We start from the raw sequence: 69,683 nt of genomic DNA, 5'->3' as shown, positions 1-69,683 counted from the left end.
GAAATATGGAAGGAGTGATAAGAATCTACCAGAGGAAACTCAGGGAGTCTGGGAGGGTGAGGCTAGAATGGTATGACCTAGAGAGAGGCCCTAAGACCCTGGCTAAGGTGACCTTTATGGGGCAAGTCCAGGTCCTTTGGTTTTGTTCTTACACCCCAGCCACTGATCCCCTGTCCCCTCTGCAGCTGGCAGCCACCTGCAATGTGGAGCAATCCTTCTTCAATGACTGGTTCAGCGGGCACCTCAATTTCCAGATTGAGCACCAGTGAGTGCAGTCCAGCAATGCTGTGGGGGTTGGGAGGGGAAGAGGGGAGACAAGGAGCGGGAGGGCAGTGGCCACTAACCCACAGGCCAAGGGTGCCACGAGGTTTATGTCCTCTTGTTGGCAAAACTACCACCCCACCCTAGAGCACAGCTGGGCAGGAGAGGGGCTCTGTGCCACATGGGACATCCTGGGGACCGCACTCCTTCCTGTGTGGCCTCTTTGCAGATACAGAAAGCTTACAAGACTATCCTGCAGACCTATAAAGGGCCTGGTTATTGGCTGGGAAACTGAGGACCAGCTAGATAGCATATCTGGTACACAGGGGGCCAAAGGACTGTCCCTGCTGCCTGCTGCCTCTTCCTTTATCTCTCATCTTTTATTATGCTTCTCATCTTCCATCTGTTTCTTTCATTTCCTCTTTTTTTTTTTTTTTTTTTTTTGGCTTAGTGTTGAACTTACATGGGTCTTCTGTCTTGGCTCCCACATGATGAGACCTGATACCGTCTTTCTTTCTTTCTTTCTTTCTTTCTTTCTTTCTTTCTTTCTTTCTTTCTTTCTTTCTTTCTTTCTTTCTTTCTTTCTTTCTTTCTTTCACACGAGACCCTTGTGTTTGGCTGTTCAATACAGCTTTCTGCAGTGCCCCTGTTCATAAACTGCCCCTCTCCACACCACTAGTAACATCTTCAGGCAGTTGTCCTGGTTTCAGATAGGACCTCAGCCCCGCCTGCCTCTCTGGGTTGGAGAGGTGGTGGAGAGCACGGGTCTTGGGTTGCACTCACTCTGCCCACCTGCTCCCCCAGCCTCTTCCCCACTATGCCACGGCACAACCTGCACAAGATTGCCCCACTGGTGAAGTCTCTCTGCGCCAAGCATGGCATTGAATACCAGGAGAAGCCGCTGCTGAGGGCCCTGCTCGACATTGTGAGGTGAGGGCTGAGCTTGACAAGGGCTGGAGCTCTGGAGCACTGGAAGGGGCCAGAGATGGGGTGGGGCTGAGGTGAGAGGCACATGGCTGGCGACTCTAGCTCACAGTGGGGACTCTGGTCTACCCAGGGCTAGAAGAGGACCTCCCCTCTCTCCTTTCCCAGGGGCTTCCCTGGGGTGCATTAGTCAGTAGCCCACTACTGACTAATCCTGTGGTATCCTGTGGTAAGTGGCGAGCCCCAGTCAGTAGCTGAGAGGAAGCACCTGGCGTCCCAACATGACTTCCCACACATCTCACTGCCTGGAGGCTGAGGTTCCTTTCCATCCTGGTTCCTGAGCCCTGCCCCCCTCTCTCTATTTGCAGCTCACTGAAGAAGTCTGGGGAGCTGTGGTTGGATGCCTACCTACATAAATGAAGCTGCCGTCTTCAGGGCACCCTCGGGAAAGGGGCACTGTTGGGTGACAGCCAGAGGGAGGGGAGGGCTTTTGTTCTGAAGGGTTCTCATGAGACTGAAGTGTCTGCTGGCTCACATTCCCTGTGCTTGTCTTGCATCCTTTCTTGTTCTCTTCCCTCACCCCTACCTACTCCATCTTCATGGAGTTCCCTCTTTGTCAGCCCTAACCCCATCCCCTCTGCCTCCCAGTCCCTTCTCCCAAAGAGCCGGAGAGGTGGCTGTCCCAGGTGGTTATGTGTCTGCCTTTAACTTCTGCACCTAAAGATTCCTGGTATAAGATTCTGCTCTTGGCAGCCTAGTTCCTATCCCATTCTGTCCCACAGACACTCTGGGGGGCCTGTGGAACAGGGGTCCAGGACTTGGCTCTACACTCCCTGCCAGCACTATGGTGTAGTCATTTGGGTGAAGATATGCTCTGTTCTGAGTGTCTTTCCCATGGCTGGGATTGGTACTCGAGGCTTCCATCCAGCTGCCAAGGACCCGCTTAGACTTTGAGGCCCAAGGAAAAGTTCTCTCATGCCCACCATTACAACTCCAGACCCTAGGGTTTGTACAGGTTCTATTTCATCATCTACCCAACTCCAGAAACCAAAGGGAGTGTTCCTTGTTGTGGGCTCAGCAGAGCCAGTAGCTAGGTTGAAGGATGGACTGACCAGCCTGGAAACTTAACCTCTCCCACTACAGTCAGGTGCTTCTTAGTAAAAAGGCCCAAGATTCGAGAAGGATCAGATCTTTTTCCAGATCCTCTGGCCAGTTCCAGATGCTTGGTCTAGAGAATGTGGGCCTTGCAGTAGAGTCCCTAAGCAGCTCTCCCCGGAATAGAGCAGCCAATCTGGCCAGCACTTGGCTTCTTATTGGCTCATCCCTGTCTTTACAGATGTTTGTTTGTTTGTTTTAGCTGTTGTGTTAACATTTCCTACAGAATTCTTCTTAATAGGAGAGTAGCAGATGGGCTGGCTGGGTCTTGGGACAATCCATCTTTACCGGTGCCCCTTGCCCTTTCAGGTAGAGCTAGGCTTCTCCATCGAGGCCACAGTATAAGCTGTGGCCTTGAGGTTGCTGCTCTCGGGAAGGCAGGAGACACAGGGTAAGGTGGGATGTCTCAGGAGGGCTGTTGGGAGTACCCAGTGGGGCTCAGGCAGGAGTGTAGAGGGAAGAGGAGGCTGAGGGCATGAGGTGAGGGCAGGTGGGAGGGGGGATGTCGGCTATAGCAGGAGTGGACCCACGCTGTGTCATTCTGAGGTCTAACTGGACTAACCAACCAATATGTAAACTTGAGGAAAAGGCTGGGCCTGCACAGGGCAAGCCCTCTAGGACCCCATGAGCCAAGAGAGACCAGTTGGTATTGCTCCACAGAGGCAGAGAACCCATAAGGAGATGGCAGTCATTTGTATCATCTTGTTCCCCGCCTCTACTTTTTTTGGGAAATTAAAAAAAAAAAAAAAAAAAAAGAGTAATTTTATTCTCTCTTGCCTGTAGTTGACCAAGATCAATGGATGGCTAGTGTTCCTGTATGCTGATGTCACAGGTGTGGTAATGCAGGGTCTGGGAGGAAGGGCGGTGCTGCCCCACAAGAGAAGGGCCTGTTAAGGCAGGTGGTGAACAGAACCCTGGTCCTCTCTGAGAGACGGTGAAGGTCCTGGAGGCTGGGGCTTTTATTTTGTGTTGCTGTGCCCATGTGGAGTCTACAGCCTAGGGAAGGTCTATATCGGTCCAGCCCTGGTTACAGTGCCTACGCCCTGGTCAGACCTCCAGCCTGGGAAGCCAGAATAATCTGCACCTGAGGTGCCTGCCCAGTTCACCTTGCAATTGGACCCATGCTGCATCCATCTCGGAACAGGCTCAGAGGGCCATGTCACTCCAGAGGTGTCAAAGAAGAGCCATCAGGCATGGGGTAGCTAATACTCACGAGGTTTTTGTTGGCCTCCTAGCTGTTCCCAGCAAGGCTGGGGGGAGCTCCAGCAGAGAGAGATCTCATCTCCATGGGTGATCAGAACCTATCCATCTAAGTATGGAGGGATAGTAGGCAGTCTGTGGGGATGATTCCCAGCGACTACACTGTAACTAGCATAGGACTTGGAATGGCAGACATTGTCACGGATCTTCTGAGTCCTCCTCCACCTCATCTCTAGGGTACTCACTGCCAGAGTTTCCTCCTTGAGGAAAAGAAACCACGGGATAGAATGCCTCCAAAGCTGATTTCTGTCAGTCTCCACGAGCCTTGGCCTCACCTGACTGATAAGCCCACTGGAGACTTTGGTGATGGCAGACTTTGTTGAACCCGTCTTCAGAACTTACCTATGTTTGTCTTCCACTTGCTGCTTGGGCTGGACCTGGCCCCCCAATATCCAGAATGCCTCAGGCCAAACCCTGCCAACTGTGAATGTGGGGTCTATGGCAGCTGATACCCAGAGATCTGGGGAGCAGGAGGGTGACTGAAGGGAACCTGGCAGGGATAGGTGTCTCAGCTGTGAAGGTAAATCTAGGCTCACATCCACGAGCTTGGATTTTCTCATTTACACTCCTCACTTCTGTCTTGAGTACTACCTAAAGTCCAGAGCAGAGGACATCCATTCCTGCTCTCTACATGAATAGCTCCTCTCTTGTTACAGTGCTCAACTGAGGCTCTTGGCCAGTATCCCCAAAGTTGTGGGGTGGGTTCTGTCCCTAACAAAGTCATGGACTTCTCTAATATTCAAAGCCCAGCCTAATGAAACCCATCTTACAGGCCAAGAAGCTGACACCAGAGAGCTGTCACCCTGAGGCAGTACAGTGACAGCAGATCAATCAGAGCATGCATGGGGAATACTTTCTTCTAACCCAGTTGGCTTGGCCATCTCTTCCCCTTTACCCCATCATACCAAATGTCATACTGTACAGAAGGCCCCGTGGGTAGAGGCAGGCTGTGGGGCAGTTAGTTCAGGTGGAGGAGATGATAAGGCATGGGGTGCTATTGAAAACAAAACCCAAAACCATACCATCTTTGAGGTAGTATGAGCAGACACCAGACACCAGACTCATAGGTGTCTTTGGGGCTGTTGGAGCACCTTGGACATCTGTGCGTGTCTATCTGTGTGTATAACTAGAAGCCCAGAGGTTATCAGCAGTTTGACTGGTTCCTTGTATGTCCAGCTGACCCCATGGGAGCCCTCCGGGCCACTGGGAGGGAGGGGAAGGCCTCAGGCAAGAAGGTAAAGGAACAGAGAGAGATGACAGCCACTTGGGCTACCATGCCTTGGGCCTGTTGTGGCTCAGCTGGCTTGGCGATGCTGCGCTGGACAGGACTACACAGAAGACAGCTGCTATGGGATTGATCACACAGCAGTGGGTCCCAGCAGGTCATCTGGTGACCTGCAAATGGGCTGGAGGAAAAGACTTGCTGTAGGATCTGGACACTGGTGTTCTTTTGATCGGCAGGACTGCAATTTCTAGTCAGACTGGGTTCACTGATAATTGAAACATAAAACCGCCCAGTGTCTTAGGACTTCACAGTGGCCCCACCCCCTCCTGCCAGCATCAAGCCTTTTTCTTTTTCTTTCTTTTTGGACTTGGAAGGCCCTTGGGTTTTGCTTCAAACCATTTGGTTCAAGAGCTAATAATGCCTAAGAGAGCTAGTAACAGGAAACAGGGCTTGGAAAGTATTGATGTCTTTAAGAACACAGTATGTTTTAAGGACACGGTATGTTTACACATCGTTCTTTCGCAAGGCCTTTATCTCCCCACCGCCAGCCGCACCCACAAAGGCAGAGGCTGGTTTGTGGGAGCTGGCCACTGAAGTCTCTTAGCTATTGGTTGACTGAAAGGACAAACAAGCCATGACTTCCCTTTGGAACCTTTCTTTCTGGACTCAGGACTCTTGTATAGAAAACAGAAAGGGAGACAGTGGGGTCTTTCAAAGGTACTACCACGGCCTTTTCCTGTCCTCTTGCTAAGTGTGGTCTGTGATCTCTACAGGAAGACGGACTCAGGTGAGTGGAGGTGACCCACTGCCAGGAGATATAGCATAGATGAGGGGAGAATGGGACAAAGATGATCTATCAGTAATGGGCTCCGTGTAGAAGGAAGAGCCCTAAAGGCAGGGGTCTCTGCAGGGTATTTTATTATATAACTCAGGATTTGGAGGGAGAAAGCACATTCCCCATGGCTTCCACTAGGGGCAGCATGAAACACAGTCCACGCTGCAGTCATGTGGATACCCGTGGGTGGTGCTGCAGGCTGGCTGATTCCTCTGAGCAGGCACATCCCTAAGCATGTCTGAGACACCAACAGAAATCTGACTGCCAGAGTGGAGACCAAGTGCTTCCAGACAGTATGCTGAGGGAATGCCCCCTCCCCCCATCGGACATACCTATGTGGTATTAGGATCATCAAAGTTTGGATGGGAAAGGGGACTTCCTTCAGGGAACAGAAGTACAAAAAGACGGTGTGATACACTCTGGGTATAAGGAATTTGCTTTTGAGGCAAGAAGTAGTGGTATGTGTGGGTGTGTGTTAGAGCTTGACTCAGAGCATACACATGCTAGAAGTCTTCCTACTGAGTTACATCCCCAGGCCCCTAAAATATTTATGATTATCGTCTCAAACAGTATTTTATTAAGTCGCCTTGGCTGCCTTTGAACTTGTGATCCTTCTGTTAAGTACCTTGGATTACAAGTATATGTACAGGGCTTAGAAGTGCCTTTCAAGGGATGTCAGTCCTTACCTGAGGAAGAAAATAAAGTCCAGAGAAAGCAAAGGGCTTGCCTCAGAGAACAAAACAGTTCAGCCCAGAGGCACGGGGACATACGCATAAAGCTTTGAAATACACTTCTGCGCCTGCCTTTTGGCATGAGCCTTCCTAGGGCATCCTTTTCATTTCTTACCACGTTGGAAGTGATGCTTTAAGAGCTTGAATTCCTTCCTTGAGGTCAAGCAGCCTTCAGTCCTAGCAGATACATGACTTATCCCCATCCACCTAACCCCAGGGAAAGGGAGGCAGAAGCTGAACGGAACAGAACAAGGTAGGGGCGCAGCAGCTGATGGGACGTCTGCTTCCCTTGCTTTATCCAGGAGGTTTCTACTGGTACTTCCCTAGGCAAGGAGGTCACAGGGAGTGGGGAGAGGGCGGGGTAGTCCCCACAGCTGGTGATGAGACCTCAGTTTAGCATCTCTGCTGGGATTGCTACAGCCTAAAGCTTCTGAGACCTCTTTAAAGATCTGTAGCCCAGCTTGGAGCCATGGGGTGTCGGTGCTGGGGCTGAAAAGAGTCCACTGTCCCCTCTCCTCTCTCACCAAACTTGGGTTTAGGTCAGTAGCGGAGTACTTGCCTAGTACTAGTATGCCTACAGCACTGAGTTGGATGTTTTTTAGCACTAGGGAAGGGATGCCCTCCCAGACTGCAGTGCTTAGCTTGAAGGGAGCATCCTTAACACTTTGGAGAGAAGGAAGATAAAGCAAAACTTCTGCCTTGAGCTGTTCAAAGGTTGATAGTGCAGTCAACTGTCAGCTGTACCCATTGTCCAGATGAAGATCCTGAGGCCAAGTGAGAGGTTAGTTCCTGCTCAAGAAATAGTCCTTAGATTTAAAGGACTATTTAAATAGAATGGCCACACTTGAGCCTCTGAGTATTCAGCACTACAACTGTTGTGCAATGTCAAGTGTAGCAGAGCTCCCACTCCTGGGCCCTCCTGCATAGAGGACTATAGGAAGCCAGTACAGACATATAGGCTTTCCCATCCCATAATCCAGAGGCTCCTGCAGGTGTGATCCTTAACCATAGGCTCTTGAGTACATAACCCCCCCACCCCCGGATGCTGCTCAGTGTAGGAACAAACCATGGGGTAGAGCCAAGATAGAGTAGCTGCTGCCTCCATGACCCAGCGCACCCCGGGTAGAGAGGAACTCCTTACATTCCATCCCAGCTTCACACTGATGCCCCCTCCACCAAGTCTGAAGCAGATTTGGCTCCAACATTTATGAAAGTCCAACACTTGGCTCCATGTGTTTGGGTTGCTTTTTATATAAAAATAACAAGTTTTCCTTCCAGTTCTTGCTCTAGGAAAACATGCTATGCTCACCATGTCATTTTAAGTATGTTCCCTCCACCCCTGGTCCTGTTGGACATGTGCCATGGCCATAGGGTTCCTGAACAGAAAATGCTGAGGACTGAGGAAAGCCAGCAGGACCAGGCAGGCAGACAGGCTGCCCCAGCAGGGGGTGAGGATGACTGTCAATCTTGCCCAGTGACTCGGTGACTGCTGGAGTCTGGACCCTTACCCCCTTCACCACCCATGAGGGTGCTGCCTTCATTGATGGAGGTATGCATCCAGCCAGATGTCGCCAGACTTCTTCAGGGACCTGAGAGGTGGGGATGGGGTTCAGGGACTCAACTGGAAGGTATTAGTATCCCCCTGTGTCCCATAAGGAGTGTTGAGGGAAGACATTCCTGTGAGTTCCCATCCCCCCTGGGACAGGCAGCTGTGTGGGGCCAGGTACTCATTAACCAGAGTGGAATCTGGACTGCAGCAAGGAGGCGAATGGCAGGTGGCCAAGTCCAGTTGTGAGCCTCAGTGGGCCTGGCCATCGATCACCCTGTTGCCTCTCCCTGTTGGACTCTGCAACCCAAAAAACGTGGGACACAGAAGCTGCTCCATCAGGATGCCAAAGACAAGTATAGAAGCCAGGAAAAGAACACTACATAGATGTCTGCGGGTTGAGTATCCAACCTCTGTTCCCGCTTCCAAGGCTACTCCTGGGGGCTGATCCCAGACAAGAGCAAGCACTTTAGTTTTATCATTTCTGCTTTCTCCTTTGCTCAGAATACATGTCCATTTAGGGAATCTTTGCCACATTTGAAAGCCAGGTGGTCTCTCCTCCACTTAGTGGCCCTCCCACAAATCAGCACACTCCTGCCCCAGGACCTCTATCTGGAATGCTCTTCAGCCAGGTCCCTTCTACCCAGTGGCCAGTTGTCTCCCTGCTTCTCGCCTCTGCTCGCACATCAGCTTTGCCATACTTTACACCTGCTGTGCCATAAACAATACCACACTCTGCCTGACCTCTACATCCCCTCTCCTGCCTCCACACTAGGTTTTCATTCTCGTTGTGTTGTTAAAATGGTTCTCATATGCTGGGTGGTGGTGGCACACGCCTTTAATCCCAGCACTTGGGAGGCAGAGACAGGTGGATTTCTGAGTTTGAGGCCAGCCTGGTCTACAAAGTTCCAGGACAACCAGGACTATTCAGAGAAACCCTGTCTCGAAAAACAAAAAATAAATAAATAAATAAATAAATAAATAAATAAATAAATAAATAAACATAAAAAGAAAAAATGGTTCTCATGTTCTGTCATGTACTCCTTGGTTAAACGAGTGTTTGTCTAATCACTAACACTCCCTCTTGTCCCACTCAATGTGTGTGTATGTGTGTATGTGTGTTTGTCTCTCACTAAACCTAAAGCTCACTGGCCAGTAAGTCCCAGGGATTCCTGTTTCTGCCTCCCAGTACTGGGATGACAGCACTGGCACATGCCACCATTCCTGGATTTTTACATGGGTGCTGGGGATTCGAACTCAGGTCCTCATCAATTACAAGGAAAGTACTTTACCCACTGACCCCTCTCCCCAGCCCTATAGCTGCTTGTTTTCTGTTTCCTCTACTAGAACATAGGCTCCAGCCCCCAGGACACAGGAACCTCTCAGACTGTCTGACTCACTGCCATATTTGTAGAACTCCATGAGTCAGTCCTCCATGCTGTGGGGAAAGGAGAGCACTGGCTAATCAGGAAAGCTCTAGGGAGTCAGTTCTTAGGAAGGGCCCCCTCTGAGGGCAGGCATACAGAAGGTCAGTACAGGAGTGAACATGGAGCCTTTGGAGAGACGAGTACGTGCAACCGGAGGGGCCCAGGGACAGCCTTACCCAATAATATCCACCAGGGCGGTGAGGAAAGGCTTCACCTCGTAGTGGAGGCCGTGCTTGGCGCAGAATGCCTTGACCAGGGGGGCCACCCTCCGGTAGTTGTGCCTTGGCATCGTGGGAAAGAGGCTGGAAGGGCAGGCCAGATCTGAGTAGGGAGCTGATCCATGCCTCACCTCATCTTCCAGGGACCCCCACAAAGGGGAGTCCTGGGCCCTGGCTTTGGCCTCACCCCACACCCAGCAAACCCTCTGGGCCACACTCACTGGTGCTCAATCTGGAAGTTGAGGTGCCCACTGAACCAGTCAATGAAGAGCGAAGGTTCCACATTGCAGGTGGCTGCCAGCTGCCAGGGTCAGGAAAGGTGCAAGTGAGAGAGAGAGGCTGGCTTAGAACCTTGACCTCACCACCTGACAGCCTCAGCAGGGCCTACCAGTCCGACTCCCCGGCTGGCATATCCTCCCACCAGGCTCTCCAGTTCCTACCTGAGAGCTCGCCCAGTCCCGATGCTTTTCGTGGCCAATCTCCTTGGGGATGTGGTTCATCTGTGTGATCCACACGAACCAGTGGCTCTCCAGCACCCTGTGAGGAAGGCTTCAGTACTGCAGTGTCCTTAGTGAGGCTAAGCCCATGCCCACCTTTCTCAAGAGGGTCACCCACAGAGCCATGGCCAAGCCAAGCTTGTTTCCTCAGACCTGCCAGCCCCAGGGTCTGGCCATTCTGCTAGTGTTTGATTATGTACATCAGCCACTTGAAAAGGTGGTACTGCCACCCATCCTGCAGAGGGACAACAGACTGAACAAGGAGGGCTGTGGTCAAAGTCCCCTGCCACCTGTGTGAGACCCCCCTACTCCCCGTCACTCTGAATCTGGCCATACCTGACAGCAACAAAGAGAAGCAGTGTCCCAGTGGCACCATAGAAGGGAGAGTAGGACAAGAAGAAGCGGGAGTAGAAACTGGCAGCCCACAGCAAGTCCTGCGAGGAGGACAGAGGCAGTGTTGAGTGGCCTCCATGGGTTGGGGACCTGGGAGGCAGGAGGAAGGGCTGGACTCATTCAACTCTTATTTGCTTCAGGGTTCTGCCCCTCAGTGGGCTTCTGCTACTATGGCTGAGTAAAAGAACAGGGGTCCACACCAGGTAGGACTGACCGTGGCAGTGACCTTGAAGGGTGCATTAGGGTAGCCTGTGCCCGAGACACAGATGCTTGGCAGTCAATCCAGTGATTTTACCCAGGAAGGGGACGGGGCGCTCCTCCACAGTACATAGAAATCACATCAGTGCACGCACATACACTCATTCACCCTCAGGGATGGAGAGTGCTCTCTTCTGAAGCGCTCTCCCAGAAAGCTACATGCTTGGGGTCCTGAGCAGTACACCCACTCACCGTCCACCGCATGCACACCAGCATGTACGCCAGATTTTCAACTTCAAAGTTCACCAAGGTGAGCAGAGGTGGGCCAACTGCAAGAAGGGAACACAAGGGCATGCGGGAACAGGGATGGGTTACCCAAGTGGTGTGGGTGGAGAAGAAGAGGAACACCCATAGGATATAAGTGCTCGCCTCACACTGAGCTGGGCTCACAGCTCCCACAAGGCCCTATTCATACTCAGTCCCTTGCTGGCTGGCTCTTGGCCATCTCCCACCTACTTTGTCCCTTGTGTAGGTAAGGAACCAGCCTTACACATTCCTGCCCTTGAGCCTACCCTGCCCCTGTTTGCAGAGGCAATTACAAAAGACTCTAGGACTCCTGACAACCCTGACTTGAGGGCAGAGGGACTCTAGGGAGGGTGGGAAAGAGGACAGCCAGAGCAGAAGGTGGCTGGGAGCCTTCGGTAGGCAGCCTAGGCTGAGGCGTAAGCCCTGCCATGTTCCCATCCCAAAGGGCCAACATGTACTCACTCAGGAAGAAGTATAGATGCTGGTGGTTGTAGGGCAGGTATCTGCGTTTCTTCTTGCCATACTGTGGAGACAGGCGTCAGCTGGGGAGAACAGCTCTCCAGGCCAAGATCAGGGGACTGGCTGAGGCCAAGGTCAAAGGCAACTCTAGATTCTAGCCCCTGAGCCACTCGTCCCCAGGTGGCTAGGAGGTGGGGGAAGGACTGGAACTGGAGCTAGAAGGTAGGGTTAGCTGGGGGGCAAGCATGAGGTCTCAGTCCCTGCCAAGGCCCCTTAGCTGCAGGCCTCTCTTGAAAGTACTCATGTCCCATCCCACCTACCTCCACAGATGACTCCCCCAGGAGAAAGACAGGTGCGACAGTCACATCTGGGTCCTTGTGGAAGATGTTGGGTTTGGCATGGTGCTGGAAGTGGCGGAAATTCCACCAGTGGGCAGAAAAGCCCTGTGGGGAGAAGGGATCTCAGGGACAGAGTTAGGCTGGGCTCCGACTTGGTACCCACACACTTGAACAGATCCAGCACAGATGCCCGCCCTGCTCCACACTCACTTTCAACTGCCCCATCACGAACTGCTGGGCCACATGGTTCCACCTGGACTTAGCGAAGATGGAAGCATGACCTAGATCATGTTGCAGACACCAGCACTGGGCCTGGGGAGAAGGGTAGGTGAAGTCAACCCACTATTAGTGTTCCACCTACTACTGATGCTTTACTGAAACCAGCTGCCTCTTTAGCTGGACCAACGCAATTGAGTTTGGCGGTGTGCCTGCATACAGATGTCAGGGCTCAGAAACATCATACCTCTGAATAATGGCTTCAGAAGCAAACTTTCTGTTCCTGCTCCCCTGGATTCCCCAAGGCAAACAACAGGACCTCTACCCGACCTGAAGCAGGCCATAGACACAAGAGTTCTTCTTCCTCAAGGCCTAAACTCACTGCTCTAACTTTCTCTTTTACCTTGGCGATGACCGTGAAGAAGGGCTATCTCGTCTGATAAGAGCTCATCGGACCCATTTCAAAAAGTGTTCCATCCCACACCTGGGAAGGAAGAAGGCCTCAGAAAGAGGTCAAGAAGACTCTGAGCAGACAGGCCTTGCCAGGGTTCTGAGCCAGTCTGTTTCCATCCCATAGACCTTCTGTGTCTGCTCCCATTCCTACAGATTGTTCCTGCTTTATAGAGCATACATGCTAAAGAAATAATAGATGACTCACTCTGACCTTTTATTCTTTAATCCGAGGGCTTCTGTGTCACACAAGACTATGATCAGATAAATTTTCTAAAGTTTTTCTCTTGCTAATCTGTCTTTTGTCACAGGAGTGTTAGCCATGACCTTCATGATAGGCAGGATCATTCTTTTCTTTACCTACACAAGTTGTGTCACACATAGGGCTGGACTGTGGCGTTCTGGATCTAGTGTATCTTAAGGGTCTCTGGCATTTCACTTTCTCATTCATCCATTTACCAATCCATTCTTTCATCCTTAAGAAAACTGTCCTGAGTTTCCACGTGTTCTGGACCCCGCATCTGCTGCGTAGTTACCTGAGAGATGGCCAGGATGAGGGCAGCAAGGATACTGGACACCCAGCCAGGGCCCAAGAGGTAGATGATAAGCCAGGCCAACAACTCCATAGCCAGGATGTGGCCCAGCAGGAGTGCAAAGAAAGTGGTATCAGCTTCAAAGAGCTTCATGTCTTCAGCTGCCTGGCGCAAGGCTCGGAAGTCCTCGATCAGCTGGGCCTGTGGCAGGGAAGCAGTCCAGCAGATGAGGAAGCAGGGACTGCAGTAGTCCCCAGAAGTTTACCATTGCATCCTTAAGCCATCCCACTTCCCATTCCTGGGTGATAGATGGAAGAACAATAACACCAGACAGGGTATGCTATGTATATGGCCTGGGGAACTAGCTTGTAGCTAAGTCTCTCCCTGGCCCCAAAGATGTGGGGTGGGTAATAAGCAGAGAAAATCAGAGCCAATAGAGGAAACCTTTAAGACTCGAAAATATCCTCATTGTAGAACTGGAGGCAGGGGCAAATTTCCAATGTGTCTGGAGCAGAAAGAGACCTCACTGGAGACCCACAGCAAGTTCTCCTAGTTAAGTCAGATTTAGAATCCTTACTTCTACAGAACATTGCTATGAATTCACTTTTGACTGTGACCCCAAAGGGGGATACAGGCCCAGCCCCACCCTGCATCCCCCAATAGTAATACAGAACAAGCTGCTATTGTCAACAGGCAATGTCCCCAAGCCCTCCAGCTGTCCCCTCACATTCTGAGCTCCATCCTGGCTGGGTTCCTCTGGGGCTAGCTCTCCAATCAACAGGGGTTTCAGGAACTTGCGCACAAAATGGAGATCTTGGTGGAAGGCGTGGAAGGCATCCTGAAGGGGAACAGACAGTCAGCGGACAGCTTCTGTAGCACCCAGGAAGAACCAATAGGAACAGAGTGAAGAAGCCACCGAGGGGCTGGAAAGACGGCCCAGTGGATCAGAGAGTATCTGTTGCTCTTGCAGACGGCCTAGGTGAGACTCCCAACACCCAGACGCTGGTTCCTAACCACTAGGAACTCCTGTTTCAGGGGGTCCAACACCCTCTTCTCACCTCTGTGGGCACTAAGCATGCATGTGTTACATGCAGGCAAAGCACTCACACACAAACGTTGGATAAATCTAAATTTTAAAACTAAAAAAAAGAAAAAAACAGGGGGTGGGGGTGGGAGGGGGCTGTCAATAGACAGACAGAACAGACAGAAAGTCAACGAGATGTTGGGCAGTCATAGATACAAGACCAGGAGAGTGAGCCTTACCTACGAGCCCTCTCTAGTCCTCCCAGGCCCTGTTTAACACCACTCATTTGCCATGCCCTGTCTGCTTCATCAAGTATTGGGTTCTCCTCTCAATATGCCTGAAAGAACTCCAGAAAGACTGAGTCCATCCATGAACAGGCTTTCTGTGTGCCACAGCCTTTTTTACAGCATATAAAACAAGATTTGGCTCACAGATGTTAACTTTATTCAGTTCTCATCACCATAACAGTGGGCAAAATGTGTGTGTGTGTGTGTGTGTGTGTGTGTGTGTGTGTGTGTGTGTGTGTGTGCAGACTTGCCATTGGAGACCTCAGAGCCACTTGGGGTGGGTCAATGGTGGGCCGTACACATTGAGGTCTTGGGTTTATGCAAGGAAGTTATTTAAGCAGTCACACTTGATTTGTCATTTATCTTTGGAAATAGGGTCTCCTATAGCCCTGGATGGCCTCCAAGTCACTAAATAGCGCAAGAGAGAATGGCTTTGAACTGATCCCCCTGTCTCAATCTCCCCAGTGCTGGAACTACAAGCATGCACCACCACGCCCACCCAGTTCACATGAGTACTCAACAGAACCCAGGACCTCCATGAGTGATGGAGCACTCTACCAGCTGAGGTGCATTCTCAGCAGATAGTGTGTATCCTCTAAGAACAGAGAAGCCTGACACGTTCTATAATAATTGGTCAGGGGTGAGGAGAAATACAGGAAACAGGCAAAAGAGAGAGAGAAGACGGCTGATAAGGAGAAGGTGGCCAGGCTCCCTGTCCTTCCTGTTTCAGGCTTATTCTTGCATCTTACTTACACCATTTATTGTTTGTATATGATATCACACCTTGCCCATTTATTGGTCACAGCTGCTCTTCTGACTTTTACTGTTACGATTTCAAAAGCTGAGCAGGTGACTGGATGACATTGTCCCCATGGCCCTGGGAAAGGAGATTAGGGGCCCTTCCAAGATGCTAAAAGGAAATACCTTTGCAGAAGTCTGACAAAGAACAGCAGCCTCCTATTGTCTTGGACCAGCTTGTGTAGGTTGAGACAGAAATGACCTTGTTAACTACAGTCACCCCACTGTAGTCATCAAGCTAATCACCCTGACCATTGTACACTGGAGATGGGTGCTGAAATACCCCACTGGCCCCAGGAACAGAGCTCTTATTAAGTGTCTATTAAAAATAAAAGGCTGAAAAGATGGTTCCATGGGAAGAGCGCTTGCTAGGAAGGCATGTAACCTGAGTGCAAATCCTTATCACCCAGATAGAAATCTGAGCATAACTGTGTAAGTGTGTAACTCAGCCCTGGGGCAGAAGCCGGTGGAGGACAGAAACAGGAGGATGGGTCAATGAGACAGATGAAAGAACAGGATGTTCAATGTCCTCCTCTGGCCTCTACACACATGGGTTATACCCACATGCATACAAAACACACACACACACACACACACACACACACACACACGGGAAGAGGGGAGAAAGTAATAAAAACAATTTTAAAATAACATGAAGCTGAAAATGACTGTAACCCTGTAGCCCCCATAGTTACTGCCAGGACATTTCTGAGGAGTCCTTGGAGGAAGGATACTATTTAGAGGCTACATCTAGTCCATGCTAGGGTCACTGTCCCAAGGCAGGGGCTGGGGTTCTAGGAGGGTGTGGCTTCCAAAATAACTTGGGCTGCCTGGTTCCCTGGGGCTCACAAGCTATGAGAGTTATAAAAGCATAGCCCTCATTTCCTCTGGAGATGAAGGAGGGGCAGGGACACAGGAAGAGGGCAGAGAGAGATGGGAAAATGGGGTTTCACAGGAAGCAGCCTGGGCCCAGGCTCACTAGGGATTGGTCTTGGGGTTCTGCTGACCCCATTTCCATGTGACTTTGAGCCATTTCATCCTCCTGCAGTGGCCTCTACTTCCTGATTTCAGGACCCTTCTGAAACCGGACTGCTCAGCACAAATTTCATTGCTATCTCTGTTTCTAAGACAGGGTCACACATAGCCAGGGTGGCCTTGAAATAAATATGTAGCAGAGGATGAATCTAAGCTTCTGATTCACCTGTCTCTGAGTGCTGGGGTTACAGGTGTACACCACCACTGGTGGTTTGAACCCAAGGGATCTGTGGGTGCTAGGCAGCATGCTACCAACTGAGTGAGCTGCATCCTCAGCCTTTATTATTGTTGTTGTTGTTGTTGTCATCGGCAGCGGCATCATCATCATCATCATCTGTAAAGCACACCTCAGTTTACCACTCTTAGGTGTAAGGTACTGGACATTACAAGACCTTCCTGCTGATGTGTGGCCATCTATCTTCAGAATTGTCTCCTCTTCCCCAGATGAAATGCTATACCCATTAAACTCCTTCTCCTTCTACATGGCTCTAGCCTTATTCCAGGAACCTTACTTAAATGGAGTCAGACAGCATCTGTCCCTTAGTGATTAGCCTATTTCACATAGCATAATACTCTCAGGGTTCTTCCTTGCTGTATCAAGTGCCAGAATTCCCTAAAGCTGGTGGTGATTTTAAACTTCCCCATCTGGGCACAGAGCCTAGGGCATGGAAAGACAGAGAGACAGATTGATTCTCTCTCTCCCTCCCCCCTCCTCTCCTTCCTCCCTCCTCTCCCCAACCTCTCTCACACACAGAACCACCCACTACGTAAACAAGAAAGATTCAGACTCTTAGAAATGTGCCTAGGGTCATGGCCCATATGAACACCATATGAAAGATACAGCCTCCTGTACAGGTGTGCACAGGTGTGCACAGTAGGGAGGTAAGCAGAACCAGGCTCTCCCAAGGGTGTTCCAGTAAGCTTAACCCACTAATATGATAGGGCAGGTATGAGTCCCTTGGGACCAGGTCTGAAATTTCCACAGTGGTGGTGGGAAGGGGACAAGAAGGTGGCCCTAGGCCCTTGGACAGAAGGCTGGGGCCTTGGGACTGGATGGGCTCAGAGACTATGTTATCAGGAAGCACCCACAGGGTGGTCCCTGGACTCAGAGTACCAACAAGGGACTACCTGGAACGCTAGCTTGGGTCATATGGATTGGTCCAGTGGTTCTCAACCTTCCTAATGCTGTGACCCTTTCATACAGTTCTTTATGTTGTGGTGAGCCCCAACCATAAACTTATTTTCACTGCTACTTCATAACTGTAATTTTGCTGCTGTTATGAATCATAATGTAAATATCTGTGTTTTCCTGGTGGTTTTATGTGACCCCTGTGAAAGGGTCATTTTTCTCCCCCAAAGGGGTCACGACCCACAAGCTGAGGACCTCTGAACTAGCCTTTTCTAAGATCAAGGACCAAGGGTGAGGGAGAAGGGAAGACTCAAAAAGGTTAAGGGGTATGTGTGTCAAACTTTGCGATCTCACCCAACACACACATTTTAGAAGAGTCAAAATGAATGAAATTGAAAATCTTTCATTAAGTCTCAGATAAGAGTGGACAGAAAGTGCTGGCGTCAAAAGGTATGCCATACGGGCTAGAGAGATGGCTCAGTGGTTAAGAACAATGGCTTGTTTTGCAGAGGATCCAGGTTGAGTTTCCAGCAACCTACATGTGGTGGCTCACAAGCATCAGTAACTACAGTTCCAAAGAATTCAACACCTTCTTCTGACCTCTGCACACATGTGTACATGTAAGTAACAGACATTCATGTGATGTACATATATATGTGCAGGCAAAACACCTGTACACATAATTTTTTAATCTAAGAAAAAATTAAAACAAAACAAACAAACAAGCAAAAATAACAATTCCAAGTTCCCGGTAACCTGGCTTGGAGCAAGTTTTCAGGTGCAGATGAAAGTAAGTAGACAAGAGCCAGCCCTCCCCACCTCCCAGGGCAGGGCTGTGAACTATTTTTCAGGTGAGCATTGGTGAGCCTGCTTGAGACACCTGTCCCCAGTGGAAGAGTTTGGAGTGACAGAGCTGGGGTTTGAACTTGCCCACACACCCTCCCTCAGAATATGGAAACTTCAAAGTCCAGACTCCTGGCACCTGTGGCCTGACCCCAGCCTTACTATGAGCTCCATGTAGCAGCTGACTGGAGTCTGGGGAGGTGGGGTACAGTCTGGTGCCAGCCCTCCTGCAGCGATGGAACTGTGATTCCATTTAGGAGCCCCAGACAGGCTTGCTTCCCTCTTCCCTCCACATCTTCTTAATAAGATGGAAAACGTTAACCTACGTCTCACAGGATAGCTGCTGGGAGAACTGATTTGGCCGGTAAAGCACTTGGAAGGGGCTTAAGGGCTAACATGAGCCCCACTGAGCAGCTCTCCCATGTGCCCCAGGGCCCTGCTATGCACCTGCTGCTGCTGGCAGCCATAGGCTACAGGTATGAGTGGAGAAGTGAAACTGTGATGTGTTTGGTCAAGATCTCAGGCTAAGGAACAGGAAGGGTGGAGGTTGGGGGAGTCAGCCTCCTTCTACCCCAGGCACGAGAGGGGAGGAAGGAAGTTCTGGTTTCTGGCCAAAGAATGGAGACTATTCCAGATCAACCAGGAAGGTGGGGGAGCAGCGAGGGGTGGTGGAGCTCTGATGATCTAGGCCTACACTTGCTGCCCATCCACACCTTTACTAGAGGTGGGCATAGGGTCTCCAAGGATGCCTCTAAGATATCTCTGCCTCTGTCGCTCTCCAGATCGAGGACAGACAGGAAAAGTCAAGGCTCTGCACTCAATTGCTCCTTGCCACCCTCTCCCCAGCACTGCCTTCAAGAGGCCCAGTGAGGAAACATTGTCTGTAACCCTCCTTATAGATGGAAAAACCGAGGCAAAGACAAGGAAGCAGGGACACAGCTCTGTAACCAGGACCCATGGCTCTAGTCTGTGTAGCAAAACCCAGCCCAAGGGAAGCTGTCTGTCCCAGACCCCTTGGCATCCCTGCTGTCCTGGTGACGGGTGGGACTATGTTTGATCTGCCAGCCAGAACCCGTGGCCTCAGAGATGTTGCTGGCTCAGCAAATGACCCAGCCTTCTGGCACATGGTCCCCTCTTTACCACTGAACTCTGGCTTTACCACTGGTTCTTTTATCAGGAACCCAAAAGCAGACAGGGGAAGCCTTCCCTCTCAGGAAAGGAATGGGGAGGCTGCCTGATACTCTGAGGTCAACCTCATTCCCTCCTCTGCACACTACATTCCTGCCAGTCACAATCCTGACTACCACCCACAGGGAGAGAGTGGGCACTTTGGCCTGCAGAGGCACCTGTAGAACAATGTGACCTGAGTGAGGTGTGGTGGCTTGCACCTGTCATCTCAGTACTCAGGAGGGAGATGGCAATTAAACTCTGTGAGTTTGAGACAAGATTGGTGTATATATAATGACTTCAAAGCCAGAGCAGTGTATATACTGAGTTCTAGGCCAGCCAGAGACACATAATGAGATTCTGTCTCAGAAGAAAACAAAACAAAACAAACAAAACAAATGCCCACTCAGACTCCAGAAAATGACTACTCGCTGAAGTCGGGTTTTCAAAGCAGCCAGTGTGGTTGGTAGGAACAGGGTGTGGGCATTGGTTCTGGGTGGTTGAGGCTATCCTGCCTCCCAAATCTCAGAGCATAGTCCATAATTCTGATCCCTCTCAGTTCCCATCCACACACACACCCTCCCTCCTGAGCCCAGAGCTGAAGGTCGTGTTTTAGGGTGCTGGGACACTGCTTACCTTCTGCACCAAACTCTTCATCTACACAACAGACAGGACTCAACCTCACAAGGTTGTTAGAAGAATTAAGTAAATTAGTATAGCGAAAATTCTCAGAACACAGCCTAATTAAAAACTGTTGGCTGAATTTACTATGGCATAGCCTCTGATGGTGGTGCTAGTCACCCCTAGTTCTAGCTCAGGTCATTCCCAAGGGGCAGAAGGTGGATGCCAGGGGGCTCAAATCTGCTGGGTCTTGGATTCATTCAACCTAATGGGCACCATGGACTGCTGGGAAATTTCTCACTTTCTCCATAACCACACCAGTTGAGAACAGGGCTTCATTACTCGTGGTAACCAGTCCCCCAGGTGCCCATCACCATTTCCCACAGTGAACCCAAAATGAAAGTACTCTTATCCCTGTCACACTGTGGGGGGCAGGGAGGAGGGAGGTGAGTGTAAAGGTAACAGAGATAACCTGAGCATTTTGAGGTTTTGATAGAGGATCTCACGTAGTCCAGGATGGCTTCAAAACTGAGGATGTTATGCAACTCTGCACGATCCTGCTTCCACCTCTCCCAGGTACTGCGCCATAATGCTGGGCTCAATGGGTTGTTTGCTCCTTTGTTAAAACTTTTCACTCTTGGGTGATTGAATCCAGGGCCTTGAGCCTGCTCAGCCAGCACTCTACTACTTAGCCATATCCTCAGCTTACAGAGATAATCCTAATGTCCCCTACTAGTGATCCTATTAATATTCACGTATATCAGACCTTCCACCCTGGCTACATTCAAATATAACTAGAGTCAAGTTACACTGTTACTTGTTCTGAACTTTCTCCCCAAGGAGAGGGCAGGTCCCCATCTTGCTTACCTTAACTTGTTTACCTTACTTACCTTAAAGCCTTTGCTCTTCTAAAAGGTGTATGTGAATGTGTGTGTGTGTGTGTGTGTGTGTGTGTGTGTTGGGGGGGGAGAATATGTCTACATGAATGACAGTGCACACAGAGGCCAGAGATGGAGGCTCTCCTGAAGCCTGAGTTACAAGGGGTTGTGACCCACCCAATGTGGGTGCTGGGAACGAAACTCAGGTCCTCTGTAAGAGCAGCGTGAACTCAACCACTAAGCCATCTCTCTAGCCCCAAGGATCCTTTTACTTGAAGACAAAGTCCTTTGTGTCCCAGACTGGGCTCACACTTGCCTCATACTTAGGGTGACCTTGAGCTCCACATCCTCTGTATCTACCTCATAATTGTAGGGGTTACACGTGGATGCCACCATAACCACGTTTATGCAGCAATAGGGATGGAACCTAGGGCATCATGAGCACTAGGCAAGCAGTCTACCAACTAAGTTCTAGCCCACCCTTTTGAGATCCTTTTAAACATACATCAGACCCCTTTGGCTTCCCTGCTCTGCCCGCCCAGGATCTCCTCCTTCTTTAGAATAAAACCAAAGTCCTTCTAAGAACAAAAATATCCGGTGAGCTCGTCATGTCTGCTTTCTGACTCCCGTCCCCGTGACTGCTCTCTAGCACAGCCATGCTCTGTTCCTTCGGTATGGGCGGTATGGTCCCACCTCTGAGCCTCGGCATCTGTTGGACGCTCCTTCCCTGAAAATGTTTTGTTCCCAGCTGCATCTGCAGAGGCGAGGGTGGGGGAGGAACACACAGGAGATATTCATGGGTGGATTCAGGGAATCCCACTACGGAGGAACCAGCGTGGGGCAGAGTGTGGCTGTGCATTCAAATCCCACAGCTGCCACAGTTTCAAGTTACGCTGTTTCTTTGCCTCTCTTTTCTCATCTGTAAAGTGGGATAACAGTAGTAAAGTGCCTGGCTGGTAGATATCCTGAGGATTAAGAAACAGTATCAATAGCAAGCATTAATTTAGAATCTAGCACATAGTAGGTGGTTGGTATGTGGCTCTCACATATTTATGACCAGCAGGGGCTGGACCTCTCTGGCTGCCTCTTCTCATCTCAGGGTTGCCTATGACTCTTAGACAAACCTGGCCCAGAGCCCAGAGTACTCTCCCTAGGGCACAGGCTCTGTATCCCAGGATGGCCACAAGCTGACTTCATGGCACAAGAACTCTGAAAATTTCCTGGCAGGAAAGCTTCTGTTGCCTGGACATGAGAACAGCTGATGGGTGGCTGGGCTGATGCAAGTGGGCAGCCGCATCCCACCCCTAACCTGAGCTTCGGGATCTGGGATGGGATACCTGGCATCTAGACTTGACCACATGGGGCACTGGATTGGTTCAACTCCTAGTATTCCTTGTGGGTCCATCACAGACAAAGGCTAGGGGTCTTCTGAACCTAGACCCCTCCCAGCCCTTAGACTTGAGTACACCAGGTATTTTTAGCAACTCTACCCCAACGCCTGGGGCCTATAGCAATCTATTCCTATTACAGGCAGGGTCAGAGATAGACGAGCTCGCCCAGAAAAGTCTTGGGAGTGCTATGATTGTCCCACTGCATTCTCCAGTAAAGAGCAGTTACTGAACAAACAACTAGGACACAGCAGCATGGTTGACAAGGTGTGGTCTTGCCCTTGGCTGGCTTGCTATAGAGTCTAGCTCTTCCCACCTGACCAGTGAGGAAGCTAAGGTTCAGAGGAATTACCTCTGAGTACCTTAAGTGGCAGAGCTAGAACCCTGCTACAAGATGCAGAGTGATGTTTTCCTAACAGACCTTACTGGCTGTGAATCAAAATGGTGGCTGTAGCAAAACCATTAGATGGAGGTCTCAGGGCACTGATCTAAATATAAAGTTAGGAGTCCCATGTAGGAGGGGCCTCCTGGCTGACCCTGAGCAAGAAAAACCAGTCAGTGCTCTCTGCTGTCCTCCTCTACTGTTCAGCATCCTGTCCTACTATACAACATGATCCTCACAGGGCTGCCCGGGCTCAGTGGGAGGGGCTGTGGCACCTCATGCCCATCATGCTCTGGTAGAAAGAAGGAAGGCACACACATACATGCACACACACACACACCCACACACACACACACTATGGCCCACAGGTTGATGATTTTCAGGAACTGTATCATTCTTATCCCTCTCAGTGGCCTGGAGTGAATCCGGGAGGAGAGAGAGGGACAATGACAGTCCTGGGACACAGAGAATCTCCTCTGCTGCCACCAAGTTCTTCCACTAGAGAATCATTCCCTCCAATCTTAAAGATCTCCCGGGTACCCAATGTGACTAACCTACAATTTTGAATAGTCGAGGGCAGAGCACCATGGCCTCAACCTTTGTCCATGGAGTGGGACTGAAGGAGGAAGGGTCTGGGAAATTGCTTTACCACTGGGCTCTAGCCAGATAGTCCTTCAGGCCAGTCACATCCCTTCTTGTCTAGACAGGGACTGAGAATGGGAAGCCAGAGTCCCCAGGGGCTAGTCAGTGACTGGAGTGACTGTGCTTCCCGTGGAGGCCCACCCAGCCTGGCAAAGTCTTCCCACGTGTAGCTGCCAGCCCAACAGAGGTGAGTCACTGGCCCTCAGCACAGGCTACACAAGTGCTGGATAAGCCACAGACCTCCAGGCCCTGCCCAAGCTCTGCTGCCCAGCCCCCAGTCTCTGATGGCACATCCCTATCGCTAGGGACCCAGCCCTGCCCCTGACTCTTGGAAGCACCAGATAATAGTCTGTGAGACTCAGAGCAGAAATGAAACCCTCAGTACAACCGTGAGGGTACTTACCTGGGGCAGAATCTGCCCCTCACGGCACACCCACCTCTGTGGGCCCATTCTTCCCTGAGACCTATTTATTGCACAGACTGACCCAACAGCCCATCCTCCGTGCAAGAAAGAGAACTCCTTCCCTCAGGCTCCATCTCAATTCTGGAGCCCGGGAGTAGGGGTCAAAGGTCAGAAAGAGCAAAAAGGATGCTAAGGTCCGCAGGTGGAATGAGACTCCAAGTCTATGAACCACGTCTCCCTCCCCACCGCTAGTGCCAGGCTCCACCCAGCCGGCTGTGGGTTAGCTTACCGTGGCGTCCTCCGCACCGTGGTGGCCGATGAGGCGGCTACCCCCTGGGTGCCGCTGTGCCCAGCGGCTGATGTCGTAGACACGACGCTCGATGACCAGCCACTTGTCGCCTGGTAGGTCATGCTGGCGGATCTGCTCCCAGCGGAAGATGGGCAGGGGCGCCCCCAGCGGTGCGGGCCCCTCCCGCGGCCCGGGTCCCCTGCCGGGCTCCCCGACGCCGCCCATTGCCGCTGTACACAAGTCCTCCGGACCCCGGTACGTGACCGAGGTCTAAGAGAGACACGGAGGGAGGCGAGGTCGCAATCAGGGGTCTTCCTCCGCTACCGCCCGCCCCTCCGGCCCCGCCCTGCCGCTGCGGCCGCCGTACGAGCGTGCGCCTTGCCCGGCTCTCCGCGCAGGGAACTTTTCCCTCCCTTATAACCGCGCTGACAGCGCTCGCCTCGCCCGCCCCTCGTCCCGGCCCCCGCGCTGGCCAGTCCCGCTCTCGCTCCAATCCAGGCGCGGCGTCTCCACATCTATTGGCTGCCCGGGGTGGGCGGTGTCGCGAAGGGGCTCGCCCCACCCTCGAGGGCCTGGGGCCACCACGCCCGGCCCTGCCCCCGGGGCACTGTCCCGCCCCCCAGTTTCTCGGACTCTCGGCTCAACGGAGAAGGCGGGGGATGGGGACCCAGCGCTCACGGGAGTCCTGCAGGCCGCTGCGCCTAGGCACACCCGCAGGGGCCCCGAAATGAGCCCAAGTCGGAGCCCTGAAAGGCTGAGAAATGCAGTTAGGGACGTCACCGGTCTTTAGCCATGCATCCCAGGTGGCTAGAAATGAGGACACTATCTTGGGGTGACTGTCAACAGCCTCCAAACAATGGACCTCATCCCCCCAGTAAACCCTCAACATCCATAAGAAAAGAGAAAGCCATCTAAAGCAATCTGCTGGAGCAGATGGCCTCTTCTCCTGGCTGCACGCAGGATTGGGGATGCCCAGGTTGGCCACTGGAGGAGGAGCAGACCACACTGCTGCGTGGAGGCCTGCCGTTCAGGAGATGAAAGGATGGTCCAGTCTTCAATGGGTGGCTTGCTTGTTACCACCTCCCAATTCTCCCCCTTCATGGTGTCACATTTTTGACTTATTAAATTCAAATCCTCTTGAGAGTGTAACTACATTCCGAATTGTACGATGTTACTTTGAGACAGACATTAAAAGTTAAAAGCTTTCACAACTGGCAAATTTGAAGGTCCATCAGAACTTCCTTGAGGGCTAGTTAAAACAGACTCCCGCACACCACCCTAGTGTGACTCAGGGCAGAAAGGTGAGGCAGACCTGTTGGTTGGGAGCAAATCTTTTCAGAACCTTAAAGTGTATTTTCTCCATGCAAATATTTCCTCTTGGTCTACCTAAGGATTTGTAGGTGATCTGACCTCTAAGGCACCCTTGTGAATACTAAAATCAACCTGTGCTTCTTGCCTATATAAAGCAGTATACGCATGTAACTTTCATACATCCCCTCATGAACTTTAAACCATCTCTGAATTCCTCATGATGTCTAACGTAATGTAAATGGTCTATAAATAATTGTTCACTGCATTGTTTAGGGAACAATAAGACTAAAAAAGGCTAAAAGCATTCACTCCAGATGCAACTATTACAGGCCTAAATACACAGGACAAGGAGAAAAGAAGAGGCAAGCAACAGTCTGAATGAAGAACGTTGGTGAGATACCTGGGACCTGTGAGATGAGGAGAGGTGACACCGGGGACAGCCTACATACACACTGCCTCCTTCACATGGAGAGTGAGGAGGGTGTCACAGTCCAGTCTTACATTTTGGAGATTTCCAGAATTATTTTCTGAACATGTCCAATCTACTGCTGTTGTGTCTCGGGCTGCAGAACTCAGAAAGAAGGGAAATCTATGACATGTCTATCCCAGGCACACCAGAGCTTGAAGAAAGGAGCCTCTTGGTTCTCTCTAGTTTGAGGAACTCTTGCTTTGCTTAGCCAGGACCAACAAGCCCAAGATGCTGCCACAAACAGGAGCTGTTCAATCCCTTTCTATGAAGGCTTTTCAAAATCCTGGAACATGTTTTCTTCTGCACACCTGAGGATACAGGAACCCTGGCCAAAGAGGATGGCAGATAGTGCTGCCCCCACATGGTCACAGTGAGGACTGGGACAGAGAAAGCCTACTCTTCCCAGGGAATACACCTCTTGTATCCAAACTTGGATGCTCATAGGGTGTGGCCCTTGATTCATTCTCAGCACCTCTCAGTAAGATGTGGCTGGCTCAAGGGTCATTCAAGGGTTCCTTCCCTGGGATCTTGGCCTGGACTCAGGTATGGGAGGCAGTTAGGGGTTAGCACCAAAGTGGAGGCTGGGCAAACCGGGGGGGGGGGGCATAAACCAAGGATAAAGCCCTAACCATGCTGCTCTCTCTGGCCATTTCAGTCCAGCTTGGAGGCTACAGGTGGTATGAGACTCTTTCCACCTGTATCTAGCTGTGTGTTCCCATAAAGCCTAAACTATGAGTAACCTCTCTCCACCTCCCACACAAAGAGCTTCCCACTTTAGTTCTCTGTAGATCTTAGGGTCATCCCTAGGCGCCCCCCCCCTCTCATCTCTGACCCCAGAGAACTTGAAACTTATAGGGAAGGAGTCAGGGGCTAGGGGAACTTGAGTCTCCATTGTCTGTCCCCAAATCCCCAAATCCAGGCAGCTGAGGCCTCTCAGACCACTTGGAAAGGGAGAGGCATCACTCGACATTCCTGAGCTGCCATTGGATCACTGCCAGGGTGTGCGAATGTAGGAGGGAGAGGGAAGCCAGCCAAATGGAGTGCTTTGGGGCAGGGGGCGAGCTTGAGGTTTGAGTGTCCCCTGGAATGCCTTGAATACAGCCCCTTACCTCTTCTGTCCCAGCTGGATTCTTTACTGTTGTAAGCTTCCACCCATGCCTCTGATTGGAAGCCTTGAAATCACCACCCCCTACAGAGCCACCAGCTACTGTCCTGGAGCCAAGAGATGTTTGTACAGTGCCAGGGAGGCTCAACAAGCTGGATATGCAAGCAGTGGCTTTAGGAAAAAGCTCTGAAGCCACCAAGAAAGAGCAGTCCTGGAGCTCAGGCAGCAGAAGCACAAAAAAAAGGGGGCACAAGTCGGAGCTCTAGGGTTTGGCTTGGGTCACAGACCTCAGCATGAGTTTGGTTATTAGTTGGGGGTACAACTCTCCTGAGAAAGGAGGGGGCGAGGCCATGGGCACCACAGGATTATGTAAAGGCTGCTTGAAACTATTTAGGTCAGCAAGGACAAGCCTATCGGCAACTATGGTGGAACACAGTTCCTTAGGACACCCTTGGTAAGAGTGGGGCACACAGAAATGTGCAGTGAAAGCGAGAAGACCCCAAGTCACTACTCAAGACACAGATCAAAGTCCAGGGAGCAAGTACCTCATGTCTCTTAGAATAGTGACTACCAAAACCAGTAAAACAATTTTGGCCAGGAGGCAGAAAAGTTGGAACCCTGGGGTATTGTTGGTAGAACTATAAAATGGTACAGCCACCATGAAAAAAGTATGGAGGGTCCTCTAAAAAATACAAAAACAAGAACAACAACAACAACAAAAAAACCCTACCATATGAGCAAATTTACTAATGGTCATTTATTCAAAGGACTCTATGCAGGGTCTCCAAGAGAAATTTTCATACATATTAACAGGTACCAGTAACCCATGTCTGTCTCCAATTAACGGATAAACACAGTGGGGTGTTACACATACATCAGAATATTACTAAGCCTTAAAAGGGAATCCTGTCATCTTACAACATGGATGGATATTGACATTACATTAAGTGAAACAAGCCAGTCACTAGGAGATGAGTATGCTGATTCCATTTACATCAGATCTCCAGAGGACTCAGATTCTCAGAGGCAGAGGGTGGGATGCTGATGTCCACAGTCTAGGGGCAGGAGAAATAGGGAGTTATTCAATGGGCATAGCATTTGTTTTGCGAGATGCAAAATGTTTGTAGCTTGGCTTCATGGCAGTGTGAGTGTGCCTAGCACAAGTATAATTCTACACTTTAAAATGTATAAGATTACAAGTTTGGTTTTTATTTTTAAAAAAAAAAAAAATAAGTATGGCAGAGATTGCTTTGTGGGTAAAGCACCTCCTGTGAAAGTCTGATGACCTGAGTCTAGAAACACAGAAATCTTATAAAGCTTGATCCGGTAGTCCATGCCTGTAATCCCTGTGCTCCTAGTGGGAAGGTGGGAGGCAGAGATGGCAGAATTCCCAGAAGCTAGCCTGACCTATGCATCAAGGGACAATGAGAGAGACTTCCTCGAACAAGGGGGAAGATGAGGACCAAGACAATATAAGAGTTGTCTTCTGGCTTGTGAACCACGGCACATGTGCATTCACACATGCACAACTCACAAACACCAAATGCATGCATTGTATGAATGAGCGAATGAGGGAAGATTGTGTGTGCCTGTGTGGGAAGAATAATCATCCCAATTCATAACCGAGAAAAGCAACTTGCTCCAAGGTCACAGCCCTGGCGGGATTCAAATCAGGGCAGGTTTGGCAGATGGTGAACTGAAATAGCTCAGGTGCTGCACCAAGATGGTAAAGTGAGCTATCTCGGGGTCCTGCACCAGGTAAATGTGCTTACCCAGATTCAATACCTCCATGCCTAGAAGCCAGACTTGGGGCTAGCCAAGGAGAGCTCAGATGATTCCTATGTGCCAAGACTTCATAGAAACCCAAGTAGCTTATCTAGAAAATTTAAGAACATCTGGTGTGGCAGTTAACCTCCCAAGTCAGCCCCAGGAGTCAAAGCCCTGAGTTACTTCCAGGGTAGAGCAGAGGAAACCCAGGTTACAATTCCATCCCTGTCTTTTGTTTTGTGTGTGTGGTTCTGGGGACCAAACCTCAGGCCTTGAATTCAGCACTCTAGCACTGATCCCCACACACATACACCCTTCTGCATCAATTAAAGAGGTGACAAACCTACACTCACTGAAAGTGTTCAGTATAAAAACACAAAAACAAACAAAAAAAACCACCAAGAGGTGGGTTAATAATACTGGTTCTCTTTGTGACTTTTTTTTTTTTTCTGGAGCAGAGGAGATTGAACCCAACCAGTGCTTGCTAGGCAAGCCTCTACCACTGAGGTAAATAAACCCAGCCTCAGGACCTCTTTGTGTTCTCCAGTGCCTTTATCCATTTACGTGAGGGATAATAGCATGTTTTAACATTGCTAAGAGACTGGAATAATGGGTTCACAGAGAGGGCTGCGAGCTATGACTAGCGCTTAGATATTAATTGCTACTAGCAGGGTGTGGCTGTGTTGATGGCCCCACCTGGGATCTAACCATGGCCAACGCTCTGTACAAGCAGGACAAGTCAGTCAGGGGAGTAAGGTCCCCTGTGGGCCTCTGGGTGTTTCCTGGTAGCTTTGTGGTCCTGCATGGCTGGGCCCAGAACCTAGAAGTTAAAACTGATTAAAATGCTCAGGCTTTCATCCACTCTTGTCTCCAGGTGAACAAGGGTTGACACAGCGGGGGATGCCATGGGGGTCCCACACAGCACACCACGTCCTTCCCTGACATCCTTTGGTTTTTACTAAACTCCACTCAGTAACCTAGATGTAGATGTATTACTGGTATGCACATTATGGCCAATGTCCAGCAGAGGAAACCCCAGCATTAATTAGTGAATGAGTGGATACGACAGGTTCTGGTCAGTGACCAGGTGTCTATGGGGGCTGGGGACACGGCAAAGGATTCCAGTCATAGTGGAGCAGGGAGGAGATGTAAGAACACAGAGGGGTAGTGGAGGCGGCAGAGTCCTGGGAACAAGCTACTGGCCAGAGAACATGTGAAGGCAGAGGACCTTGACAGAGCTCTGGCCAGCCCCCAGCTGATCTACCATCTGAGTACACCTGGGCCTCGGGCCAATAGAGAAGTTTCCATAGGCTACTGACCACCTCTGTCCCAACCCAGAATCTGCTGCACCTTCCTCTCAAGAAAGCACAAAGCCCTGCTGGCTGGGCCGAGGCAGGAACCACAAGACATCTCTCTCCTCAGTCCTACTCTGAGGTCACTCAGGGTCCCGGTTACCCCCACCTCCACTTTGCCTGGCACTTCTGTGGTCCCCATCTGTCCTATGACAGGTGGCATCCATCAGCCCCAGGAAGCCTGGGTGTTTTGACTCCAAGCTTCTAGTAGACTTGGGGTCATCTCTAGGGGCTGTGGGGGGATTCACAGATCAAAGCTGAACTCCCAGAGAGTGGTCAACTCATTCCAATCCCTCATAGCCCCATGAAAAGCTAAGGACAACTTCAACAGTCTTCCCTACAGCAAGAAAGTGGTGGTAGCCATGGGGGTAGCTTCAGGATTTGGGTTTAATCCCAAGCACGAGGCCAGTTAGGAAAGGATTTGATTTCATTCCTTCAGATGCCCAAGCCCTGGCCAGAGCCCCAGGGCACAGGAGTGAAGGCCACTGCCGCCTAGCCCCTACCAACAAAGCCTTCCTTTATTAAATAGAGATCGTGTTACATTCCATTTGAAGGAAATAGGGGCGTGGTGAGGGATATGTCCAGGTTGGATTCCCCCAAGCCCAGTTCCCAGTGGGCTATGATGGATAAGGCAGGGTCCATGTCCTGCTTGGCCCGGCCTCTCCATCCCGTCCCACATACAAGGCCCCTGAAGTCTGGATGGCTGCCCAGGGTTAAATCCTGAGGCTCCCCTGGTGGCACACTTTGGGAAGAAAGGGCCCAGACTTCCTGGCAACTTCAGGAAACAGGGCCTCCTGGAGATGGTGTTGAAGTGGAGAGGACGGGGAGAGAGAGGCCTCTATGCAGAAGAATGGAGGAGGGATCTTGGACTCACCTTCAGAGCACTTGGGGGGGGGGGGCAGTTATCCCTCTACCTTGTTCAGACTGGAGACATTTGCCCTACCACTGGGGCAGTAGAATGAGGCCACTTGGAAACTGAACGAGAAATGGCCACAAGGGGGTGCTGGTGTCCCAGGGCTTAGAGGCTGTGGGTAGAGCATGCCCTGGAAATCCAGCCACCCTAGAACAGTCCCTTTCTGAAGAAGTGGTAGCAAGAGAGCATTGGTAAGCAGCAGGGGATTGTGGGGTGGGGTGGGGTGGGGGTACTGGCTACTCAAGGGTCCTCTCCCCAGGGCTGAGCTCCTTGCTCCGAGCACCTTGGTCTTTGGTGCCTTCTTGAGATTCTCTTGTTGGCAACAGAGCTCAGTGGNCNAGAGGGTCATCTCATGAAGTTCAGGCCAGGCTGTCCTTTTGTCTGTCTCAGGACNGATGGGTGGTACTGGCTCAGAACTGTCTCTACAGCCTGGTTGTTTATCTGTCCTTTCAGCTTCTGGCTCAGAGCTGGCTCCAGGATTTCTTGTCTGTCTGTCCCAAGGCAGCTGTTTGCTCTAGCTCAGAGCTTACTTCAGGCCTGGGGCCATGCCCTAGGCCTCCTGGGGGAAGAAGCCAAGCTTGGCTAGTGACATGCCCTTCCGCAGCCTCATGATCTCCCAGAACATTGGCTCAGCTGTAGACAGAGAGGACAGTTCATGGTCACTTCATGCAACTGCCCTGGCCAGCTTTCCGATTTGGGGCAGGGCAGTGATGTGAGAGACCCCTTAGCCTGGTCAGGCATTCATGCACTGCACACAGTCGCTTTCATAATGGGCTTAACTACACTTCTCCAGTTGCGAATGTTTCCCACCCTGACCCCAGAGCAATGAGCAGGGTCCAGGGCCCCAGTCCCTATGTCTGGAGAAAGGCCCTTTAAGCGAGGACCCAGGAGGCAGGAAAGCCATTTCTGGTGGACATGAAGAAGTAGACAAGAGTCACAGGAGAGACCCATCATAAAGAACTTTGAATGTCAAAGCTAGTAACAGGAATGCTGTCTTTGCTGCCATTGAGAGATTTTGTTTTGTTTTGGTTTTTGTTTTCATTTTTTGAGACAGGGATTCTCTGTGTAGCCCTGGCTGTCCTGGAACTCACTTGGTAGACCAGGCTGGCCTCGAACTCAGAAATCCACCTGCCTCTGCCTCCCGGGTGCTGGGATTAAAGGCGTGCACCACCACGCCCGGCTATAGAGAGATTTCTATGCAGAAGAAAAAGCAGCATGACCAGTGATGTGGAAGGTTTGCTGCTCCAGTGAGGCAGAACCCAGCACCAAGGAGGATCAGGTCAACTCTGTTAACCTACAATGTTTCCCTTTTCTGGTCTTCTACTGGAGGAACCAACCCTAGATTCCTGCCTCTGCTGCTGCTGACAAGAAGACTTGGAAGGCCAATCCGCTAGCCCCATTCTGCCTCGTCTCTCTCCCTTGGGCACTATTCCTGGAAAAGACCACTAGGGGGCACTCACCATCCTGCCGAACCAGACCTTGCTGGATGTAGCGAATATAGGTGAAGAAGTTGCATACTGCAGTGATCTGTGGGCAGAATGGAGAGGGTGTGACCCGCCAGGATTCCCCATACTCTAGGGGCCCCTCTGAAAGCCACTGTGGACCCTATTCCATAACAATCAGTCCCAGGTACCTGGCAGAGCCAGGGGATGCTCTCTGACTCTAAGAGAGTTCGGCTTCCCAGGCTTAATTAGCAACAGCAAGACTCCCACTGTTCCTAAGAATACCTGCCACAGCTGCCGGCTGGCAGTGCAGTGGGTGGGACACAGACACTCACCGTGCCCATTTACCTGTGATAAAGACTGTCAAGCATGGAGTGAGACAGTGGCCAAGCTGGCAGATGGAATCAGGCAGCCAGCACTAACAGCCAAGCTCAGTCCTCTGTGCAAGGAGGTCTGGGCTCGCCAGACATAAACTAGGTGCCATGTGTAAGTCCAGGAAAAGCAATTAGAGTCACTCTCCTGAGCTGCCTCGGTCCATACATGAGGACCAAGGATGGCTAGAGAGGCCTGTTCCCAAGCTCTAGTGACGCTTCACTGGCATAGCCACAAAAAAAAACGCTCTTAGACAAGAGGGGCTCTGTTGTTATCCTGCCCAGCGGCCATCCCCAGGCCTGGCCCCCTCCCCCAGCTTCTGAGGATTTAGGCTACATTGAACCCATGGTGCCCATTTTGTGGAGGGAACACAGGCCAGCTCTTTGGCTAGGATGGAGGTAGCTCTGTGCTTGGGACTCTCTCTAGATCTAGCTGAAGCTAAGGCCGGTCTTGGCTTGCCCCCCTTTCCCTGCCCTCATCCTGCTTCCCTCCCTCCACCGGGAAGCTCCAGAAATGTCCGTGAAGGCTCTACATCTAAAGAACCAGCGAGGACGGAAGGTAGCAGGCAGCTAGACCCACAGGAGCCCCTACCCAGGGTTCTCGGGTAGGATACCCTACATGTGAGGCACCCAGAGACTGGTGAGTGAAAGAAGAGGGGTGGTGCTCTTGCTGGTCCCCCAAACACAGAACTCGCCAGGAAGCCAGAGAGGGTGCAGAGAGCTGGAACTGGGGGAAGGCTGTCCAAGCAGGGTAGTGTGAGAAAGGAGAGGAGCACCAGCCAGGCGTGGCCCAAAGGCTGGGGTGTGGGGAGGAGGGCTGGCACAACGCAGATGCCTGGTCAGTAGCTGGCAGCAGACAGAGTGGTAGAGTTTCTCCCCGGGGCTGTGTTCTCTGCCAGCACCTCAGTGTCTCTAAGCAAGGATCACAAACCAAACCATCAGACCCTCCTCAGCTCCGGTCTCTTCCACTACACAGCTTTGCCCAGCACAAAGGTGAAGGATGGTGGACTCACCCTGGCCCGGGAGGACGGTGAGATGTAATAGTGGCTGTCAGAGTCCCCCAGGCGGATTCGATGGTGGCAGGTACGCGCCAGGCCACTCAGGGCACATGTGCTGTGGAGAACAGAGGAAGTGTAAGGTGCTGAGTGAGGGTCACAGGTGTAGGGAAAGTGTCCTAGCTAGAGGATGCATGGAGGGCGAGCACAGCAGGCAGGCAGGAGGGCCTTCCCGCTCCCATCTTCCAAAGGAGCCCAGGTTCAAAGAGGTGGGGAAGGGCAAAAGTCTTCAGGATAAACCTCAAATGCAGCTGGAGCCATGCCCAGACCCCGTCCCTTTCCCCAGATAGGCAGGGGAGCTTGGTCAACCTCATGCCAGGTGTGAGAGCCTCACCCTCCACAGCCTCGAAACCCGCCCCCCCCACGGGGGTCTTTATGCCCAATCACCTCTCTCTCTAACTGATTCTGGTCTGACTGCCTCTCACATCCCCACAGTAGACTTTTTCATCTAGCCCTGTGTTGTCCCCTGCTCACCAAGCCTCACAAGAATCCCTTTCCCCATGTCATCACCTCTCCCCGCAGTCAGGCCGAGGAAACCCACTTAGCACCTTCAGCTAGCTACCCATGTATTAGGCTTCAGTGTTCCTGAGAGCCCATCTTCCAGACTCCTGCTCCCAAATCTTGCTCCTCCACAGGCCCCACCTCCATGATGAACTCTCCTGGCTCCCACCCCTACACCCGTACTTGGTCACCATGTCCCCAGACCACTCATCCCTTTTGCTTGGATTTCCTCTGCTCTTTCCAACCACTCTCTCTTTTCCCCTCACTCCTTCTTTCTTCTCTACATTATAGCAGGAGCTTCTCCAAAGGCCACATTGAACCCATCATCTTTCCCTGTGGCTTCCAGATCACCTGGGATGTAGTTACAGAATCCCAAGTCAAGGAACAATTAATAGTGTTTGTTGTCTCTTCCTTGACTGAGAGGTCGAATGGATGAGAGAACTCTCTTTTAAGGAGACATCTGCTGGTGCCCCCTAACATACCATCTTAGTAAGTTGGTGCCCTACCTTGCAGAGGTTCTTTATACTCCGGCCTCAAGCTACCCTCTCCAGACTCAACCCCAGATCCCTGCTCCATGGCTATGTCCTGACTCTCAAGTGTTGCAAACTCCAGCTTCCCAGGTCTTCACTCATTCTTTTCCCTCTGCCTATAAAGCTGGCTCGAATGTTCCCTGTGTGGCCAGGCTTCCTTTGTGGAACCAGCCCCCACTGAACAAGCTCTGGAATGCCAAAGGGGAAAACCTGCCCGGTCTTCAGTCCACCTTAACTTCTTAGTTCTGCTGCTACCTCTGCTTAGGGCTGGCTGAGCGGTATGTGGGATAAGACGGCAGGGCTGTTATTTATCTGCAGGAGATAGAGCCAGCCACTAGCAATCACATATTTGCCAATCAGAGCCCAGTATCTCTCTGGGACAGAAGAGGAGAGACGGAGCAAGGATGACTAGCTACAGCTAGAAAAGACCCCAGCTAGCAGCAGGAATCTTTGTCAAAGATAACTCCTGCTCTTACATGGGGACAGTGATGACTGTTCCTCCCTTGTAGTTCATTATTTTTATTTTTTTATTTTTTGGGGGTTTTTGTGACAGGGTTTCTCTGTATATCTCTGGCTGTCCTGGAACTCACTTTGTAGACTAGGCTGGCCTCAAACTCAGAAATCCGCCTGCCTGTGCCTCCCCGAGTGCTGGGATTAAAGGCGTGTGCCACTCCGCCTGGCTCTATTTTGACTTTTTAAGCAGGATTTTATGTAGGCCAGGCTTTTCTTGAATTTGCTATGTAACCAAGAATGACCTTCAACTTCTGATCTTCCTGCCTCTGCCTCCCAAGTGCTGGCATCACAGGTGTATGCCACCATACTTGGTTTTACGTGGTGCTGGGGACAGATTCCATGGCTTTGGACATGCTAGTCAAGGGCTTTACTAAGCTCTATCCCCAGACCCATGTCCATCTCTTGGGAGTCCCTGGGTTAGCTCACGAACCCTGGGAGACAGTTACCCTGAATGTTACAGCCCCTACCCACCCTGAGGCTCTATATCCATCTAGGAGGCCCAAGACTCAGGCTCATACCCAAGTCCCCCCAGGGAGCTGCCCAAGGCTCCATGCTGGATGTTCCCATGTGGGCAGGAAGGGACCCAGGGCACTAAGCTTACTTGGTGTTGTTACACTCAACAGTGGGCACCTTCACAGCGGGCAGTGTCTGTGAAGCCACGGGCTCAATGGTGAGTGTGTTGTCCTCCACAGCAGTCCGAACCAGAGCCGAGAGCTGTGACAAATCAGGGAAGCACAGTGAGATGCTGGGTGACAGGGAACTACCGGGCTGGGTCCCCAGCTAGCCACTCTCAGCCCGCCTCACCTCCTGTACTGTGAAGTCAAGGCAAGGGCCCACGTCCTCCCGGTACACCCTTTCTAGGAAGGGGCAGTTCTTATCCAGGGTAGGCGAGGCCCTCCAAGCCTGGAACTCTGCAAACAGTGTCGTATCTACCTGGAGGAGAGGAGAGCCAAGTGGGGGCAGTCAGGGAATGAGGGTGAGCACACCAGAGAAAGCAGAGCTGATGGAGAGAAGAGCAGGGAGATGCAGGAGGGCTCAATGGACCATCGGGCCTGTCCTCAGCAGCCATGCAGGGGAGCAGAGTCCAGGCAAAGAAGAGGTCCTGTCTGCCCTTTGCACCAAAGAATTCAGAACAACACAGTTTGTGTCTGGGTGCACATTAAGTTTCTTGGCACTGCAATTTCACAGACTCGGATCCAAGGCCTTGGCCTGAATGCTGCTACTGACTCCTTTTGGAAGAAACATCAAGAGCAAGCCTGTGAGAACCTGTGGGTCCCCATAGGAACCCGCAAGTCTCCCTCTATGTCCAGGATGCACATATAGGTAACATGCACACAGGAGAGAACGAACATTTCACAGGTTCCCCTGCTGCCCACTGGAAGGGGCAACAATGGCCTGCCCTGGGCTGCATGCACAGTAAGTGAAGCCCAGAGGGGAGAGAGAGAGAGAGAGAGAGTGTGGCCCTTAAAGGAGCCATTACCTGTCGGGAAAAGGAGAGAGAGGTATCGGAGTTGGGGGCTGTGGGCGGCTCCCCAGATGGGAGCTGCCAGGTCGGCTCGTAGGTGAGGTGGATGGCCTTGCTGGGGATCACGCACAGGAGCAGGGAGAGTAGAGGGGGCAGCCCAGGCTGGGCCAGGGGATGGGTGGACAGATGGACAGACGACAGACAGACAGAGACGGACAGACAGGAGGAAGGAGGAGAGGTCAGTGTCCAGTGGGAAGCTCGGTGCTCAGAAGGGGACTGAAAGGACTTGCTTGCACTTCCCTCCTAGAAGCTCAGGAGACAGATGAAGAAAGTTCTGAGCTAGGATGGGCTTGAGTCCAGGAAGCTGAATCTCACCCCACGTCTCCCCGGTGATCCTCTGATACTAAAAAGGCTGGCTTTTTAGTGTCTACACAACTCCTCACCCTAAGGGGGGCATGGTATGTGGCGTGTGAAGTGATGGAAATTCTACCCAATGGCCTATGGTCATGTCAGTCCAGCCTGGACCAAGCCTCCCTCCCTCTGTTTCCTGTTGAGGCAGGAGAGAGACATTTGTCTAAGGCCATAGCTGCTTCAGCATCGCAGCCAAGGAGGCTAGAATACACAGGTGTCACAGTGTGGTCTTAGACCTTAAGACTGTAGTCACGGGCTAGTGAGATGGCTCAGTGGCTAAGAGCACTGACTGCTCTTCCAGAGGTCATGAGTTTAATTCCCGGCAACCACATGGTGACTCACGACCATCTGTAATAGGATCTGATGCCCTCTTCTGGTGTGTCTGAAGACAGCTACAGTGTACTCATATACATTAAATAAATCGCTAATAAATAAATAAATAAATAAATAAATAAATAAATAAACCTTAAAAAAAAAAAAAAAAGACTGTAGTCACAAAACACCAGGTGGCCCCTCTCTAGAGGTCCAGTGGCACCTATCACTCTTAACACAGAAAGTGCACCTCTGAAGAGGTGTCCTGAGAGGGGGCCTTCAGGTTCTAACAGCCTCAAGTTCAAAGATTATCTCCTCCTGCTTGGTGTCAGCCTGCCCAGCCTGCGTGGTTCAAGGGAACCCTGAGGCCCAGAGAGGAGAGAAAGGGGTGGTAGGCTCCACAGGAGGGGTCAGGGTAGCTTTTTCACGATGCTGACTTGGCTGGTTTAACAGGATCAACCCTCCCGATGGTGAGCCCACTGTGGCCTGTGCCTCACCTCCTTGCCTTCTTTGTCAGGGGTGGGGATGTGCCCTGCAGTGGGGCACACAACGGGGCAGAGGGAGCTGCTGGTGCTCTTTTGGCGTGAGTGGCCCTTTCGGGGTCCAGCCTTGGTGGGGCTCAGCAGCTGTGGGTGGAGCTCACGGTTGGGAGAGGCTGGTGTGGATGTGATGACCAGTGTCTTCAAGGCCGTCACCTCTGCCTGTAGCATGTCGATCTGTCCCAGACAAGATGACCATCAACCCCAACATGGGGTCAATGTCACCATGGCTACCACAGCCTGGCAGCCAAGCATCCCCAGCAGCACCTAACCTGTCTCCTTACCCTTGGAACCACCTCTAAGACATCTATTCTAGAGATAGGGAACCCAAGGCTGACAGGAGACATGGCCTGCCTCAGGTCACATTGTGAGACACTGCGGGAGGCAGGCATCTGGGAACTTCCTAGGGTTCCCACTAAGTATTCATGGGTCCCCAGAAGCCAAGAAAAGCAGCCCCAGCTTCATGTTTACTGAGTGGCAGACGCTCCAGAGAGGAAACTCCCTGCCTGTGCTCTACCGCCACGGCCGACATTTCTGCTTTGGAGGCAGGAGGAGAAGCTATAATAACCACCGGGTCCTCCTGGATCCAGAGGACCCAAGAAAAGTCTCCGTAGTGCCACAAGAGCACTGATGGAGTCTGGTGCATGGGCTACTTAATTTCAGACCCACGCTACCTGTCCCAGACCTGGGTTCTCCTCTTCCTGATGTCTGGTAAGTCTGTTGCATGCCCTTGCTAGCTGCTGGTAGTACCTCCTAGCACGGGTTATGCCAGGAGCCATGCCCTGGCCTAGGTACACAGGGATGGGTCTCACCTTGCCCCAAGCCTCCTTCAACTGCTTTTCTGATGTCGCCTGCTTCACGTTGGCTTCCCGAACCATCTTGTGAGCTTCCTAGAAGAGCAGCACCTCTGCATGAGCGGGTCACAAGACCCCGGACACATGGGTCACCCGTTCCCAGGCTGCCCCAGCATACCTCAAACAGGCTGGCTGTCAGCTCCTCGAGCTCCTGCTCCAGCTGTGCACGCACTTTGCAAAGCCGTTCACACTCTTCATCCTTTAGCTTCAGCTCCTGGGTGCAGGCAGGAGGCTGTTAGCCTGCCCTAGCCAGTCTCTGTTTCCCCAGCCACCAGTTCTGGGTCTGTCACCAGGTATCTGACATTCAGTGGTACTCTAGCCCATGCACGGTTAAAAGCCTAGCCTGACAGCCCATCCCAGCCGGAAGCAGCCGGAAGCAGATTTCCGGGTAAGCCTGGATGTGTGAAAGTCATTTTAGACTTCTGAGACTTCGGTGATGGAGTGCGTGCCTAGCATGCTTGAAGCCCTAGGTTGAACCAGCCTTTTCCTTTGAGTTCCCAGGACTCCAGCCCTGGCCTGGCATGTGGCTTTGACAAGTGATTTTTCCTCTCCCTTCCTTCCTTCCACAGCTATCTGGGCTCACTCAGTGCAGCTGGCTCTTCGTCAGCCCCCAACCCTATCCTGGAGCACCCACCTTCTGGGCTTTGTATAGCTCCTCCTTTAGGAACTCGGAGCCCTTCTCTCGGATCTCCATGGAGGAGCTGCGCAGGCGTGACACATCCAGCGGAGCAGCTGCCGGGTGTTCCTCACCCGGGGCCTCCTCCCAGGAAGTGGAGGTTTCTACCAGGCCTCCTGAGGACTCCCTGTTACCTTTGCTGGGACCCAGGTTTTCCCAGGGGACTGGGATAGCGGAGAGGCCCACAGGGAGGCCCTCGTCTCGTTGGGGTGGGCTGCAAGGCAAACAAGGGCATGAGCACATACAGGATGGGGACTCAAGACCTTCAGAACTGAGCCCAGGGACCAACCCTAGGCAACATGCCCGTCACATAAGCCTCAGTCTGTCTGTCTGTAAAATAGAGCCACTATGAGCTGTAACTGGCCTGTCACAAGGGCAGAATGACCAAGCAGGAACTTTTTTAGGGGATGAGGCAGGACTCATGCACCTTTGTCACCCACCATCCCCAACCTAGAGCAATGGGCAGTGCTTGGTACGCAGCAGGCGACCACCACAAGGTGCAAACTCAATTCATATTTGTTGAGCTGACAAATGAATATAAATGTATCAATCCTTACACCATAGATAGGATTGTCCCAATGTTTGTCACTTCCAAGAGTTGAAAGGGATGGGCAGAAACCCTTAGCACAGCAGAGGCAGTTAAATGGGTTTGGATCAACACAGTTAAAGCAGAGCGAACGTTATCAATGCCATGGTATCATTAGTGGGAATATCAATATGATAGAAGTCCACAAAGGGGAACGAGAGAGGAAGCACCAGGCCTCAGCAGGCAGGAAGAGTCTACAAATAGTCCAGGCATAATAGACCCACTTCCTGCCACCCCTGGATTTTTTGAGTGAGGAGCAAAATCCAGCTCTCCCTGGCCTTCTGTGCGACCAAAGACAAACGTGGCCTCTTCTGGAAGCCTCAGGGCCCTCCCCTTGCTGAAGCTGAAGCCCCTAGAAGGACTGGGGGGGTTGTGTCCTTAACCAACTCCCACCTCGGAGCTACAACACCCCCTAGAAAGCAGACCCTGGAGAAGGGAGAGAGGAAGGTCTGGCCAGTGGCCGTTTGTGCAGAGACAGCACCTCTGGCTTTGCTTGCTCAGCAAAATCTGGGGCTCTGAGCCAGCAGCCTCAGAGCAGCGGTGGCTTGGCGGGTTGGGGGAGGGGGGCTGGGCTGACTGATAACCGTCGGGAAGTGAGGAGGAGGGGCTCCGCCAAGCCTGCATTAGAAGAACACAAGGCCAGTGAGACTGGGTCTTGGAATAACTGAGAGGAAATGTTGGGGATTGCCCCTCTCTCGTCCTCAAGCCCCTGAGAAGTTCACCAAAGAACCTCTGAGCCTCAGTTTCCCTCTGAGTAACAGAGAATCTGAGCTCTCAGACACTACAGCAGTGAGCCCAAGGCCAACTCCTTCAACAGGACTCTGGCCACTGCCCAACCCAGCCTTCTCTCTGCCTAGAACAGGCCCAACATGTAGCCTTGAGGCTCCTGGAACTGGGCCCTGCTTGGCAGGGACTGGGCCTCATTGAGTATAAGGTAAGGGCAGAGATTCGCCATTCCACCAGGGCTTGTGAGACAAACAGACTGTCCTAATACCATTGTTTTTGGTTTTGTTTTTTTTTTTTTGGGGGGGGGGGGCGTCTTGTTGGCACAGAACTCTTGAGGTCTGAGGCCCCTAACAGTGCTGTGGCAGCTGTATGGGATGAGAACTCTGCCCAGGGACTGGGCATTTTCTCTGTGTAGTGTGTCAGCGTCTATGTGTTTGTGTTGTTACGCCCATGTCTATGCACATGGATGTGGAGGTTGGAGGTCAAGCTTGGAGACCACTTCCCTGGAGTTATCACAAGGTCTCTTACTGGGATCTGTGGTCGGCTGATTGGCTTCAGTTGGATGAATAAGGAGCCTCAGGGATTGTCTTGCCTCTTTCCCCAGGACTATGATTACAAGAGCGTGCCACCGTGCCTGGCTCAAACTCAGGTCTTCATGCTAGCATGGCAAGCGCTTTATCAACTAAGTGCTTACTCGTGTGTGTGTGTGTGTGTGTGTGTGTGTGTGTGTGTGTGTATAAGATTTATTTGTACTCATGTGTACATATATGTGTCTTTTACAGTACTCATAGGGACCAGAAGTTAAGTATTAGATCCCCTGGAGGTAGAACATCAAGCAGTCCTGCTCTCAATGTGGGTGCTGGGAACTTGGGTCCTCTGATAGAGCAGTAAGTGCTCTTAATGACTGAGCTCTCTCTCTCTCTCTCTCTCTCTCTCTCTCTCTCTCTCTCTCTCTCTCGCCCCACATCCCACATTATATTATATATATATATATATATATATTCTTTACACAGTAATTGTAGTCTTTCCCCCATACTACAGATAGGGGTGCAAGCTCAGAGAGAGGAGGGAACTTCCATGGAGGTCCCAAAACTGGTCAGGGATCGTGTGGAGACAGGCAGCCAGGTCTTCAGCCTGCCCCTACCCACCGCCAGCTACTGACCAAATGGCTTGCTATGGGGCGAGTATTGGAATCAGCACATATGCTTGATGATCAAGGGTTTCTAGGCCCAGGGCAGCTCCGTAGCTATGAGTTACAGCAGAGAAGCCTTACCTAGTCCAGCTCACATTGGACTCTTGCTAAGTCAGAAAACACCCTGCCTAGACTGATGGCCTGGCGGGGGGCGGGGGCGCACTGTAGCCAAGATCATGGCCATGCTTTGTCTTGGGAATGCCTGAAGCTCCTGCAATCTGCTCTCCCCATAGATAGATAAAGAAGCCATGAGGCAGAGGGAGGTTATCAAAATTAAATAGGAACTCACTTGCTACAGTGCTGGGTGAATAGGGATCAACCCCGACTGGGCAGAGATGCCCAAAATGCTCGCCCTGACTCTGGGTCCTGAAGTTGAACCCACAGGCACTCGTGTCCTGGCAAGGATAGCAGAGGCAGGAGGGGAAGAAGGGTAGAACTGTGTGTGTGTGTTTAGCAACAACTCTAGTCTGCAGATCCTCTTCCCTTTGAGGGCAGTTCTGGTGATTCATAAAGAATCAGAGAAAGGAGGAAAGGGTTTCATGGGTCCAACAGAGCCAGACTCTCTGACTGTCCACACACTTCAGCCTGAAATTTGCACGTGAACTCTTCTTCAGATCTCCACTAAGTAGGAACCTGAGACCCCTGCACTTCCTCAGTTCAGACATTGTGGGAATATAATCTTTTGTGAGGAGCATGTTATGGGATGGGAATCAATCTAGGGGTGAGAGATATTAAGAGTCAAGGTCAGAAGCAGATGGGGTGGCCAACATCCCCCATCCTGAAGTTGGCTTAGGAGCTGAGGCCCCCACGTACAGGAAGCCCTCTCCTGGGTTGGTTACTTCCCCAGGAAGCACAGTGCAGTGGCTGCAATCCCCAGTCCGCCAGCCTGTCCTGTAGAGGCAGCACGAATGTTTGTCTCTCTACCCCTCAAAACATAACTAAAGGAGGAATCCTGAACACTGTGACCTGTCAGCCACTCAGATGCTCAAAACCCCTCTGATCAGGAATTCCTGGCCAGAGCTAAACAGGGATCTCTCTGGACCCTCTGAGCTTCTACCTCTCCCAGCCTGGACAGGTCGGCCTGCTCTGGGCTCCTCAGCAAGCAGGCATGGCCCTCTACTGCTTTCTACAGTTAATCCCTTCTCTCTTCCAGGCCACAATGGTTCACTAAATAAACAGCAGAGGGGGCCCTGAGCGCAGCTCTGGAGCAGGGAAAAGGGCGAGCTGGGAGCCTCTGGTGCCTGGGGAAGCTACAGAAATCTTGCCTGGAACTCACTCTCTCCGAAGGGCAGAGAGCTATGGTGCAGGGAGTGGATTCAGACCCATTTAGGAGACTAAGTAAGAATGACAGACATATGACTCTGATTCCCAGGTGGCAACGAGGTACCAGCAACGGTTTTGTAATGGCTTTCTATATATAAGCAGCCCACAAGCCCAGCAAGCCAGCATGTACACAGGGGTTCCAGGTTCCTGGTTCAGGTTCAGGCCAGCTCGCCCACCACTTCCAGCACCATGGGTGTCATGACAGTCACACAGTGAGATGGGCAGCCCAGAATGAGGCAGGGTTAGTGTACAAAGCAAGGAGGCGACAGGACTGGAACTGACGCCCGTTCCCCCCCCTTCTGCTGTCTCCTGCTTTTGGTCTGGAAGTGGCTCTGGCAGAACCTGTGCAGGGCAGACACCCCCCCCCAGACTGCAGGCACAGCACAAACAGCATGTGACTTGCCCCCCAGAAGTGGGAATGAATGGAGGTTTCAGAGAAGTAAGGCAGGATGCAGATGGGGTTTGAGGAAGTCGGAGACTGTGCCCATGTAAGGGAGGAGTGGTGAAGGGTGATGCCCAGGGCTTCCTTGCCTGCTGGGCAGGATTTAGCTGAGGGAGGACACACAGGCAGATGACGCACTGTAGGGGGTCCATGGGCATGGGTAGGGGTAGAGTGGGAGTTGGATAGAAGAGAAGGTAAAATATGCAGCACAGTAATTGATTAACTAAGCTAATTTAAAACCAAGGGAAAGGTGAATGAGAATTGTGGGATGGGAATGAGGAAGTGGGAAGGGGTCTTCCAGGAAGCGAAAGGGGGTAGCTCAGGCTTTTGGGAAGTACAGAGTGCTGTGGGTGGTTAAAGGGAAAAGGCAGGACCGTGGCAGCTGTTGGGAGGCACCATTGGGAACAGCCAGCATTGAGCCTGGGCTTAGGGGTGGGTGGCAGAGGGGGACCCTGAGGATCAGACACACAGTTTATCTCTTTGGTAGTAGGGTCTAGAGTTGGGTCAGAACCCAGTGAGTCAAGGCAAAGAGACACAAAGGGCAGGAAGAAGATGGGCCTAAGCCACTGACAGAGGGGAGTGGGGCACATGAGGGTGGGGTTGCAAGAGCAGCAGCAGGGCCTAGTGGGAGGAAGAAAGAGATCAAGAGACTAAGTAGGTGGCCAGGCCAGATTCTTCCTGCCACTGCCCCCACCCCAGGCCAAACTACCAAACTAGCTCAGTCTAGGAGGAGACACAAACTTCTGTCTCTTCACCAGCCAGGCCTAGATAAGAGAGAAGAATCACATGCTCTGCTGGTACAGGCTTCTGAGGGGCTCCCTATACATTTAGTCCAAGATATCTCTCTCTCTCTCTCTCTCTCTCTCTCTCACACACACACACACACACACACACACACACACACACACACACACAGCTCTGACATTTACAGCATGCACCTAGTAAACACCTAGTAAACACCTACTCGGTCAGCTTCTACACCCTAGTCCTTCCATAGATGCAAGGAAGATTTCAGGAGCCACCATGGCATCCCCTCCTCACCACCTATTTTGTTTTGTACCCTCCCCTCCTCATTTCCCGAGGTTTACTGAGGATATATCTAGTTCCCAGGCCTGGAGAGGCAGGGCTCTACTGAGGGTCTCTGGTCTGATCCTACACACAAAAGTGCAGGGTAAGGAACAGCAGGCAAGATACTTCCATCTGTTGAAGGACCAGGGTGAGTGGGAAGAGCATCTGCCTGATCCTGGGGCCCTCAGTCCCCTGTGACGTAGGTCTCATGGCAGAAGCTCTTAGGGCAGTGAAGGCCCAGAACAGTTAAATGACTTGCTCAAGACTGCAGAGTCTAGACACCTGCAACCGTGGAACTCCCTGGTTGCTGGCCAAGGGTAAAGGCACGGCCTTTAACTCCTGAGAGGCAGGGTGATCTTAATTTTTTTTTTTCTTAGCATTCCATTAGAATTTGGGTCTCCCTAGAGATATGCATGATTAGTCCTATCCAGGAAGTGGAGAAACTGAGGCCAGCTGGTCACACCAATGTCGTGGGGCTGCTCAGTGGGACAGAACCAGCACAGAACTCAGTCTCTGGACTCTGCCGACCAACCTTAAAGTTCCCAGGACTGTGTTAGGCTCAGAACTCTCAAAATAACCTCCCCACTCCATCACCTAGAGTGGACTTGGCCCCCAAGACCACAGGTCTATGAAACTGTAGGAAGTGGAGGAGGGGAAGCCCGATCTGTGTATCTGTGTTGGGTGGTGGAGCCCCTGAAAGTGAGGTTAGATAGCCAGGCATAGCAGGGCAGCATCCAGGAGGCTAAGCCAAGAGGATTAAAAATTCTACCTGAGGGCCAGTGAGATGGCTAAGCGAGGAAAGAGGCTTGCTGTATAAGCTTGGGGGCCTCATTTTGATCCCTAAAACCCACACAAAAAGTAGTAGGAGAGTACCAACTGCACAAAGTTGTCCTCTGACTTCAACATGTGTGTGGTGACACATGTGCTCTTTCCCCACAACTTACACACACACACACACACACACACACACACACACACACACCACTAATAAAAATTTCTTTTATAAGAGTTCCAGGTCAGCCTAATCTATATGGTAAGAGCCTGTGTCCAAAATAAAGCAAACCAAAATGAGACTAAGGTTGGACACACAGCCCAGTTGCCTGAGTCCTTGCGCAGAACACAAAGCTCCAGATTCCATTCTCAGCACTCCTAAACCAGGCATTGTGGGCACTGTGGTACATGCCTGTCATCCCAGTACTTGGGAGATGGAGAGAGAAGGTCATCCTTGGCTATATGGGGAGTTTGAGGCCAACCTAGGCTACATGAGACCCTGTACCCACTTCCCCTACTCCAAAAATCAGACTCGTGTTGCCATTTCCTTCAGAGTTCAAGGTTTATCCTCAGAAGGATCTCTACTGCTGGCTCCTACAGGGTCCAGTCACTTTTGCTTATCTCCATTTAGGACTCTGCCATAAACAAAACACCATAGCTCAGTTCAATTTACAGCAGGAAGCCAACCTCCAGGGACCCTGGACTGGCCGGGCACCAAGCTTTCCTGGGCTAGGGTACACACCTCCTAGGATATACCTTAGAGCTGACATGACCCGGAGCATGGTCCCTCTTACCTTCTGCAGGGAGTGGAGTGCTCCAAGGCCCCTAAGCCCCCAGCACATTCTAGACACTCAGACTCGGATCCCTATGTCCAAGGGCTGGGGAGACAGCTCAGTGGGTAAGAGTGCTTTCTGTGTAAGCATGAGGACCTGAGTTCAAATCCCAATGTGGCCATCATATGCACCAGCAAGCTCAGCACTGTGAGGGAACACAGCACCCTGAGAATCACTGGCATATACTCGCCACCAGCTTGGCTAAACAAGTTCCAGGTTCAACGAGAGACCTGGGAATACAGTGGAGAGAGACAGGACACTTGACATCGCCTCTGACCCTCCCCCTCCCCCAAAGTGCTCAAGCTGGCTCCAACCCAGAGAAGGGGGAGTTGTTCCCCTAAGGGTTGTCTCATCCACCCAGCAGAAAGGCTCACAGCTTCCTTCAGACCAGTCTGCTCCTCAAACACACAGCCCCAGGCACATGCATCCCCCCCCCTCAAGCGCAATTGCCTCAACCAGAGGCAGGCACCAGGAACCCACCCCAAACACTTCCCAAGCCCAGCTAACCTCTTTCCCTGGAGCAAATCTCCAACAAACACAGGCTGACTTCTGCTGCCTCTAAAAGATCAAGCCTGCCCACACCCCCACAGCAGCTCAGTTCTGGTGGCCCCCGCGGCAGAGGTTGAAGCCGCATGTTCCCCTAGCATTTCGGCCCCAATCAGCTGGGGTCCGTGAGAGTAAATAGATCTCACCTGTTCCCCTGCCCAGGGCTTTCCTCCTTCCGCCTCTCCTCTGCCTATCCTGAAACAGTCCTTAGCAGGAACACCTGCAAGACCTAGTCTTTGCAGTCCTGGAAGGAGAAGGCGTTTGCCTAAATTCAAGAAAGAACATCAACCTATGTGAACACGGGGCAGGGTCTCCTATTAGACTGGCCAAGAACAGGAGTCAGCTTCAAGGACCGATGGTCCCTAACAGATGGGAGTGAGGATGAGGGGTGGGAAAGGGGTTCACCCAGGACTCAGGGGTCTGTGCCTATCTCCCTTCAGACTGTGGTAAGGTACCACTCACCTCACATCTTGAATCAGAAGGTTCCAGTCAACTAGCTAGGGACCTTGGAGAGACAAGCTAGCTTTCTCAACTGCACTGCTTCTCCAGAGTTCATGGGTGTCCCCTCCTTTAAATATGTGTCCCAGATTTACTTTTGAGGTATACATACTACTATGCACCACCCCCACTACCACTTCTCTCATGCGCTCCACTGGAGCTAGGAGTTGGAGGGGTCACCCTTTTCACCCTGGGGCAACTCAGATCGGTCCTGCCAAGGTCCTTTCAGCTCTCGGGCTGCAGTGTGTCCTCAAGCTACAATGCACCTCGCTGCTGCGGGCAGGGCTGAGAGTACAGATTATCTCCCAAGTGGGGTGCAAACAACAGCAGTGAGCCCCTGTTCCCCCATCCCAGAAGGCTAGCGCGGCCCAGACCGAGCTCAGAGCCACCGGCGTGCAGGGACCTACCCGCTCCACATCCCGGCGTCTCCGCCGCAGCCGCGTCCACGCGCGCCACCAACTCTGCCGGGGCCCCAGAGCTGCCCTGCCGCCTGTCAATCGCTCCACCGCCAGTCTGTCCCGCTGGCCGCCTAGGGTATGCGGCTCCGCCCCACCGGAGCCCTTCCCCTGCCATGGGCGGGTCACGTGTCCGAGAGGCGGGCCCCAGGCCACGTGCCCGGCCCCGCCCCTCTGCCGACCCAGCCCTGTCCCTCTTGCTGCCTGGGGACAATGACCCGCCAGAGCGAACGGTACTGGTTCCATCATCTCGCATCCAGAGCTGGCCTCCGCCTTTCCCTATCACTCTCTGCCTTGCACTTTTGGTCCACCCTTGTTTGAGAACCTACAATGGCTCTCGGGGGTCTCAGCTCTGTTTCTTGCACAGATTGTCACTCCAAGTGGACAAACAGCTCCTGTACCTTCATTCAGACTTCTAGCCCTGTTACCGGTCTCTGGAGCTCTTAGATGGCATCAATCCCTGATTGACACTGGGCTTCTGGGAGGAAGGGGGCGGGGCAGACCCTGAACAAGTTATCATTCATTGAGCGGTTTAAGCTAAGAGAGAGCTACTTTGGCCCAATGTTACCAGCTCTACTTCCAGGTCCCTCCTCTTGCATCTCTAAATACTCTGTTCATCCCAGTCTTTCGAGCCATCCTAAGCTCTGGAGACCTCTCTGCTTCGCTAGCACCTGTCTGTCCCAGGTACTTAAAAAAAGATCTGTAAAAAGCTTGCATCCCTGGCCACTAGTCACCTGTGCCTCAGTTCTTATGCCCTCCTTTTATCCTGGCTCTAACCACCGACTTGAATGAAATTCAGCCTCAGACCAGGATCCAATTAGTAGAGCCCATAGTCAACCTCTCCTTGAGTGCTGCTAGGACCAGCTCCCACAGGCAGCGCCTACAGTGCTCTCTCGGCTTTTAAGAACACATTTCACTCATCCATTCACACAACAGCCACCCCTTCTGAACTGCTAAGGACCACGTGAAACCAAGAAATTCTCCAGGCTGGAACCCCAACCTCCCTCTCTCCTTTTGCTTAGCCCCCTCTTCTCTGTGGGCATTGGTTACACACCACCTAGGTTGGGCTCCAGATTCTGGGCTGAGCTGATACTTCCTCCTCAACTCCCTCAGTGACTGCGACCATATGCTTGGCTTACGGAATTCCAGTATGGTAAATGGTAGGAGAATGGGAAACCTGCTTTAAAGGACCTCTACTGCCAGAGCGTTGACTTGCCTAGGACTCATCTTCACCAACTAATAGTGTCTCTTTTCAAAGCAGAAGAGGGCCAGGGCGTGGTGGCACACACCTTTAATCCCAGCACTCTGGAGACAAAGGCAGGCAGATCTATGAGTTCAAGGTTAGCCTGGTCTACAAAGTGAGTTCCAGGACAGCTAGGACTGTTACACAGAGAAACTCTGTCTCAAAAAGCCAAAAAAACAAAACAAAACAAAATAAAATAAAATAAAACCCTGCAACAACAAAAGACCCCCCCCCAAACAAAACAAAACAACACAACACAGAAAAAGAGGCTGGAGATGGCTCAGCCAGTAAGGGCATGCATTGCGATTACAGAGGACCCATGTGTGGTTCCCAGCACCCATATCAGGTGATTCAAAACTCTGACTCCAACTATAGGGGAATCCTATGCCCTCTTCTGGCCTCTGTGGGCACCTGCACGAGTGTGTATAAATCCACAAATTAACATACACATGTAATAAAGTATTCTAAAGAAAGAAAAGATGTTCCAGTCTCAGCTTATAGGAACAAAGACTTGGTGAGTGAAATCCACGTCTTTGCCCTTGGCTGGCATCTTCTCCATGGAGAACCTAGACAGCTCTCCATAGCATCCTTTTCATCTGACAGAATCTCTCAGCCCAGGTCTTCTACGTCCTTCCCTCACTATAGGGTGATCATTTACCAGGCTTCTCCTGAGCAAGGACCAACCTCTTGGGCTATGTTCCTCCACCCAACCCAGCCCAGCTCAGGGTCTGGCCAAAGCAGATATCAACATATTTGTGTTGACTTGAGCTCTTCACCTAAGCCTGGATCAAATGCCCTTTTGCTGTTCCTTGCTCTGGTCACCATCTAGGGGAAGGAGGGAAAGACGACACAAAAAAGAGTCCAGGACAGGGCCTTGGCCTTCTGAGTGTTTAAAAGCCAGGGCAAAGATAAATTCTGTCAATGGAATTAGTGAGAGACAAAGGGGATGTGTCAGCAAAGGGGAAGGTTCCAGGGGAAGAGGCCTCATCCTAGGAGCCCTTGAGGGAGGCCTCCAAGGACAAGTGTGTGGTCGCCACCCTAAGAGCATTGACCATTGACGTGCAATTACTAACCAAAAATATCTTGTCATTTGTGCATCTAGACTGTGAACTTCTGAGCTCTGGGCCTCCTCTCAGCAGCACAGGGAGCCCTGCTGTGCCACTGGAAGGGGATGGCCTCAGAGAAGTTAAAGAACCTGCCTTATGTCACAGGAGCCAGGGGAAGGGAGGTGGAATCTCTCTACAGAAGCTTTTCCTAGGGACAACCCAGAGCCACTGGTGCTGGTGGAAGCTATGTCTGGGTACAGCCAGCCCTCAGAAAGTGACTGAACACCTACTAGGTGCCAAGCCCAGCCAGTAGGGAGGAAAAAAAAAATCAAGGATATGTCTACAGTTACAGATAACCAAAAGCCTCATCGTCCCTCCTTCCACACCACCACCTCCTGTGCGCTCTCCCCTCCCCCAGCTCGCTACCGTTAGCCACAGACACTAGGCTGAGACCGAAGGCATGTGGGACTTGAATCTGAATCAGTCTCAGATTCTGGAGTGACATCTGTTTCTAGCTGTGACCTAGGATGGGTGGCTTGGTCTCTCTGACCTTCAGTTTCTACTTTAGTCTAGACCTCAAGTTGGACCAGACAATCAGGGTTCCTCTCTGAGTGCCCACCCTGTAAGAAGCTTCCTGAATTTCTTCCAAATTCAAAACCACCCATTGTTCCACGCCAGCTTCTGACCCCCCACGTCCCTACAGAGTGTCGAGACTCATCCCCCCACCTCCCCTCAGTGTCCCAAGACCTCAGCTCACCTGTTTGCATCCCAGGTCTCCTCTCTAAAGTTCCTCTTAGGTACAGGACCCACACCTGATGGAGCATAGCGGACAGTGCCTGAGCTCATGGCCAAGAACACTGGGCATGACCCTCGGGCAGGGCACTTCCTGGGCTCCTCAGAGGCATCCATGCCTGGGGCCGGGCTGAGGTCCCTTTGGAGACCACCAGGAGGTCGAGCGGCAGAGTCTGCCTCCACACCAGGCAGAGCCTCACACACTAACTAACCTTTGCTATCTTTCAGGAGCAGGAGCACAGCGGCCGGGCGGGGCCTCCCAGACAGGCTTCTATCTTCTTAAACCCTTAATTATTAACTCCTGAGGCTCAGCGGGCAGCGGAAGACATGGGCCTCCTTCCTGGGTTGTGGGCTATGAGCTGGACAAGATATACCTGAGAACAAGAGAGAAGCTACTCCACATGCAGATGCTCTGAGCTTCAACAAGATCCCTGGAGATACTGCCTATCTCCTGTCGTCCTAGGCTGAAACCCTGGGCAGAGCCTGTCCAGCCTGGTTCTATTATGAGCTGGTTATTTGCTTTTGTACAGATACTCAGAAGCTAGTCCCTTAAGCGCATCAACTACTATCACCAAAGGACAATTCAACATCACTTCAGTCATTCTGTGCCTCAGTTTTCCCAACCATAAAACGGATTCTTAGCCTCTGAAGCACATCCAACTAACTGTTGTTACCCAGGTACACCTCAAATTGCCCTTTCTTTCCAAACATTGTTCCCCACATTTTCTTTTTTTCCTGAGCAGGGCAGTTGTGGTGGTGGGGCTTGAAGCCAGAGCCTTGCGTATGCAAGATAAATAACTTCTGAGTCACCACACACCCAGTCCTCACACTAACTTTAACTTCCATCCCATTTTGTGCCTTCAAAAAGGAAAAGATTTCCTCCTTGGCTGTGTGACCTTGGACAAGTCACTTAACCTCTCTGGGGCCCTCATCTATAAAATAGGAACTATTCTCCCTTATGGAAGACAGCAACCTTCATGGAAGGTCTGTCTGCCCTGGTGTCATAAGAGCACCTCCTAACCCCCTTCTCTACTTTCACTATTGTTTCTGGTCAGTCTTTGGGTCCTTCTGAGCCCCTCCCCACCAGCACCACACCCCTCCCAGCCCGCTGGCCAGGCCAGCGGATAACAGTATCTCTGCTGGGCTCCGGGCTGTGAAGCCTGCTTAGCCTAATGCAAGCCAGATGCTGTCGGAGGGTTTCCTGGCTGTGAATTTTCCATGGCCTGCTCCCACCCCCTTCCTGTTTTTGCTCCTCGATCATCCCTTGCTAAATTCTCTAGTGCCCCCACCTTCCTCTGCAGGGCAACCAAGGGCTCACCTGGAAACCATTAGCAGAAAACAGGATGTGCAGAAAGGGAGCGCATCTCCTACCACCCTGACGCAACCAGACCTGGAGGGTGGTAAAAGGCATTAGGGGTGCTCAGTAGGGAAACTGAGTCACAAGTACTGAGAAACACACACACACACACACACACACACACACACACACACTGAGCTACTTTCTGGGCATTTGCTTAGAAGGGAAGGTCCATGAAGACCTTTGCCAGGCAATAAGGGGTCAACCCTGTCCTCTTGAAAATCAGGAAACTGAGGCTTGAAGAGTCATTCAGGGTCACTGACGAGGGCACTGGGAGACAGTTGGGGGTGAGCCAGCTGGCAACAGAGCTGTTGTCTGGTGTCTCTCTTGGGGCTTGCTATTCATACTCATCCCTGCCTGCCCTCCCCCTATTGCTTGAGGTTGAGCCTGGAGTCTGGTCACGAGGAGGAGACTCCCAAGGCGAGAGGTAGCTGCCCAGACCTGGCTGGGCAGGCTCTGAGGTAGATGAATCTACTTTTGCAGGCAGTCCACAGGATGACCTTGGGCAAGCAGGCCCCAGACAATGTGAGCAAAGGGGATTATTTTGTTCTCCTTGTCCTATGATCCTTTCCAGGCAGCCAGGGTTTAAAACCCACCTACTCCCCCAACAAGGTCTCCCCACGTTTCCAAGAAAACAACACAACCTCTGGGCTCCTAACCCGATCCTCTGGCTGCCCCTCCCTCTACCAGCTGTGCAGTGTTTGGACAACTGGATGGAATGTTCTGCTGCCAGAATTCTCCCTGGATCCCTGAGCTCAGATTTCACCAGGGAGGGAGGAAAGGATGCTGGCTCCAGGGAGGGAGGAAAGGATGCTGGCTCCAGGGAGGGAGGGAAGAGACTGGGACATTCAAGCACGGACCTGGACACCCCACTCCCTGTGTCCCCCGGGGCCTGACAGAAAAGATTGCCTGTAGCCCCTGTTCCACAGGGCTCTGAAGTCTGGCCAGGATTCTACAGAAAGGCTGGATGGCTGGTGGGGGCAGCTGTATGGTGTCAAAGACTTGGTCAGGCCAATGATGAAGTCAGACCCTGGGGACAGTCTGGGCTCAGGCAGGGCTGGGTGAGGAACAGCTCTCGGAGAATTCCAAGAATGTGAAGATCACGCTAGCGTAGATCTTTCCATCCCACAGACTCCATTTTATTGCTAGGACAGTTGGGGTACCAGGGGCAGGTGTGTTTATCTAAATGGACATAGCATGCTGACTTAAGACTTAAAAATAAACCAGATCTCCGGATGCTAAACTCGCACTTCTTGAGGTCCAGGGAGTCCTTACCCTCAGCCTTGGAATCACATATCATCTTTGCTCTTCCTCAAAAGACTCAGTCGAGATGGCCTCTGGTATATGGTGATCTGTATATGGTCACAAAACAATAGAGTTCCAGAGTGGCCTCTGAACTTTATAGACTCAGGGAGAGGCTTGGAGAGTCAGGACACCCCCTCCCATCTACTACTCCGTGGTTCAGACTGTATCCCCTCCCTAGTACTCCCCACCCTCAGGACCTCATGAAAAAATCCTTTTCTCTGGCTTTGAGAGCACATAAGTTCCAGACCCAACTATAACAATGGTTGTTTGAGACTCAGTTTACCCATGTTAAAATGGAGTAGGGTTATCTTTCATTTACATCAGTAGTTCTCCAAGTTCCTAATGCTGTGAGACCCCCAACCATAAAATTATTTCATTGTTACTTTATAACTATAATTTTGCTACTGTAATGAGTCATAATGTAAATATCTGATATGCAGGATATCTGATATTCTACCTCTGTGGGGTCTCAACCCACAGATTGAGACCTGCTTATCTAATCCCTCATCGTATTGGGATTGCTGATGTCTGGGGGCATTGGGTGTCAGTGAACTTCTTTGGAAATTAAATTTAGAGACTGAGGAAGCCACTGTAGCTCAGGGAGAGAGAGAGAGAGAGAGAGAGAGAGAGAGAGAGAGAGAGAGAGAGAGAGAGAAAGGAAGAAGGGAATTATTTTAGGCCAAATAGGTATGTGAAAATGTATACAGGTGCCCCTGGGGCCTGGGCTGGTTTGGAGAGAGGAAACCTGTTTGGTCACTCAAATTTGCCCAGCGGGAAAGCTCAGCCACCTGATGAGTTTGAGAGTCATTCAGACCTTCAGGGGCCAACACAAGTATGAGAAAATATGACTAGAGTGGAAGACTCCACATGAAAGAATGTGGGGCTCAGCTCTGACCTGCTAACATAGGATGTCATACCCATTTAATGTGGTCCTTGTTGCCTTCTGTTCCTGTTATTTTATTTTATTTTTGTTTTTCTTTTGTTGTTGTTGTTGTTGTTTTGTTTTGTTTTGTCTTTGAGACAGGGTTTCTCTGTGTAGTCTTGGCTGTCCTGGAACTCACTCTGTAGACCAGGCTGGCCTTGAACTCAGAAATCTGCCTGCCTCTGTCTCCCAAGTGCTGGGATTAAAGGCGTGCACCACCACCGCCCGGTTTATTTTTGTTTTTCAAGACAGGGTTTCTCTATGTAGCCCTAGCTATCCTAGAACTCACTCTATGGACTAAACTGGTCTCAAACTCAGATATCCGCATTCCTCTGCCACCTGAATGCTGGGATTAAAGGCATGCACCACCACTGCCTGACTAAGGTCTTAAAGAGGGGAACTAGGGTCTAGGGGCCTAGGTCCATGGCATAGCACCTGCCTAGCAAGCATAAGGTCCAGGTTTCCTCTTTTACAGGAGAAAGAGGTTGGGATGAAGATGCCGGGGAGGCTAAAGGATATGGCCAACAGCAAACGGGTGGAGACACTTGGGTCTGACTTCCAATCTCACTTTCTCATCTCTCCACTGCTTACCTTTCCAGAAAGAGGGATCTGTGAGGTTTGTGTGCTTTTGAGAAAAGTCTTACGTAGCCTAGGCTAGCCTCCAACTAGCCAGGTAGCTGAGGATGACCTTGAATTCCTGCAGTGCTGGGGTCGCAGCAGGCATGTGCCACCCAATTCAGTTTATGAGTGCTGAGAATTTAATTTAGGGCTTCATGGATGTTGGGTGACCAACTGAGCTACATGCTGAGCCCTGTCTGGGTTTGCTTTGTTCTCATATTACTTAGTTCGGAAGGGACATGCATAGGCCACATGTCAGAACTACTTGTGGGAGTCAGCTCTCCCCTTCCACCTGAGGGTCCCAGGGATTGAACTCAGGTTGTCAGCCATATCAGCAAGCACCCTTAACCCACTAAGCCATCTCATCCACCCAAATTTCTTGTTTTTCTGGAACAGGGTCTCAATATGAAACCTGGCTGGCCTGGACCTCATGGCAACACTCCTGTCTCCAGCTCCTGAGCACTGTAAACGAGGGCTTTTGGAATCAGTGGAGCTTGAAAAATATGCAATAGTTAAAGTAGAAGTGGGGTATTTTAGGGAGCCGGAGCAGCAGGCTTGGGAGTGGCCAAAGCAGACACGTCCAGAGAGAGGCGGAGCCTTCAACTTGCTGGGAGCTTGGGGATGAAAAGGGCATCATCCAGAAAAGGCATCATCCAGAAAAGGCATCATCCAGAAAAGGCATCATCCAGAAAAGGCATCATCCAGAAAAGGCAGAAAAGGCTGAGAAGAGAGCTCAAGGCTTGGAACCTCAGAGGCCAAGCTAAAGAATGTGGAGTTCATTCTAAATGCCCTGTTAAACACTGTTAGCATTTGTTTCATTCATTCATCCATCTATTTATCCACTCATTCATTCATTCTATTCTCAAGGTGAGTGGCGTGGGACTGGCATCAGAAAATACTCAGAATCTCCAGTGAGGGTGAGGTCAGTCTTGAAGCACTGGCCAGGGGAGAAATAGAAGCTAATCAACCGGCCGGGTGTGGTGGCACACGCCTTTAATCCCAGCACTCGGGAGGCAGAGGCAGGCGGAGTTCTGAGTTCGAGGCCAGCCTGGTCTACAGAGTGAGTTCCAGGATGGCCAGGGCTACACAGAGAAACCCTGACTCGAAAAAAACCAAAAAAAAAAAAAAAAAAAAAAAGAAGCTAATCAACCAAATCTGTTTATGTTAACACTGAAAACTTTTCCAAGCCCTCTCCCTTACCCTCATCACCCATGGCAAAAATTATAAGACAAATAAGCTAGAAGAGCATGCTCAGCCAATGGCAAAGGGGCCACATCTTTAACATATCAAGAATTCACAAGAATTAACAAGAGAACACTGGGAGCCCAGCAGAAACCCATTTGGTCATTTAATTCCACTTGATGTGGGGGGATGATATGTCAGTGATCAAGGCACTATCTCTCCATTTATGAAGTTCAGCTTGGGAGGTGGTGGTGTGTAGGGGATGAGATTCAGACAGCTGAATCTGACACTGAGTGGAAGGCACCCAAATAAGGGAAGTATGGGATTCTCTGGAAACTCACCCAGCAATTCATAGCCTGGACCTATGATCCTAGACGAGGGGGTGGGAGAGGGAAGGGAATCATTGGAAGAGATGGGCTGTGAGAATTAGGGACCAGATCATGGGGGTGGCAGGAAGCTTTGAATCCTGAGTCTAGAGTTTGCACAAAAGGACAAGGAAGTCATCAACAGATGGGTGATGTGACTGGATTTCCATGTCAAAGGGGTGGCTCTAAGGGCCAAGCATGGTGATGTAGTCCTGCAGTCCCAGCACTTGGGAGTTAGCGGCGGGAAGGTCAGACCGGGCTTCAGGAAATACTGTCTCAAAACCCAAGAAGACTCCTAGGTGCATTTGGACACGGGGGCATCTCTGCTCCTCGCAATGTGCTGGACTTGAAGCAATGGGGAACCCTTCTGTTACTGAAAACGAATACCCTAAGCTAGGCATGGGAGGGCTCATCTGCGATTCCAACTACTTGTGACAGGAGGATGACTTAAGTCCAGCATTGAAGAGCAGCTTGGGTAACATAATGTGATTCTGTACAAACAGATCCTAGGGAGATACTATGATTCTTTTGAGACCTTGTTGGCTGCCAAGATCTCTTTCCTTACAATGGAGATTAAGGACAATGCAGGAGGACAACCAGCCGAGAGGGTGAGGGCTGACTGTGGAGCAACTATATGAACCTAGGAGGGCCAAAATTCCAGGTTGGTGACATCCTTTGACAGAACGTTGTGAGTCTATGGAGGAGGAAAGTATCTGACTCTATTCCCGCAGGACTCCCATCAGTCAACGCTGACCAAGGAGCTGTCAACCAGAGATCGCCAGCACACAAGAAGATGCTGGTCACAACGAGTGAGCTTCCACAGAAGTAACCTACAAATAGACTTGGCTGTCCTAGGGCTCCAGTTAGTAGATACCTTTATGCAAAGCAGGAAGTTTAAGGTTAATAAGCAGCACGAGATCATTAAGGAAAACAGAAAAAAAATTTCAATGGCCAAATGAGTATGTTTTCAAAATAAGGGGACACATAAAAAAGTTAGACCCAGCAAGAGAGAGAACTGAATCTCTGGAGGATACATACACATGTTAGAGCCAGGGGAGCGAGGGAGGAGTGCTGTGAACCTCTGTCTTCTGGACGTGACACACTTGTCGTACCCATCAACTACCCAAGAGCAGGCCCTTCAACACTTCATCTTGGATGGTGGAAGTACTTACGAGGTCCCACCTGTCCCTGCTGGGCTACTGGCAGCTGAGACTTGCTGGGGGAGACGGGACTAATTTTCTTCAGCAGTGTAGGCACTGATAAGTAGCTCTTACTCCAGTAAATAGCTTCCCACCAGTGCTCATGGATCAAGCAACCCGAACTATACACAGTGGGTCACACGTAAAAAAGAAGACACGGACGTTGCATAGCAACTTGCTGAGAAGAAGGAGGGGGCACGAAAGAGGCGAATGAGGTGAAACTGACTGAAATTCATTATATACATGATATATATTATATATCATGTACATGTAAGAATTAAAAAAATAAAAATAGAAGTTAAATTCATTGGATAAATAATATAGTTCTAAATTAATAGATACCTAATAAAATATTTAAAGCAAGAACTGTAAGAGCTGCAACGAGCAGCTAGGAAAAAAATCTGCCATCAGGGGATGAGACTAATAGATAGAACTGGGAAGCAGGACACTGGGACTTGGCAGCAGCCGACCTCTGCATTGGCAGTAAAGTGTAGAGCACTGGTTCCAAGCAAACTGGGAAGCAATTGCATCCTTGGGTCTGTTCCCATCATACCACCAGGCAGTTTACCTTTCTGAATCCTACCTAAAACTGGAAATTACTCTCTGGAGATGTTAAATTGAAGGTTCTTTGGATCAATAGCAGCTGCCTGACACACACCTCTTGACTGTCAGACCTTTACCCTCCACACATCTGGCTTTGGGATTCTGGCCAACCTGAGAAATAGGTCTAAGACTGTAACTGTCCATCTAAGAAAAGTGTAAGTAAAGTAAGCTTGACCATCACTCTTAGCAGCATCCATGTTTTCTTTTGTATTGAGATGAGATCTCATGTAGCCCATGCTGACCTCAAATTCATTATGGAGCCAAAGACAGGTAACCTTGGATTCCTAAGCTTCCTGCTTTTAACTCCCAAGTGCATCATCACACCCAGCTTCCATCTTCTTTTATTTCTGAGACATGAGACAGGGTCTTGGGTTTTGCTAAGTAGACCAAGCCAGACCTGAAGTTTCCACCCTACTCTTTCTGCTCATTCAAAGTCCTTCCTTTTCTTTAACGTTAAACTCATTCTTATACCTGGGAGTGGTGGCACGGGTCTTTAATCCCAGCACTCTGGAGGCAGAGGCAGGTGGATCTTTAATTTTGAGGCTAGCCTGGTCTACAGAGGGAGTTCCAGGACAGCCAAGGTTACACAGAGAAACTCTGTCTTCAAAACAAAGCAAAACAAATTCGGATTACATTTATTTATTGGGGCAGATTCATGTGTGCCGTGGTGCACGTGTGTCAGTCAGAGGACAACGTATGGGAGTTGGTTCTTTCCTTTCCATGTGGGTCCCAGGAATTTAACTCAGGTCATCAGGCTTCGCAGAAAGTGCCTTAACCCACTTGCCAGCCCTGCTTCTAGAGTTCTTGGCTATAAACAAGGAAACTGAACATCATCAACTAACTGAGCAAAGCCTCCTAATATGAAGGAAACTGAATTCAGTAAGTAAAACTAAACCAAGACAAAACCAAAGCATGGCAGAAGACCTTGGGCTACATAGGATTGTCTCAAAGCACGCAAAACAGGTACAGAAGACCTGGTTCTGCACCAACCAGTGGGAAGATAAGTGTTCACCACTGCTGGCTCCCTAACATGTATTCTAAGATTGCTTCTGGGGATCCAGTTCAAGTTCTTCCACTTGCAAGGCAAGCGCTTTACTGACTGAGCCATCTTCCCAACCAGTCTCCTGTTTTAACCCATAATGCTAATGAGAGGATGCAATCTTTATGTGGCTGTTTGAGCTTTTGAGTTATCTACACATGTGCTGTAGTTTGGGTCTGATGTGTCCCCCAAAGGCTCATGGGCCCTAGCTTAGCATCAGAAACTTTTTCATATTTTATTTATTCATTTACTTATTCTTTTTTTTTTTTTTTTTGAGGCAGGTTCTCATGGAACCCAAAGTAGCTTTGAACTCCAAAGTAGCTAAAGATGAACTTAAGCCAGGCATGGTGGCGCATGCCTTTGATCTCAGCACTCAGGAGTCCAAGGCAGGTGGATCTCTGAGCTCCAGGCCAGGCCTACATCGTCAGAAATAAGTAAAGCAAGATAAAGATAGTAAAGATGATCCCCAGGACATCTATTAAGAGAATTCAGGGGCTGGAGGGATGACTCAGTGGTTAAGAGCACCGACTGCTCTTCTGAAGGTCCTGAGTTCAAATCCCAGCAACCACATGGTGGTTCACAATGAGATCTGATGCCCTCTTCTGATGTGTCTGAAAACAGCTACAGTGTACTTAGATATAATAATAATAATAAATAAATAAATAGAAGAGAATTCAGGGATCAAAACAAAAACAAGAACATGGCCGACTGGGTACTATCAGGGAGGGGCATGGGCATGGTGTTGCATGCCTAGACCCCTAGCATTTGGAATGCAGGTGAGAAAAGATTGCAAGTTCAAGACCTGGGCTATACAGCAAGTCCCAGGCCATTCCATATACATACAGCGGCTCTATTTCAAAATACCAAGCCCCACTCCCAACAAGATCTGGAGATGCAGCTCAGTGACAGAATGTCTGCTTGGCATTTGGAATACCTTAGGGTAGCAACACGTGCACATGCTCACGTACACAAAATAAAACAGCATCCAAAGCCGGGCATGGTGGCGCACGCCTTTAATCCCAGCACTCGGGAGGCAGAGGCAGGCGGGTTTCTGAGTTCGAGGCCAACCTGGTCTACAAAGTGAGTTCCAGGACAGCCAGAGCTATACAGAGAAACCCTGTCTCGGAAAAAAACAAAAAACAAAAAACAAAAACCATTATAGCTAATAAATACATTCAGTGAAATTACCAGATATAAAAGCAAGCAAACAAACAAAAATCAGTCCTCACACGCCTTTAATCCCAGCACTTGGGAGGCAGAGGCAGGCGGATTTCTGAGTTTAAGGTCAGCCTGGTCTACACAAAGAAACCCTGTTTCTTTTCTTTTCTTTTTAAGATTTATTTATCTATTTATTTATTTAGTATGAGTACTCTGTAGTGGTCTTTAAGACACAACAGAATTGGGCATCAGATCCCATTACAGATGGTTGTGAGTCACCATGTGGTTGCTGAGAATTGAACTCAGGACCTCTGGAAGAGTAGTCAATGCTCCTAACTGCTGAGCCATCTCTCCAGCCCCAGAAACCCTGTTTCAATGGGGGCGGGGAGGGGAGGAAAGCAAAAGAAGAAAAAAAAAATCAGTTGTTGCTTTGAGTGGTGGCATAAGGGAAGAGGATTACAAGTTCAAGGCCAGCCTGGTCTACATACCTTGTCTTATGACACCAAGGGTTTGTGATACAGCACAGTGGTATATAGTTTGGCTAGTGTGCACAAGGCCTAGTACACCAAAACCACGACACCAACAGACAAGGATGGCTGCATAGCACTTATATTTCCATCTTCTAACAAGACTCAGAGAGAGAGAGAGAGAGAGAGAGAGAGAGAGAGAGAGAATATTTTTAACCAAAGATGGTATATATAAGACTTGCACACTGTATTGGGCATGGAGCTTCAGGCCTTTAATAACCAGCCCTTGGGAGGCAAAGGCAGGCAGATCTCTGTGGGTTTGAGGCCATCCTACTCTAACTAGTTCAAGGGTAGCCAAGGCTGTATAGACTCTGTCTTAAAACAAGCGACAACAATAGCAAACAAGCAAACAAACAAAAAACCTTGCACACTGAAAACTACAAAGTATTGTAGAATGAAATTAAAAGAGAGCTAAGGTATTGAACAGAGAGTACATGTTCACAGCCAGGAAGAATGCTATGATACACACGATAGAGTGTCCTACGGAATCAAAACCAGCCTGTCACAATTGCAACTGTCATTCTTCAGAAATGGCAAGAAGGCCCTAAAATTCATAAGGAATGTCAAGGCACCTTGCAATGGTTTGCTATAATTGCCAACTTGACAGTCTCGAATCACATGGGAAGAGAGTGACAGGTTGACAGTGGCCATGCCTGTGGGGTTCTATTGGGTATATTAATTGATGTGGGAAGACCCCGGCTGAAGATGGAAGCTCCCGTTTCCTGGGTTTGGAATCTGGACTGCATAAGAACTGAGAAAGAGTGGAGTAGTTACCATGGTCATCCGTTTCTTTCTCTGCTCCTGACTACGGATATGACTGGCTGCTTCAAGTTCTGACTGCCTTGACGTCCCTGAAATGATGGGTTTCAGCACAGCATCAGAAATGAACCAAAACCACAGCCTAAATAACCTTAGTCCGAAAACACATGCTTCTCTTTTACCTTTGCTTATTTGCTTGTGTATGTGTATGTGCATGTGCATGTGCATGTGCATGTGCATGGGGTGGGAGTGGGAATAGGGGGAGGGGAGGTTGGTGCACATGTACCGTGGAGCACATGTGGGAATAACTTCTCTCCTCCCTCTTGTGGATTCTGAGGATTGAATCGAAGTCATCTTACTCACTGAGGCTACCTCCCACTTTCTGATGTCAAAACAGTCTGCCTACCCACTGCCTGCCACTGTATAAAGCAGGGCTTGCTGGTGCATGCCTGTCATTCTAGCACTTGGGTGGCTGAGACAGAGGATCCACGAGGCAAGCTGGCCAAGCTAGACTAGGATGGGGCAGAATTGGAGAGCTCTGGGTTCAGCAAGAGATCTTGCCTCAGTAAATGAAGTCGATAGAGCCTCTGAGGAAGATACTAACATCGACCTAGGGCTTCAATATGCATGCACACATATGTACTCATATACATATTACACATACATGCACGCACAAAAGAAAAAGAAAAGCCAAATCAAAATGAGTGTAGTATTGGCCTTAGGACAGACATGGAGATCAATGGAATCGAGCAGAGACTCCAGAAATAGATACATCTGTCACAGATTGATCTTGAACGATGGTGCCAAACCCATTCAATGAAGGAAACAACCCTTTCCAGCAAAGAGTGCATGGGCAGCTGGGTACCCATATGTCACAGTGGCCTTGGACCTTTACCTCACACCCTCCACAAAAAGGAACCCAAAATATATCAGATCTTAACTGTAAAAGCAAAAATCATAAAATTCTCAGAATAGATTCAGCCAGGTCAAAAATTCATGAAAATTAAAAAGTTTTATGTGTCCAAGAACATTCTCGATTAAGTATAAAGAGGTCTGGGTGTAGCTCAGTTGGTGGAGTGCTTGCCTAGCATGCAAGAGACCTTGGTTCAGTCCCCAGCACTGCATAAGCTGGGCCTGCAATCTTAACACTTAGGAAACGGGCGAAGGATAGTTAGGGGTTCAAGGTCATCTTCAGATACACATCAGGTTCAAGGCCTGTGTCAAAAGCAAACAAACAAAAGAATGCAGTGCTTTTGAAATGAAAACAGTAATGAACTTCTCTCTCTCTCTCTCTCTCTCTCTCTCTCTCTCTCTCTCTCTCTCTCTCTCTTGTCATCACCCGAAGCCAACCTCTCAACCCAGGCTGTACACCTGACTCAGATGTAAGAGTGCTTGCAGTCAAGGCTTAGTTTGATTCATGAGACCCACACGCTGTAAGGAGTGAACCAACTCCTGAAAGTTGTCCTCTAACCTCCACATGTGTACTGTGGTACTCAAGCACACACACACACACACACACACACACACACACACCAATCAATAAACAAAACTAAAAACCAATTAAATACAGATAATGACCGAGGCGGTCTGGGGTGGAAGCCTCCGATCCTTGCGTCTCTAACAATCCTTTGTATAGTGTGTGTGCATGCTAAGGGGCCTCAGAGTAAGAGTCCATGTTCTAAGAGGAAATAGACAGGTAAAGCAATTCGCTGAAGTTGAAGAGCCCACAGAGAAAAAGGCTTTTGCTTCTTGATATCTATGTAGTAGGTACTTGTGTCAAGAATTCAGTCAACTGTAGCTCACCAGTTAAGAGCAATGGCTCTTCTTCCAGAGGACCTGACTTTGATCTCCAGCACCCACATGTTGGCTCACAACCATCTGTAACTCAAGTCTCAAGGGATCCTGTGTCCTCTTCTGGCTGCATCAGGTACCAGGAATGCATGTTATACAGATAAACATCCATACACATAAAACCAAAAAGTAAATACATACATACATACATACATACATACATACATACATACATACATACAAATTCACTGTCTGAACAGATGGAGATTTGGTGAAAGGGAAGGGAAGGGTCAGGTCCTTACCTGGCTGGTATCTGCAGGGGAGAGTCCATGAAGCACCACACGACTAGAAATCCTAGCTTTCCCCCAGGTTGAGCTGAATTCTCACCATGTGTCTCTTTCTGGGTTGGTTCTGGTCTATTCTGTATTATTTCATTGCTATTTGCGGGATACGGCTTGGTGGTGCTGGGATTTGTCTCCCAGCCTTTCTCTGTCTCACCTTGTCCCTGTTGTCCCTCTGAAAGGGTCAGAGGTTATTATGTTAGTCTCCCAGAGCTTTAGCAATGAGATCTGCCTTGTGTCAGGAAAGAGGTATTGACTGTCTTCCTTTCTGTCCCTGCAGTGGCACTATATGTCCTCTGCCTCCCTGTCCAGTTGTGTTAATCCACCTCTTGGTTTCTTCCCTGTTTATTCTGTGATTGGTCCAGAGGAGGAGAGTGGGCTAGCAGGCACCCTATGCAGAACCTGGAGACAGCAGCCAGGTCTGCCAGGTCCAGCCCAGAGCCTACTGCCTACTGCCCTCTGCCAAGTCTGGTCCTCTTCTACCTGCCTGGCAAAGGTCAGGCCCTCTGTGATGCTCTTGTTGCCATGGCGATCCTAGATGAGAAGGCTGTAATGTTCTAGGTCCAGAACCTTCACCCATCAGCCCAATGTGCTCTGGTAGCTCCCTGACATGACTCTCTACCAGGGGGCTGGAGAGCATGGGCTCTGCTACCATCAAAGTCTTCTCTGCACACCCCTCGTTCCTCAGACCTCCCTTCAACCCCTACAGAAACCCTAACAGGTAAGCCTCAGTTCCCAGGTAACCCTCCTCCAGGGTAGAGGTCATGGTTGGGGGTAGAAGACTTTAGGTCCCGGGTCCTAGTCCTAGTTCATTGGTAGTGATGTGGCTTTAGCCAAAAGGTCTGCCTTGAGCACCAGTGTCCCCTGAGTGTTTTATACTCAACAGTCCCTCGGCAATGCCTCAGTGACTTGCCGTGGGCTGTTCTTATGTGCTTACATCTCGACTCAGTGAGCTCCTACTTCTGCTTCAAACACCACTGTCCCTACTCTGTAAGCTTCCCTGGCCTCTCAGACACTCTCATTCCCATTCTCTGCTGGAGGTTTTAAATATTTCTTTAGAGTCTCTCAACTCTTGTCTTCTTAGAGGCAGGAGTTAGAATAGATTCTACCCTGGCATCAGAGACGTTTTGTTGAATAACTTCTTGCGGGATGGAAAGGGAGAGCGGTCTTGGCTAATTTGGGCCCTCTCCTTGTAGGAGGTTATTCTGGGGTCCTGTATCCAGGTATGTCTTGGGCTTTACTGTATACCCAAGGTCTGCCTGGTTGACTGGAGACACATTTGTGTTTGAGACCTGTGGGACACCATGTCTTACGTTTGAATGTGCTTAGAGTTGTGTGGGTCTAGGAGCAGATTGTTCACAGTGTCTCTGGAGAGACATCCTGAGTCTGGAAGAAGCAGAGAAGAGCGCGAGCAAGTGAGGGCATTGCTAGGCTAACGGTGAGGAACATGGGCTTCACAGAAAATCAAAGAAGTTCTCCAGCACTTCCCAGCTCTTCCAAAACACTATGTAGCTACCGGTAATGGTCAAGGAGATAACAGCTCCTTCCAAAGACAGCTTTGATTGTCACTGACACCTGAACAACTGGACCAGGCTTCTCTGGCAAGAACTAAGTCAATGGTGACCTCTAGTGACCAACATAAGGGATGCAGGAATCCGTTAAGGCAGTGTTTACAGGTGTTTTATTTTGAACTGCTCTGCTAGGAACATGTTCAACTTTAATACTTTGATTAAGTATATATTTATTGGACTGGGATTTACCTCAGTAGGAGGAGTTCTTGCCTAGTGTGCATGAAACTCTGCACTGGATCCCCAGTATTTACCTGTTGGATATGGTGACTCACACTGTAATTTCAGCTCTCAGGAAGTGCAGAGAGCAGTATTAGAAGTTCATGGTCCTCCTGGGCTACATAGAAAGTTCAAAGCTATCCTGAGCTGCATAAGAACACACCTCAATGTAGACTCTGAGAGAGAGAGAGAGAGAGAGAGAGAGAGAGAGAGAGAGAGAGAGAGAGAGAGAGAGAGAACCTATTAGGTAGCAAGCTCTCTTGTGAGTGTCAGCTCGTGTTGGAGAAAAGAGGAGAAACAGGTAAGAGCCCACAGAGATTCTCAGCCAGCTGTACATTACAATGGAAAACTGGCACCTGAGCAAGCTGGGTCTGCCCCTGACCAGTGGGGTGCAGGCAGCACTGGGTCTGCCCCTGTCCAGTGGGGTGCAGGCAGCATGGGGTCTGACCCTGTCCAGTGGGGTACAGGCAGCACTGGGTCTGACCCTGTCCAGTGGGATGCAGGCAGCATGGGGTCTGCTCCTGTCCAGTGGGGTGCAGGCAGCATGGGGTCTGCTCCTGTCCAGTGGGGTACAGGCAGCACTGGGTCTGCCCCTGTCCAGTGGGGTACAGGCAGCACTGGGTCTGCCCCTGTCCAGTGGGATGCAGGCAGCACTGGGTCTGCCCCTGTCCAGTGGGGAGCAGGCAACATTGGGTTTGACTTTGCAGATCCTCCCCAGGCCTGCCGTGTCTATCACCCTCATTCTATCTTGCAGTGAAGTGAGCCAGCACTTATTCTCACCCTCTTTTTAGATGAAAAGACAAAGAGTCACAACTGTCCTGTCCCTTCTCTGTTCAATTAAGGACAGGGACAGAGTGGCAGGGAGGGGTGGGTACTTTTCCTCCTCCAAGGTTGCTCCCAATCTCAGCAGACTCTCGGGATAACACCAGCTTTATTGTTCACTGTGATTAGAAACGCAGTCAAGGTCATGGTGAAACAATCCCCCCTCCCTTCTGAACAGAGAGTTATACAGGCAAAAATCTGTGTGCGCCAGAATCACCTGCGGGCTCAGTCTCCTTAGGGAGTGTCAGAAGGGGCGTGGGGGCGGGAGAGGAAGTACAGTAAGAGGGTGGGTTCACTTTAAGGCTCAGGGTCATAATGTACATTGGGACTCCCAGAAGCAAGACCACCCAAATCACAGACTCCTGCAGCACTTGATAAAAATGCAACGTTTCCAAGGACACAGCATCAGACTCCTAAGATCCGGAGAAGCTGCGCATTTGGTAACTGTCTTGGCAACTGTCTCAGTCAGTGAAGACTGAGTGAGACCCAGCGCTGCTTGCTGTCCATGCTCTTCACGTACAACGGCTTGCTGGCAAACTCCCATCTGAGCCTGATGCTCAGAAGAACCTACAGAAATGACTGGCACACTAAGGTTGGCTGAGCTGCTGAGATGCCAACTCCCCCTGGATGCTTGGGCATGTGCCTTTGTTTTCTCAGGCTGTCTGGGATTAGGCCGTTTAAACAGCATCAAGCCCGGTTGCCACACTTCCTGTTCCCCTTTACTTTTTCTGACTTTGAAGTACCTACTAGTAGGCCCTGCCCTACCAACCAATCAAAACCACCGCAACCTATGATGTCACCAGCTGCCAATCAGAGCTTCTCACCAATATATGCAGATTGATGTTACTGATATTCCAGAGCAACACATCCTTTTCATATGGGGATGCTGTGGCCCAGTCACAGCTAGCACACAGGTCACTAGAAGCCAGTGACATGTGTCAATTGTTCCCGAGGGGTCCTCAGAGGCCTGGAGAAAGTCTCCCTCCTCCCCTGAACGCTCGTTACCTTAGATGGAGCTCAATTCTGCCCCGAATCTCCGAAAGTGCTCAAGGGTCGGGACGCAGTGGTGGTGGCACGGATTTCTTGATTTCTAAACTTGGAGGCATGGAAGAGGGGCTATGGCACCTGATTCCAGCCCTGATAAGTCAACACCCCCAGGGAAGAGCTAGAGGGACGCTGGCTAGGCTCTGCTGGCTGTTGCTCCATAGCAGATGACAGGACGGGCTGAGACAAGGGCCTCTTTGTAGAACCTTTTGCTTAGAAAGTCAGGTGAGCCGGGCAGTGGTGGTGGCGCACGCCTTTAATCCCAGCACTTGGGAGGCAGAGGCAGGCAGATGAGGATTTCTGAGTTCGAGGCCAACCTGGTCTACAGAGTGAGTTCCAGGACAGCCAGGGCTACACAGAGAAACCCTGTCTCGAAAAAACAACAGCAACAAAAAAACAAAAAACAAAACAAACAAACAAAAAAGAAAGTCAGGTGATAGATAACTCAGCACTACCTAGGTGGGCAGTGCCAGCCTCCAAGTATGGGCAAGGGTATCTGCCTCAGGTCTCAGGAAGTCCCATCAACCTAGTGGCCAGAGTTTTTGTGGGGTTACCTGAACTGCTGGAGCCCTACCTGTGAGCAGGGGCTGCCCCAGGTGGACAGGGCTGGGGCTTTGGGGGTTCTTAGGGGTGGACACCTGTGCTTATTATGCAGGTGTGATGGGTGGGCACACATCACATGTGGAAGATGTGGGCTCTGTATGTCTGTGCAAAGGCCCTGGAGTAGGAATGAACTTTGTCTGCAGGCACAGAGACAACAGCTGGTTTGTGGTGGCACCGGGATGGTGGGAACTGGTTAGTTGATCACTGGTTTAACCAGTTTTTATCGAGCATCTAAGCTGAGAACACACTAAGGGCTCTTGGTGGGAGAAGAGAACAAAGGGTAAGCAGGAGTGCCATTGTGGCACACAGAGTCAAGTAGAAACATGCACCATGGAGAAGGATCGAGCACGTTTGGAAGATGCTGCTAGTGACTTCCAGTAGGATGGCTGGGGTCCTTTTTCCTAGGAGACGACCTGATGTGGAAGTGAGCCGTGGGCTGACCTCAGGAAAAGCATCATCCCCTCTGAGCCCCCCCCCCCCCAGGTGGCTGGATGGTCTTGGAGGTCACCATTCAGTAACTATCAGTAGGGTGTTTCCTCCTGCTAGGCTGTGTGTGGGGGATGGGAACATGGTGGTGAACACAACTTGCCTAGATCACTGAGCTACTCGCTCCAGTATGATTGAGGAAACCGAGGAAATGGGCTGGGAGCTCATGCTGCCTGGCTCTGAAGCCCTGAGCTCTGTGTGACTGTTGCTACTGTCCTCACAGCTGCCTTTTGCCATCATGCAAAATCAAGGACGTGTGGCAATTCACAGACCTGCCTTCTGTGTCCCAGGCTAGAAAATACAGGCCCAGGGTAGGGCAGGACTAAACTCATGCAAGTCCAAGATCAGAACCTAGTCTTTGACTCCTATCCATTCCTACATCACTCTGCCTGCTCACCAGGACCCAAGCCCACCCACTGCTGCCCAGTGCCAAGCCATGACTATCACCTACACAAACAAAGTAGCCAACGCCCGCCTGGGCTCGTTCTCGTCCCTCCTCCTGTGCTGGCGAGGCAGCATCTACAAGCTGCTGTATGGGGAATTCCTTGTCTTCATTTTCCTCTACTATTCCATCCGTGGACTCTACAGGTAAGAGGGTTGGGACGGCCAGGAGCATATGGGGAGGGATCGTGAGCTCATGGGGGAGGGGCCTCCAAGCATGCAGGTGGAGTGGAGGGGAGGGATCGTGAGCTCATGGGGGAGGGGCCTCCAAGGATGCAGGTGGAGTGGAGATGAGAGTGGGGGAAGAGCACGGAGCTGAGGAGGAGAGGGTCTGATGTTCCAGCTCCCTTATAAGACTGAGCTGAACTG

The 69,683-nt window shown here is 50.7% G+C and overlaps 4 protein-coding genes across 5 annotated transcripts in view; 2 read left to right on the top strand and 2 right to left on the bottom strand.

Moving 5' to 3' along the window:
* Window positions 1-2,666, top strand: part of Fads2 (fatty acid desaturase 2) — a 38,065-nt gene extending 35,399 nt beyond the window's left edge. The window contains exons 10-12 of the mRNA XM_021199139.2: window positions 186-265; window positions 1,066-1,191; window positions 1,554-2,666. Coding sequence (XP_021054798.1) covers window positions 186-265; window positions 1,066-1,191; window positions 1,554-1,605 — 258 coding nt within the window. The 3' untranslated portion in view covers window positions 1,606-2,666. The remainder of the gene's footprint in view (window positions 1-185; window positions 266-1,065; window positions 1,192-1,553) is intronic.
* Window positions 2,667-7,618: 4,952 nt separating this feature from the next.
* Fads3 (fatty acid desaturase 3) lies at window positions 7,619-24,274 on the bottom strand. Its single transcript, XM_021195106.1, has 12 exons — window positions 23,859-24,274; window positions 13,700-13,810; window positions 12,976-13,173; window positions 11,984-12,085; window positions 11,756-11,878; window positions 11,439-11,499; window positions 10,923-10,999; window positions 10,416-10,513; window positions 10,023-10,119; window positions 9,804-9,883; window positions 9,541-9,666; window positions 7,619-7,980 (listed from the first exon to the last, which is right to left on the bottom strand). Exons 1-12 carry the CDS (start codon window positions 24,081-24,083, stop codon window positions 7,929-7,931), a joined length of 1,350 nt encoding a protein of 449 aa, XP_021050765.1. The 5' UTR covers window positions 24,084-24,274; the 3' UTR covers window positions 7,619-7,928.
* A 6,901-nt stretch (window positions 24,275-31,175) lies between these two features.
* On the bottom strand, window positions 31,176-47,962 carry Rab3il1 (RAB3A interacting protein like 1). 2 transcript variants are annotated; one of them, XM_021207643.2, is made up of 10 exons: window positions 47,837-47,962; window positions 39,403-39,658; window positions 38,887-38,982; window positions 38,727-38,804; window positions 37,873-38,091; window positions 35,992-36,120; window positions 35,789-35,901; window positions 33,602-33,701; window positions 32,236-32,302; window positions 31,176-31,408 (listed from the first exon to the last, which is right to left on the bottom strand). In XM_021207643.2, the coding sequence occupies exons 1-10, from the start codon at window positions 47,845-47,847 to the stop codon at window positions 31,326-31,328; spliced, it is 1,152 nt and encodes a 383-aa protein (XP_021063302.1). In that variant the 5' UTR covers window positions 47,848-47,962; the 3' UTR covers window positions 31,176-31,325. The 2 variants fall into 2 exon arrangements, with proteins under 2 accessions (XP_021063302.1, XP_021063319.1); XM_021207660.2 differs by lacking the exon at window positions 37,873-38,091.
* Window positions 47,963-69,309: 21,347 nt separating this feature from the next.
* Window positions 69,310-69,683, top strand: part of Best1 (bestrophin 1) — a 12,363-nt gene continuing 11,989 nt past the window's right edge. The window contains exon 1 of the mRNA XM_021210073.1: window positions 69,310-69,461. Coding sequence (XP_021065732.1) covers window positions 69,310-69,461 — 152 coding nt within the window. The remainder of the gene's footprint in view (window positions 69,462-69,683) is intronic.

Source organism: Mus pahari, chromosome 1 (assembly GCF_900095145.1).
Source record: "Mus pahari chromosome 1, PAHARI_EIJ_v1.1, whole genome shotgun sequence".
NCBI lineage: Eukaryota > Metazoa > Chordata > Mammalia > Rodentia > Muridae > Mus > Mus pahari.
This window is presented reverse-complemented; position numbering and strand designations above follow the sequence as displayed.

Bases quoted from the DNA above. Each gene is read 5' to 3' on its own strand.
- Rab3il1 (XM_021207643.2), bottom strand. The intron at 38,805-38,886 runs GTATGCTGGGGC...CTGCTCTTCTAG, and splicing joins TGACAGCCAGCCTGTTTGAG to GAAGCTCACAAGATGGTTCG. The intron at 31,409-32,235 runs GTGAGTGCCCCC...CTCTGTCTACAG, and splicing joins AGGTCTGGTTCGGCAGGATG to CTGAGCCAATGTTCTGGGAG.
- Fads3 (XM_021195106.1), bottom strand. From the start codon at position 24,083: ATGGGCGGCGTCGGGGAGCCCGGCAGGGGACCCGGGCCGCGGGAGGGG. The intron at 11,000-11,438 runs GTGAGTACATGT...CCCTTCTTGCAG, and splicing joins GCATCTATACTTCTTCCTGA to TTGGCCCACCTCTGCTCACC. The intron at 7,981-9,540 runs GTAAGGCTGTCC...CCCACCTCTCAG, and splicing joins GCCCTGGTGGATATTATTGG to GTCCCTGAAGAAGTCTGGCG.